The sequence below is a fragment of the Sinohyriopsis cumingii genome, chromosome 18 (assembly GCF_028554795.1).
Source record: "Sinohyriopsis cumingii isolate HCF-2022 chromosome 18, ASM2855479v2, whole genome shotgun sequence".
NCBI lineage: Eukaryota > Metazoa > Mollusca > Bivalvia > Unionida > Unionidae > Sinohyriopsis > Sinohyriopsis cumingii.
The window spans coordinates 39,492,154-39,564,242 of record NC_142978.1 but is presented as its reverse complement, the minus strand read 5'-3'; the positions used below and the strand labels follow the sequence as shown (position 1 = coordinate 39,564,242).

The 72,089-nt window shown below is 35.4% G+C and overlaps 2 protein-coding genes across 2 annotated transcripts in view; both read right to left on the bottom strand.

Annotated features, from left to right (window-relative positions):
* Positions 1 to 4,335, bottom strand: part of LOC149776448 (uncharacterized) — a 7,119-nt gene extending 2,784 nt beyond the window's left edge. Inside the window, exons 1-2 of the mRNA XM_089942441.1 lie at positions 4,035 to 4,335; positions 1,194 to 1,319 (exon numbers count right to left, since the gene is read on the bottom strand). Of these exons, the coding sequence (XP_089798567.1) occupies positions 1,194 to 1,319; positions 4,035 to 4,284 (376 nt within the window). The 5' untranslated portion in view covers positions 4,285 to 4,335. The remainder of the gene's footprint in view (positions 1 to 1,193; positions 1,320 to 4,034) is intronic.
* A 7,501-nt stretch (positions 4,336 to 11,836) lies between these two features.
* LOC149776447 (putative thioesterase PNKD) lies at positions 11,837 to 60,129 on the bottom strand. Its single transcript, XM_089940862.1, has 10 exons — positions 59,953 to 60,129; positions 56,016 to 56,137; positions 52,086 to 52,198; positions 47,546 to 47,604; positions 43,539 to 43,631; positions 34,105 to 34,268; positions 33,264 to 33,350; positions 30,839 to 30,906; positions 27,972 to 28,019; positions 11,837 to 27,290 (listed from the first exon to the last, which is right to left on the bottom strand). Exons 1-10 carry the CDS (start codon positions 59,985 to 59,987, stop codon positions 27,108 to 27,110), a joined length of 972 nt encoding a protein of 323 aa, XP_089796988.1. The 5' UTR covers positions 59,988 to 60,129; the 3' UTR covers positions 11,837 to 27,107.
* Positions 60,130 to 72,089: the final 11,960 nt, after the last annotated feature.

Below are 72,089 nucleotides of genomic sequence, written 5' to 3'. Positions count from 1 at the left end.
TAATGCTGATTCGATAGTGCACTTCCTCACTAGGAGCGATACAAGAAAGATTAATCTTTTCTTAGCTACGACTGAAATATCTGGAAAGGCAGTCAACGGCTCCAGTTTTAACAATAGTCGATAAAGGTACAATGGTGTTACTGTTTACTCAACAAGCAGAAAGTTATATATGCAACCATTCACGAAAGATATAATATGTATATGAAATAACACATGTTTGTCGGTATAGCCTCATGGTCATAATATGAGAGCGAGTAACTAATGTCGCAGAAGTGGAGGGGAGTACATTTTTTGCTAAATAAAATGACCGGATTGTATGTTGCATGATCCACTATTGCAAATGAAAAATATCAACTATTAGGTTCAAAAACATATATTTATATGATGTGTTTTATTTTGGATTCAAGGCTGTAAATTGTAAAGAGTCATTTTATGCAAACACGTTGCATAACTTCAGGATAGTGGGTAGCACTTTTAATCTGGTAAACATGCTTATTTGACCTTTTTACCTCGGAATGGTGTAGAAGTGGTCTTGTTCAGGAATTTGATGGTTTTTGTGTTCAACTCATTGTTTCATCCACTAGTCACCCGATTTCTCATTGGTTGACTGTTAAAGGACCTACATTTCTTTACAACGTGGAACGTTTTGTAAAAGAACTTATGTCACTCATCCTAGTTCTGAAATTGTGTCTTCGTTTTTATATAAGGTAATAAGTAACATAATTATTTATTCCAATCTTTAACATCTGTAGCGGAGTCAGTCACAATAGTTATGTTCAAGTAGTATTTGAGAGGATTTATCTATTTCAATGATTCATTGTAATTACAAAGTGTTCAGACTTTAGGGCTAAATAATATTTTGTAATTACTCTGAATTCATTCATAGACATTATGGATTCTACCAGTGTGATGCATCAAGAATGTTAGGATATCAATACCATTCAAGACTACTAGTACATCAGCACATTCAACATAGGATTTCATTCGGACTACCACTGAAACTCATTTTGAATAGTCTATACCTTAGGACTCGTCATAGAACTTTTAGGATTATTTGAGATTTCATTCATAATACATTTTTTCTTCTTAATTTTTCACTTTGTATTTTAGGGAAATAAATTATTTTTGAAATTTATGGTTTATGCTTTTCTCTATTACTTATTTTTGACCATAGAGTCGTAACTATATATTACTTTGAACGCAACTTCTTTCCTTGGATGAATAGCTGTATCCCTCTAAGCATAAACATCTACTGTAATGGCAAAAGCTGAATTGAAAATGACAATCAGCAGAGCTGTGACACAAGTCCCCGAGGTTACCTGAAACACAAGAAAAAAGAAAACAGATTAAAATACTTATATAGTATGATGAGAAGACTGTTTAACTCCCATTACATTATATAAAATCTGTAAATAGCACAGAATATATATCAAAGCATATTAAGTCGAGACTTCGTTCGGCTTAGAAGAACATATGGTCCTTCTCCGCAGATAAATCATCACTTTTATGGCATCAATTTATAACAAAATTTTGGTACATGATACAGAATATTCGGAAAGCGCTTAAGAAAGGCTTTCAAAATTTCAATATCGATTAACTGACTAATAAAGTAAAACAATTTGCTTTTCTAGAGCTTTGACAAAAACCGCATATGGTTGTATTTCGTTAGGGAAACAATGAAAAATAGTCGCGCAAAAGAAACAAAAGAGTTTTGGAAAAGACTGAAGCACTACTGTTGGAACAGATGTTTCAAGAAATTCAAGATAACTGCTGAGTGTTGAAACTATCTTTGATATTCTTGAGCCATACGGTTTTCAGATATGCAAGAATTACCAATAATGAGACTTTCAAAATGGCTGCTGTAGTCACCATATTTGATGTTAGATCAGTACCATTTTCATTTAGGCCCAACTCGACATCATAAGAAGTCTTTTAGTGAAACCAATATGCTGAGGTGACAATCTATCCAGTAGGAATTACCATAATAAGAATTTCCAGATGGCCATTGTTGTGGTCAACTGGTCATACTGTAAGTCCGAGCGGCACCATTTCATTCAAGACCATCTAGACATCACATGACATCTTCTGGTAAAACCCAATATCGGCGACATCCCCTTAACAAGGAGTAGCCATTAAAAGAGTTAATGATGGCTGCCGTGGTAGCCATATTGGTTGGTTTAGCACTAACCTGACATCGTCAGATGTCTGAAACCCTATATTTATATGACCCTCCAAGAAGGAGGAGTAGCTATAACAAGATTTTTAAGGTTGATACTGTGGTGACAATATTGGACGTCAGGCCCGCAAAAGTTTCATTTAAGACGAACTGGAAATCATAAAAAGTCTTTTCCTGAGAATCTGAGTGGCACCATTTTCATTTAGAAACATCTAGATATCATAAGAAGTCTTCTTTTGAAAACGCAATGTCAGTATCGCTTTCCGTTCAGGAGAGGTAGCTATACAAATATTTTCAACTTGGCTACCATGGTGTACATATTTGATGTCATATCAGCACCGTTTTCATTTGGGACCAATTAGAGGTCTCAAGAGTTCTTTAGTGAAAAGCCCATGTTGATATGACCATCCATTTTCGTGGAGTAGCGATAGCGAGATTTTTAAGACGTTTACTGTGGCGGCCATACTGGTCCTCTGAAGCAATATTTTCATGTAAGACCAACTGGATCGCATGATGCATGTGTGTGTAAAGTTTCAATGCAATCCTCCAAGTAGTTACGGAGAAAAAGTCACAACAAGCGTGTGAACATGAACGGAGGAAGGACAACGCGCCATTCCATGAGCTCTTTTGATCTATAACCAATAAAGCTAAAACTTTCTTTTTATTTTACTCTATTTAGGACCAGCTAGACATCATAGAAAGAATTTAAGATAACTCCCTCTTCAGAATAAGTAGCGATAACAAAGTTAGTTTTTTTTATCGATGACCGCTCCTCTGTTACGGCCATATTAACAGTTTAATCGGTACTATTTCTATTTAGGACAACTAGACATCAACAATTTTAAAAAAATGAAAACCACATGTTTATATGACCATCCATTTCAGGAGGAAAAACGACGGCCATGTTCGCTGTTCAAGCAACAGCATTTTCATTATGACCAACTTGACCTTGAGATAAACGGGTCTGTACAGTTCCATGGCAATACACCAAGTAGTTTAGGACGAGTAAAACGGGTCTGTACAGTTTCATGGCAATACACCAAGTAGTTTAGGACGAGTAAAACGGGGCTGTACAGTTTCATGGCAATACACCAAGTAGTTTAGGACGAGTAAAACGGGGCTGTACAGTTTCATGGCAATACACCAAGTAGTTTAGGACGAGTAAAACGGGTCTGTAAAGTTTCATGGCAATACACCAAGTAGTTTAGGACGAGTAAAACGGGTCTGTAAAGTTTCATGGCAGTACACCAAGTAGTTTAGGACGAGTAAAACGGGTCTGTAAAGTTTCATGGCAATACACCAAGTAGTTTAGGACGAATAAAACGGGTCTGTAAAGATTCATGGCAATACACCAAGTAGTTTAGGACGAGTAAAACGGGTCTGTAAAGTTTCATGGCAATACACCAAGGGTCTGTAAAGTTTCATGGCAATACACCAAGTAATTTAGGACGAGTAGCGATAACAAAAATAAGAGGACATACCATCTCATGCTCCCTTCTGGTCTAGAACCAGTAAAACTAAAAACACAGGCATATTGCAGTAAAAACACAGGCATATTGTAGTAAAAATACAGGCATAGTGTAGTAAAAACACCGGCATATTGTAGTAAACAAAGAGGCATGTTGTAGTAAAAACACAGGCATATTGTAGTGAATACTATTTGCTGAAATAATTATTTTATGACTGTACATTTGCGTAAATTAAAAACCGATAAGAAAATTCTATATAAATTTTGTAATAATGACTTTATTTGTCGCATTGGCTTTAAAATGAAATACTGTAGAATACATGCATATACAACATTCTAGCATAATGCTTACAAAAGTTGTGTGTATGTGTGTCTGCTTCGCTCAGTTACCTGTATGAATAACGTAATATTTATTCCACTCAGACTTTGTGAAACGATACCTTGGACCAATAAACACAGTGCTATGTCCGGTACAGGTTTGGCTCTCTTTGTTGTAAAAGAAACTGGCGCATAGAACATTCCTAGTACATTGTCCAGCGCAAAGGGCAACACCGCGTACGCCATTCAACTGGAATATTTTCCGAACAGAATAATCTCTGTTGAGTAATTCTTCTCTTTGATGGTATATATTAACTACCATAGGTGATCCGCTTATGGAACAGTGAAAAATATTCCAAATTAGGATCAAATTTAAAATCCAATATAACTGACTTCTTGTTGTTATCATTTTAGAACACATTTAGGGTAGCGTGGGGTCTTTGTTTTTGATACATCAAGTGCAATACGATCTTGATGTTTTCTTCACCTTAGTATCCTTTCAAATGAACCTAATATGTCAAGTAGGATAAAACGAAACTGACTACTTAAACAGATTTCTGCTTTGGCCATACGTAGGAAATTCATCTCAGAAGCGATAATTCCATAATTTCTATGGTATTTGTGGTGTGTATCGCAATTGTTAATAAATGTCAAGCAAGTTAACTGAATTGGTTGCTTAGATTTATTGGAATTTAATAAAACTGCAATGTTATCGATACTTGGTAAGCCTTCATTCAGGAGATCAAGGCATGCACACAAATTTTGGTCAACGCTAAATTCGCGGATTCAGTAATAATCTTGTGACAATGTACAGGATTACAGATAATTACGCAGGAGGGTAAAACTAGGACAAGGCAACTAAATTATGGGGTGTATGCCCTTGCTCAGGAGCGTTTCCATTCATCTGAATGAGGAACGAAATGCGTATCTGACTTAGAGATGAGGAACATGGAGGACATGATACAATGACCAACTTGTCAAGCCCAATCTCATAAAGCCATTGCCGTAATCTTAATACCCTGATAACAATTGCAGTTAAACTTTAAAGGGATGTCGCAAAATAAATTGTTTTTGCTTTGTAAAGGGATATCTCAAGCTAGAATAGAATACACAATTGAAGAATGGTGGCGGTGGGGGTATACAATTTATACAACAGCGACCAAAGTGACGCTTTTTATAAGTTCATATAACGCCGTTTCAGAGAGACTGAAAAAAAAAAAACTTGATCAAAATTGTGTAGTTTGATTGAGCATGTGCCATAATGTATTTGCAATTTTATGCGAATGTTTGGCGAAACTTTAATGAGAAAAATGTCACCGACTTCAACGTAAAACAAGAAACGAAGACGACTTCCTGGAAACAATTTGAATTTGTTGTTAAGCAACATTATCTTTGGAGCGATTTGATTCGTTTTTCATTATAAATCAAACATTATAGGGGTCTTAAGGGGACATCTATAAAGTACGTACGAAAACATCGGCCAGTTTCGGCTCTCTCTCCCCCTCCCGTTGCACATCGTACTTTTGTAAACAACACCTTCCCCGTGTGTGTACGCTTGTGCGTTACCACCTTCCCTTCCAACATTAGGCGGGACAATCGAACTTTGAAAGATGAAGTTTAATACATTCATTAAAAATAAGCAGTTTTCGGGTCGTACTTCTGTGGACAATTTGAATTTTATCCTGTAAACTGACTCGTTTGCTGACTTACAGACTAATATATCAGAACCCTTGTAGCTTATGTACATTTACCCCCTGACAGTGCAGAACGTACGTAATATTTAACATTTACCACCTCCCCATACACAGGCGTACGCTTATATCAATACACCTCCCACCCCCTACATGCGTATGTAATTTATCTACGTCGCCTAATCGTGTCCAGCTTAAAACATCACATTTATAAATAAAGACAGTTTTGCTTGGTTTGGTTTGGTATTTTCCGCCACAATAACACATGAAGATTATTTAGCGCAAAGGCAATTTGAAGACACTATGGTAATCGACCCGGGTTGATCCCTTGGTAGGATTTGAACCCGCACTATTTCGATCACAAGTTTGCATGCAAAGCACTGGGCGACTGTGGCTCCAAACGACGCGCAGACGAGTTGTTTTCAAATACAGGTCAGCAGAAAGCAGGCAAGACCTCAAAACGTAGAAAGTATTATCATGGAAATGACAACGGTAAACGTAACTTAGTCATAAAAAAATAAACTTATCTACGTTTATAGAGACCACGACCTTTGAACTTTGATACCGAAAGCAATATAAGTATGAAGGCTAGTGATAAGAGACATATAGAATATGAGTGATCACACGGATGCGAAAAGAAAACTCCTCTTAGTGGTCTTGATTTGGAACACCTTCCAAATTGATGTCCTTTTCTAACTAGAACCGTTAATATGATGGTGTGAGATAAATCACTTTAAAAATTAGAAGCTATCATGCAAAAGACATTTTTGTAGAGACATGGGCTGATAGATCGATGGTGTCGCTAGGAACGTATCCTTCCAACACAGATCAACAAGAGAATAATCCAAAAATTAATGTTTTGAGAATCGAATAATTGTAACACTTGATTTTTGTTCCACATTACACATACAGTACGTCTTGTAAATATGACACGTTAATTCGCCGAGAAAAGAAAGGGAGATTAGGAAATTTGCCCAAGTAATTGCTTGTTCGTATCGAAATAAACTTAGAGCTGTTGAATAAATATTAACTAATGGTCGCAGTTTTGCTTTCATTTCCTATCAGCAAATACAAAAACAAGCAATACAACTCTCTAATCCCCTTCTAAACGTAATTAAATCTAACCAAAAGTCTCAACTGTAAGGTAAATATGGATTAAGATCGGTACAATGAATCCGTAATATTGCCATATGTTACAATACCCACTTCCATTATTCAGTTTACTCAAACCTGTATTCATAGTTTTGCATTTAAATTCTAAACTGAGTAATTTCCGATTTATTTCAAAAGAACATTGAGGGGGAAATACAAGTTTTAATACTTTTCATTATGAGAATTTCTAAAACCAAAACATCACTACAGTTTCAGGATAATATTGACAACTGAGTAATCCTCCTCTTCAAGTGAGTAATAATAATTTGATTGGCTAATCCCATAAATGACGTCGAAGATAAGAATGATGAATACTGACGAGTACATAATAATATATTCAAGGGGCGGCTAACTTTTCTAAACTATAATTCCGCACTTATCCCTGTATAGTGCACAATTCAAGGCGAGGAAGATTGCCACAGAACTACCACATCATCATGCGTTGACAGACTTGGGTTTATCCTCTTCACTTGCATTCGTTAGCTGTATGAATAGTATAGATCATGGTCTGCCGGTATATTAGGATCAACGTTCTTTGTAGTTGGGTGCGCGTCAACGCCAGTAAAGACAGCACACTAACAAAGTATTGTCTTAACTTTGATGTCGGTCCATGCTCCAGTAAATATAGGCTATTTCGGTCGAGATTTGGTGTACATCATCTCTGAAGAGACACAAGTATTTTGACGAAATGTGTCATTGTCACATCTTGCTCAAAAACGTGTACATGTATTTTTAATTGCAAACGTCTCTCTCTCTCTCTCTCTCTCTCTCTCTCTCTCTCTCTCTCTCTTAGTATCTTACATGCATAAAAGGTAAGATACGAGTATTAAAGATCCTTTGTTTTATTTTTCTTGTTCTTTTGAATGGCTGACTAATTTTAATGTCAACAACGTTTAAGAAATGGAGTAATTAATTTTCAAAGTGGGTCTAATTTGGAGGCCGGTTAACTTTTTTAGGGTATGTTGAGTTATCGGCAACATGGAGAAATAAGAGTTATTTAAGATATTTTATTAGTATCAGCGGCCACTCTTTGGACAGAAGGGAATAGTATCAGTGTAACGAATTATACGCTCCTATTCTTTCCCAAGAGTATAATTTTAAAAAATTATAGTGATAAATTAAGATGGTATAGTTACTCCTCCATTTCGGCGCCAAGAATTTCATATTTGAAAAACACAGTATATAAATAATATGTATTTAACATTACGCCTTCGTTTTGTCCCCATAGTGTCAGAGCTGGCTCCTGAGTGACAAGGAGTATTTATCATTAGGTTCACAATGTTCAGAAATGTATAGGGCCAAGGGAAATATAATGTCGATTGGCTGAACAAACACTTTGACTAGTCACAGACACTCACTGACCAGCACCTAGACCTAGTGACCAATACTGACACCTACTAACCAGCAACCGTACCTAATGACCGGTACACTACTAATCAGCGCTAATACCTACTCACCAACATCTAAAGTAACTCGTACAAAGCGTAGGATGTAAAAGTAGGTGAATGCAGTTGAAGCCGAACCCGTATAAACTTGCATAAAATTCCCTTATAAAAAAGCATCACCCTACCACCCGTATTAAGTGAAGTTTAAGGAGAGAAAAGCAAAGGAGTGCTCACACGTACAATAAGAATGACACACTATCACACGGGACAGAAGAGCAGAAGTAGATTGTGTATACGTATTTCTTTGTAGTGCTAAAACAGACCAAAGACAAACAATTATTTATTTAGTATCCATTTTTTTTATAGACAGATAATGGGTGGCAAAAAAATCGATCGTTTAGAGTTAACAAAAGAATGTCATTCACCACACCTCTTCCCTTTGATTTGTCTCTAGCTTTTCCTCAGTACACTAGTCTCTAGCTTTTCCTCAGTACACTAGTATTCTACTCGGCAACCTTTGTCTCTAGCTTTTCCTCGATGCAGGTCCATACACTAGTATTCTATTCGGCAACCTTTGTCTCTCCACTTAGACTCTCGGCTTCCATACGCTCGTATCGGTGACTTTGTTGTTGTTGTAGTTGTTGTTGTTGTTGTTGTTGTTGTGTGTGTGTGTGTGTGTGTGTGATTGAGACTTTTAACGTAGCTTTTAACAACTGTTCAGTCATATCGCTATGATGTCTGAAGTGTGGCAGTTTATAGTGATGCATTACACTACATCGTGGTGACATATGTTCATGTCATGAGATTTCATTAATATGGAGGGAAAAAAATGACAAAGTTTATGAGCTTAAACAATGTACAAGTCAGGTATACGTAATGAACTGGTTTGATCAATATGTTCAGACTGTGAATCAGTGTTAAGTAAATGTATTGCAATGTTTTGATCTATAAACGTATTTAATAATGAAGGAACAGGAAGGAAACGGGGTTCATACACCTTTGGTGTGACAATATTCAACGATTTTTCAAGGCCTGTATTCAATTCTTTCAAGCAGCCCCGACACCCAGTGCACTTTTAGGTATATTTATCAATGGCCATTTAACGGATTAGTGAGAAAGTTGTAATTTCCTGACAAGGGGCTTCTTAATATTTGTGCAGTAGGCTTGAGACTTGATAACAGAGACTTGATAATAGAGACTTGATAATAAGACTTGATAATAGAGAATAAAGACACAAATCTTAGGAGAATAACAACACGTTATTTCTAAGAAAAACAAACGAATTCAGATCTTTAAATGATGAATAAAACACCCGATAGATTACATAGCAAATAAGGTACACTAGGTTCAACAGTTCTTTAAATTCTTAATTCCAACTACACTACAGGCGGAGCATTAATAGTGATGGGCCAGTAAAAAATAGTATGGGCCACTAATTGACAATAATTGAAATCAAAAGTGGTTGCTTACTCAAAATTGAATGACAATTTTTCGTTTCATGTAAAAATGACCTGGCCTATAGTCAATCGAAGACACTGCTATGTGACTGATAACACCCAATAAATCAGATGAGATGAATAAGGAATAAATGAATAAAAACTTACAAAACAAAAATAACAGGATGGAAATTTTGATTAAGATTCAGAGCTGATGGCCCTATTATTTGGTAAAGGCAAATTTGTAGAATGTTTCATTATGGAGGTAGAAGCCACCATTATTTCACTTTCATGTATGTGGGAAATTAATTACCAGGTCTTGTATTCTTGTTTTTGGTACCAAGTGGGGTTGAACACACACTTCCCAGGCATTCTGCTCCAAGTGAAATGGGTAAGCTCTCGCAGAAAAATGCCTAGATAAATCTTCAGTATTCTCAATGACACGTACACGTTTTTATATTTTAGTACGTGTGAATGCTGCCTCCTGAATATTCGGTAGCGATCGGAGTTTACGAAGATTTCCGAAGCCTACATTCTCTCTCCGACATGCTTCATGAAATCACATCGGTCGACCTCGTATATAGCGATTTGCATAATTCACGTGTACCTGAAGTTGTCCGCGACAGACAAAATCGATTTCCGGAATAACTTCGACGCATGATATCATGCGGTCATGCGGCACGTTAAAATCGTCCGCCGCGAAATTATGCAGCATGTTGTCGAGACTGATATGTTTTTATATCTGTTGTCACGTGATCGCTAATCAACATGTTACAGGTACATTTACACGTAGATGCAAGTACATTGACTAAAATGCAGTCTTTCTGTTAACAGGCATACAGCCGTAATTTACGTCTAACATTTGGTTGCGAAGCCGAAAAAGTCAACGATAGACTTCCAGAATCTAAGACGTACAATAAGAACAAATTGTGACCAATTTTTGTGCGTATCTTTTACTATCTTTTGTTTCGAGAGTCTGAACAGCTGATTCACCATTATTTAAAGTACAGAGATGCACTGCTGCCGCAGAAAATAAATCGGCGAAGAAGAATCATCGCTGGAAAAGATTCGCCAACTTTTTAATGTGCTTTATAATCAGGTCCGTGCGCAATTATTAATATTTCATCAGTCACGTGTTGTAAACCAACCAATAGCAACAGTTTTATTTCGATTACATCACATAATGGTATGAAAAGAAACTTTCGTACATTCGTTTGTCTATCAGTTTTATTTTTATAAAGGACCGGGGGTTATTTTCATGTACTTTTCAACGTAACAACGATTTTCAAGTAGTTTTCAAGGATTCGAAATCCAAGTACTTTTCAAGGTACTGTGCGAACCCTCGAAAAATGATGTGGATAGATATACATACTAACATATATTGTTACATAAAATTAGCTTCATTGATAATATACATACCTGAATATGAATAAGAGAAAGCAATACAAGGCAGTTTGTTGATATTAAAAAATCATAAAAACCTTTCATGACAGTAAGTATACATTTATGCCAAAATTAATATATATATATATATATATATATATATATATATATATATATATATATATATATATATATATATATATATATATATATATATATATATATATATATTATCAAATTTTATAAAAGTCAGTTCTTCCTGGGCAAGCTGACTAGAAAACTGAACTTGCCCTTGGAAAATTTAAGCTTGTCACAACATAAGTAAAACAATAAATAAAACAAATGTATATTTTAAGTAAATCATGTGATATTTATTGAAACTCTGCTGACACCATGTGACCATTATGTTGATAATTAGCTATCCCAAAATATAAATGTAAATATACACATAGATATATGTACAGAATGAAAAAGAGAATGCAGATATAGCTGGAAGAGCAAAAGCAGACATGTATATATTAAGACAGATATAGTTGGAAGAGCAAAAGCAGACATGTATGTATTAAGACAGATATAGTTGGAAGAGCAAAAGCAGACATGTATATATTAAGACAGATACAGTTGGAAGAGCAAAAGCAGACATGTATATATTAAGACAGATATAGTTGGAAGAGCAAAAGCAGACATGTATATATTAAGACAGATAAAGGGAAAGGTAGAAATATTTTGAAGTACAGTAGCTACATTTGTAAGAGAGTGACTAACAGAAAGAAACAGAAAATTAAAACCATGACTCTAATGAATTAATTATACTCGAAACTCAGTGATTTGTTTGTAATGATTTATTTATCCTTAAAACTCAAGGAATTGAGAATATCTTTTATATCCTCTTACTTAACTATTGTCTGATTATACAACATGCATCAAAATATTTGAGAATCTAAGAGAATGATTTGAGAACACTTATGTTTGTACATTTAACTGTTTACCAATTAGCATTTAGTCTTCTGTAATTATAATGTAAACAACATATCATAAACACCACCTTTGGGTGCTAAATTTTGCTACAATCAATCTTGCTTTGAACAAAATCTTTCTGGTAGTTAATTGTTGGAGACAAGTGCCTTTTATTTCCAAAACTTCACACCTGTGAAAGAACTCACACGAGTTGTATTTTTAGCAATTAACATATACTCCCCATAAAATCAGAGACATGCATCAAAACAATCTTTGAAGAGCCATTGTTTAGAGTTGGCAATCTGACAAACAGACAGACGCTAACTTAGAACCAGAAAGTCAGCCAATCCCTGATGTGTAAAAATATTATTACAGTGTAACCAATATGTTAAAATATAAATATTTTGTCAAAACTTCCTTTAAATAGTAAATATTACATCATCATCACTGCAAGAAAATACGAGACTGGCCTTGACATTAACTACATGATAGAAAACATACGTACAATGGATGAATCGAAACTGTAACTAGGTAGGCAGAAATATGAGCAACATATAAATGCTACTACAAAAAAGTGCTGATGTATGTACCGTGGCAAGATCACAGGGTATTAAACATGCAGAACATAAAACATAAGGAACTGAACACAAGACCTTGTTGGTAAATTAGGTTACACAGAGTTACTGTATTTTAAACAGACCACCAATGTTAAATAAAATTTACTGTATTTTGTATCTCTTCCAATTTCTGGGTCTTGCCTTTGGGCAAGTGATTTGCAAATTCAATACTGCCAAAAGTTTGTCCTAAAAGTCAGGCAAGTGGATTTTTAAATCCATATATATATTAAAACTCGTCACAGAAAATGTTATCTTTAAAAAAGTGAACTAGCATGATCATTATTTATTTAATGTTGTTAAGACATATTCTGAAAATGTATGAATATAATATGATACACTATATTTAGTCATGTAAAACATGTTACCAGCTGCAAAGATGATTTGGCCATAATATGACATGGTCAATCTGCATCTATGCTATGTACAGTAATTAACACTTTAGACACAGATAAAATCTGGATGCATATTACATACAGTAATTAACACTTTAGACACAGATAAAATCTGGATGCATATTACATACAGTAATTAACACTTTAGACACAGATAAAATCTGGATGCATATTACATACAGTAATTAACACTTTAGACAGATAAAATCTGGATGCATATTACATACAGTAATTAACACTTTAGACACAGATAAAATCTGGATGCATATTACATACAGTAATTAACACTTTAGACACAGATAAAATCTGGATGCATGTTACATACAGTAATTAACACTTTAGACACAGATAAAATCTGGATGCATGTTACATACAGTAATTAACACTTTAGACACAGAAAAAATCTGGATGCATATTACATACAGTAATTAACACTTTAGACACATAAAATCTGGATGCATGTTACATACAGTAATTAACACTTTAGACACAGATAAAATCTGGATGTATGTTACGTACAGTAATTAACACTTGAGACCCAGATAAAATCTGGATGCTTGTTATGGACAGTAATTAACACTTTAGACCCAGATAAAATCTGGATGCATGTTATGTACAATAATGAACACTTTAGACCCAGATAAAATCTGGATGCTTGTTATGGACAGTAATTAACACTTTAGACCCAAATGTAATCTGGATGCATGTTATGTACAGTAATTAACACTTTAGACCCAGATATAATCTGGATGCATGTTATGTACAGTAATTAACACTTTAGACCCAGATAAAATCTGCATGTATGTTATGTACAGTAATTAACACTTTAGACCCAGATAAAATATGGATGTATGTTACGTACAGTAATTAACACTTCAGACCCAGATAAAAAATGGATGCATGTTACATACAGTAATTAACACTTTAGACCCAGATAAAATCTGCATGTATGTTATGTACAGTAATTAACACTTTAGACCCAGATAAAAAATGGATGCATGTTATGTACAGTAATTAACACTTTAGACCCAGATAAAATCTGGATGCTTGTTATGGACAGTAATTAACACTTTAGACCCAGATAAAATCTGGATGCATGTTATGTGCAGCAGGGAACACTATAGGCACAGATAAATGTGAATGTATGTGCAGTATGGAACACACTAAACAGATAAATCTGAGTGCAGGAGTTGTAAGGAACACTTTAGACCCAGATAAATTTGCATGCATGTTATGTGTAGTAAGGAACACTTCAAACAAATAAATCTGAGTGTAGGTGCAGTAAAGGTACACTTTAAACATGTGTGTGTATATGCAGTAAGAAACACTTGAAACATAAATCTGGCTATGTTATGTGTAATAAAGAACACTTGATACATCATCAATCTGGGTGTAATGCTATCTGTAGTAAAGAACACTTAATACATGATAAATCTGGGTGTATGTTATGTGTAGTAAAGAATAATTAACACATTAACCCCTGGCGATGAGTTAACGTTGCAGGAGGTAGTAGCCTACTGCTGAGCTCTGTAGTGTCAAGGTCATGTATGATACACTAAAGTGGGTGGTATTATAGAAAGGTAGACAGATGTAACTCTACAATGATATCAAATAATCTGAAGTTCTAGTTGCACTACAAAATACAGAGGGAAAAACCTCATTTTCTGGACCCGATTTTTTTCTGTGGTCGGAATCTGATTTTGTGTCTGAATTTTAGACTTTTTGGTCTCAGATTTAAGGCTGACTGTTATGAACTGCAAACAAGTAGGATAAGGTGGGCATTTGGAATAAAGAGTGGTCTTGATAAGAAAATAATGGGTCCGTTAGTTTAAAAAAACAAAAATCCAACTTTTACCCTTCTGCACATGCGCGAGCCAAATAGCCAATGAAAAACAATGTTTCTAACAGAACTAGGCATTTGGTTATTGGAAAATCACCTGGAAGTTGATGTATTAGAATGTATTCAGAAATAGCTTTCAAAATGTGTTTTCTATCAAATTTCAGGCGAAAATGACAAAAACATCCAGGGGTTAATGTATTAATATTTCATCAATATGGGTGTAATGTTATGTGTAGTAAAGAACACTTAATACATGATAAATCTGGGTGTAATGTTATGTGTAGAAAAGAACACTTAACACATGATAAATCGGGATGTATGGGGTGTAATGTTATGTGTAGTAAAGAACACTTAATACATGATAAATCGGGGTGTATGGGGTGTAATGTTATGTGTAGTAAAGAACACTTGATACATGATAAATCTGGGTGTAATGTTATGTGTAGTAAAGAACACTTAATACATGATAAATCGGGGTGTAATGTTATGTGTAGTAAAGAACACTTAATACATGATAAATCTGGGTGTAATGTTATGTGTAGTAAAGAACACTTAATACATGATAAATCTGGGTGTAATGTTATGTGTAGTAAAGAACACTTGATACATGATAAATCTGGGTGTAATGTTATGTGTAGTAAAGAACACTTAATACATGATAAATCTGGCTTTATGTTATGTGTAATAAAGAACACTTGATACATCATCAATCTGGGTGTAATGTTATGTGTAGTAAAGAACACTTAATTCATCATCAATCCGGGTGTAATGTTATGTGTAATAAAGAACAGTAAGGTCTCATTGGACAGTTTATCTGGTGAATTTTCATTCGACAAGGACCTATTGCTGAAAAATGAGAATAATTTTACACTAAAGATACAAATAAAACCAAACTAATAATTTTTGCAGAAAGCATACATGTGAGATTTTGACTGCGGCAATCAGGTTAATTCTTGATGCAACTGGTGGCTTTTATACTGAACCAACATTGCCACCAACCCCATAATTTTACATTCATTTTTAACACCAAAGTGCTATTTTGAATGTTTTCCTGTGACAAGACAGCTAAAAGAATCATGTGCCTTATGCATGAATAAAGTTCACTAGTACTATAACAAATCAGCATACTTTTCATCACCCCTGAACCATCTAGATTTTTTTATATTTACCTCTGTAGCAGACACATGTAAATAAGTAAGCCAAGTCGGTTGCTCATTTGCAGCCCGAGTTACGCATATGATCTCCAATGTTTGTCTAACTGTGACAGGCAGTCACCAACATGCCAATCCATTTCCAAGCCTAACTCAAAGTAAATCTAAACCACATTACAGATTTAGATTCTGTGTGAATTTATAAATGCTAGGCTTATAATAAGGTTCATGCCTCCTACCTTAAATATTAGGTGTATCTTAAGCATGGTAGAGAACACTTAACACATGATACATCTAGGTGTATCTTATGCATGGCAGAGAACACTTAACACATGATAAATCTGGGTGTATGTTACGTGAAGAACACTGAACACATGATAAGCATGGGAATCAAGATTTATATTCAAAATAAAATCCTGCAAATTAGATTGAACAATAGTAAAATCTGAAATCATCAGTTGGTTTGTAACTTTGTCAACAGATTCACAGTACACATTTAACAATTTATGTTTCAAACAAAATGCTGAATGTATTTGTGATGCATGGAAATATATGTATTTTATGTGTAATATTCACAATACGGTTTATACTGCTCTGAAATTTTATTCAAAATATTTTCAATACTTCAGGAATTGTTTCAAGGAATATTTCTTACTTTATTTATCACTGCATAATTAGGTACAACAACATAATTGGTACAACAGCATAATCAGGTACAACAGCATAATTAGGTACAACAGCATAATTAGGCACAACATAATTAGGTACAACAGCATAATAAGATACAACAGCATAATTAGGTACATCAGTAACAATGAAACACAATGTTACATCTACAAAATAAGCCTAATGTTTCATCTGAAAAATGCATTGCCATGTATCACTGTAATCACCGAATTATATTCAAGTATATTGTATTTATTCTTTTCTTTCTAACTAAAATTCTCAATTTTAAAAGCTACACATTTTATTCAGTTCAAAAGTTTTCTATTCTGTGAGACATAATTCAATGAGTTTTTGGCCAAAATTCAAAGAGTTTTTCAACAAGTTCAAGTATTTTTCAGGCAAAATACAACAGTTTTGAAATTCAAGGATTTTCTAGGTTGATGAGTACTTTCAGGATATTAGAAATTTCAAATCGCTATTTTAACTTCCTTTCCAAACAATATGTACTCACCAAAATTAAAATAAAATTACATGTAAAACCAAGCATGCATATATTTCATAACTGAACTCTTTGTGGTCTTACAAACTTCATCTCAAATAAAACAATATTCTGTGTCAAAACAAGATATCTAAAAACAAAGCTAAGGTGTAAAAACTAAACTAAAACTAAGAAAAACAAATATCTATTTAAACATGTAGTTATTTAATTTGATGAACAAAAAAGATTGCAAAACACAGAAGAATACTCTCCTTTCTGTCCCATCCACATTCAAAATTTTGGCCCCGAGCTCAAGTTCCAGTTAGCAAAAACATATTCTGGGATCAATTTTTGTTGCATGTAAGAAAACATTCTTTTCATGTGTTCTCTGTAAGGATATAAACTGTTTCAAAGTTGTTACTCAGAGTCTCAGAGTGGACACATGGGTCATTGATCACCCATGACATTTTTTAGATATGTGTGACAAGCAAATCAGAATTTATTTCAAATTTTTTTAAATCACCATACACCTCTAAGTGAACCCAAGGAATAAGATCAAAAGATGAATGACAAACATATTTTGCACCCATATGACTATCAGTGACTAGGGTTACTTAAGTCTAGTTTTAATGGTGTTGAAATCCATTTGTACCTATGACCATACTTACAGAATGGACTGAATCACACTGACCATACAGATTGACAGAAGGACCTATGGACTGAATCACATGGACCATACAGACTAACAGAAGAACCTATGGACTAAATCAAAATGACAGTACAGACTGACAGAAGGACCAGTAGAATGAATCTCAATGACCATACTGACTGACAGAAGGACCAGTGGATTGAACACAATGACCATGCTGACTGACAGAAGGAACAGTGGACTGAACACAGTGACCATACTGACTGACAGAAGGAAAAGTGGAATGAACACAATGACCATACTGACTGACAGAAGGAACAGTGGAATGAACACAATGACCATACTGACTGACAGAAGGAACGGTGGACTGAACACAGTGACCATACTGACTGACAGAAGGAACAGTGGAATGAACACAATGCCCATACTGACTGACAGAAGGAACAGTGGAATGAACACAATGCCCATACTGACTGACAGAAGGAACAGTGGAATGAACACATTATCAATAACAAGGGGTAAAAAAATGTATGTAAAATCTCATTAACACAGACAAATGTACTTGGATAATAATATGTACATAAATTCTCATTAAAATATACTTGGCGATTCTCAATATGTAAGTGGCTCATGCAATATAAAAATTTAAAAAAACAACAAAGAAACATTACATAAATATCCAGGTACAGGGAATAAGAAATTTGTGATGTGTTTGAAATGTGATTTGGATTTTTAACATAGCTTTTACAATTTTTCAGTCATATCGTTACGATGTTTGCAATATGGCAGTTTATAGTGATGTCTAGTACTGGGGCATCATGCCTCAGTCATATTATCCTGACACCAGGCCAACCAGTCTTAACACTAACGTCTTAATGCTGAATGCTAAGCGAGGCAGCTGTTAGTACCATTTTTGTCTTTGGTGTGACTCGGCTGGGGATCAAATCCATGACCTCCTGCATCTGAGGCAGATGTTCTAACCACTAGGTCACTGGAGAGGTAAGAAATTTGTTAATAGTGGGAAAACAGCACACATTTCATGCTATGAAAGGCAATGTTGCAAAATTGCCCAGGTACTCAATGAAGGTTAATATAAGAAAATGTTATAAACTCGTAATAGTTATTTATATGGAAAACACAAGAGTTGTCGCAAGTGACCTATTTTGAATACATGTAATGAAAATACAATTGCGTGCCATACAACATTTATGTACAAGCTACATGGTTCACAGTGATCCCTGATATTTGAGCTGTGCAGAGTTGAGTGCATTTTACTGTGAATCCACTATGCCTGAAGCAATCACAATATTCCAACACAGGAAGGAAACTTTTCTTGACCAAGTATTTAGATGATACAATCTGTTTCAAAATGCCAATAATGGAAATAAGTTCAAAAATTTATACAATGATATTCATAAATATTAAATGATATTTAAAAATATTAAATATTTGTAAATATTAAATGTTCATAATTATTAAATGACATTCATGAATATTAAATGAGATTCATAACATATTAAATCAGATTCATACATAAGACATGATATTCAAAAATATTATATGATATCTTGATCATTAAATTGAGATATTTGTTTTTGTTTTATCATTTATTTGGCAGACCTGAGAATTTAGCATGCAATTTTACAGACTGGAAGACTATATGACTAAAACTTGAAACAAACACTATCATGAGAATGTCATGTCAATGAATGTATTTATCTTTCCTGTCTTAACATTGTGACAGCATCAAGCACTGATTGTTTGTGGTCAAATGCTTTCTGATGTATCATCATCCAGTCATGTTGTGATGTCTTAATATGTATCATCATGCTGTGATTATTCCAATATGTATCATCATTAAGCTATGTTCTGATGCATCAATATGTATCATCATCCAGTCATGTTGTGATGTCTTAATATGTATCATCATGATGTGATGTACCAATATGTATCATCATTAAGCTATGTTCTGATGTATCAATATGTATCATCATCCAGACATGTTGACATGTATCAACATGCATCATCATCCTATCAGTATTCAGTCAAGTTGTTATGCATCAATATGTATCAGCATTCAGTCATGTTGTTATGCATCTATATGTATCAGCATTCAGTCTTGTTATGATGTATCAATATGTATCAGCACTCAGTCAAGTTGTTATGCATCAATATGTATCAGCATTCAGTCATGTTGTGATGCATCAATATGTATCAGCATTCAGTCTTGTTATGATGTATCAATATGTATCAGCATTCAGTCAAGTTGTGATGTATCAATATGTATCAGCATTCAGTCATGTTGTTATGCATCAATATGTATCAGCATTCAGTCATATTGCAATATATCAATATGTATCAACATTCAGTCATTTTGTGATGCATCAATATGTATCAGCATTCAGTTATGTTGCAATATATCAATATGTATCAGCATTCAGTCATGTTGTGATGCATCAATATGTATCAGCATTCAGTCATGTTGCAATATATCAATATGTATCAGCATTCAGTCATGTTGTGATGTATCAATATGTATCAGCATTCAGTCATGTTGCAATATATCAATATGTATCAGCATTCAGTCATGTTGTTATACATCAATATGTATCAGCATTCAGTCATGTTGTGATGCATCAATATGTATCAGCATTCAGTCATGTTGTGATGCATCAATATGTATCAGCATTCAGTCATGTTGTGATGCATCAATATGTATCAGCATTCAGTCATGTTGCAATATATCAATATGTATCAGCATTCAGTCATGTTGCAATATATCAATATGTATCAACATTCAGTCATGTTGTGATGCATCAATATGTATCAGCATTCAGTCATGTTGTGATGTATCAATATGTATCAGCATTCAGTCATGTTGTTATGCATCAATATGTATCAGCATTCAGTCATGTTGTTATGCATCAATGTGTATCAACATTCAGTCATGTTGTTATGTATCAATATGTATCAGCATTCAGACATGTTGTTATGCATCAATATGTATCAGCATTCAGTCATATTGCAATATATCAATATGTATCAGCATTCAGTCATGTTGTGATGCATCAATATGTATCAGCATTGTCATATTGCAATATATCAATATGAATCAGCATTCAGTCATATTGCAATATATCAATATGTATCAGCATTCAGTCATATTGCAATATATCAATATGTGTCAGCATTCAGTCATATTGCAATATATCAATATGTATCAGCATTCAGTCATATTGCAATATATCAATATGTATCAGCATTCAGTCATGTTGTTATGCATCAATGTGTATCAACATTCAGTCATGTTGTTATGTATCAATATGTATCAGCATTCAGTCATGTTGTTATGTATCAATATGTATCAGCATTCAGACATGATGTTATGCATCAATATGTATCAGCATTCAGTCATATTGCAATATATCAATATGTATCAGCATTCAGTCATGTTGTGATGCATCAATATGTATCAGCATTCAGTCATATTGCAATATATCAATATGAATCAGCATTCAGTCATATTGCAATATATCAATATGTATCAGCATTCAGTCATATTGCAATATATCAATATGTATCAGTAATTCAGTCATGTTGTGATGTATCAATATGTATCAGCATTCAGTCATATTGCAATATATCAATATGTATCAGCATTCAGTCATGTTGCTATGCATCAATGTGTATCAACATTGTCATGTTGTTATGTATCAATATGTATCAGCATTCAGTCATGTTGTTATGTATCAATATGTATCAGCATTCAGACATGTTGTTATGCATCAATATGTATCAGCATTCAGTCATATTGCAATATATCAATATGTATCAGCATTCAGTCATGTTGTGATGTATCAATATGTATCAGCATTCAGTCATATTGCAATATATCAATATGGATCAGCATTCAGTCATGTTGTGATGTATCAATATGTATCATCATTCAGTCATGTTGTGATGTATCAATATGTATCAGCATTCAGTCATATTGCAATATATCAATATGTATCAGCATTCAGTCATGTTGTGATGTATCAATATGTATCAGCATTCAGTCATGTTGTTATGCATCAATATGTATCAGCATTCAGTCATATTGCAATATATCAATATGTATCAGCATTCAGTCATGTTGTGATGTATCAATATGTATCAGCATTCAGTCATATTGCAATATATCAATATGTATCAGCATTCAGTCATGTTGTGATGTATCAATATGTATCAGCATTCAGTCATGTTGTGATGCATCAATATGTATCAGCATTCAGTCATGTTGCAATATATCAATATGTATCAGCATTCGGTCATGTTGTGATGTATCAATATGTATCAGCATTCAGTCATATTGCAATATATCAATATGTATCAGCATTCAGTCATGTTGTGATGCATCTATATGTATCAGCATTGTCATATTGCAATATATCAATATGAATCAGCATTCGGTCATGTTGTGATGCATCAATATGTATCAGCATTCAGTCATATTGCAATATATCAATATGCATCAGCATTCAGTCATGTTGTGATGCATCAATATGTATCAGCATTCAGTCATATTGCAATATATCAATATGTATCAGCATTCAGTCATGTTGTGATGTATCTATATGTATCAGCACACAAAGGTCCCTATATAATAAATATCATTATCCAATAACTATGCAATATGGGAGTGCAATATCACTTCAAAATATTGATATTCTCAATACGGATTTTTTTATGCTTATAGAGACACAGACCTGCCAACCCTACCAAGACTTTCTTAGTAAAGTACTTGATACCAATTTTCAGGAAGATACAAAAGACAATCACATACTGCCTATTGTCAACTTGGAAAACATGCATTTAAACAATCCAGAAGTGTGATCTGGGGCTGATGCAATGAAGGCAAGTGTTATGTTCAACTAAAAAGCACACTTAGATCATGATTTCCTCCAGTACACTTTCAGAAACTGCATTCCCAAATCCCATGATGCTCAAAGTCTCCCAATTTGACACAATATTTGGGGTTATAATGAATTTCAAGTGATGTCACCCCCCCCCCATGATACATACTCAAATCATCACATGATGTCCAATAATCATATCTGTCGTCTTTCCTGCTTTTGTTTCAAGGAATTAGAATACTGTAGTATCACTAATTTTCATTATGTACCAATTTCCATGAATTTTATTGTTGCACTGAACCACAAATTTAAAGACCAATTTTTTTTTAGCCATACATGACAAAGAGACTCCCCTCCAATTTTCTGTGTTTCATTCCTAGGAATTATAAATCTATTTCAGAAATTAACATGATTTCTGTAATCTGATAATAAAATAATAGTTTTCTATGTTTTTATTTTAACCCTTAAACAAGAATTATAATACATTTTATATTGCTTCAATGCAGTCGTATCTATTTGCTAATGTAATTTCAACTCACTGCTATAAATTTATACAATGTGACATAGGTAAAGATAGCAACAACAAAAATGAGGAAAAGCATTAGATACTCAGACACTAGTATTACAGAAAACAGAAGAAATAATTATAAATGCAAATAGTATATGAAAATTATATTTAATACTGTGTCGATTCTTCATTCAAGAAAAACTATTGTCAAAAAGTTTAATCCTCATCAAAGCATATTTCATTTTATCCATGCATGATTAATTCCAATAAAGAAAAGTTAGGTATATATGCTCATTAATGCGGAGTATTCTCACATTCCAGTAAATTTGTTTACAAAACCCATGAAGCAGCACTGTTTCAATCAACACTGGTACACACAAATGCTTGTTTGGTAAATAACCCTGAAACTGTTGAATTAAACAAGTCCAGAATTCTCAAATTCAAGGAAATTGTATCGGATCTTTCACATATTATCCATTCAATACGAACCAGCTTGACTGACAAAATTTTAACTTAAGTCTAGTGGTTGATTTTTGTTGTTGTTGTTGTAGGCTTTAACGCCATTTTTCAGCACAAGATAGGGTATACATGGCGGCCAGTATAATTGGTGGAGGAAGAACCCTGGAAAACCCCAGGATGAACCACTGACCCACGAGAAGCTACTGGCAGGCTTTCTCACGTACCCACGTTAGCCGAGCATGAGACTCAATCTCATGCAGACAGAGGTGAGATGTCAGTGATCTGTAAAGGTGAGTGTTTTAGACCACTTGGCCACTCGGGGCCCCTTCTTGTGGTTGAAGTCAGTTTGTACATGAGACAGGCTTAAACAACTGAATGATTCAATTGTTTTACAATTTAGTTAGAATCTTCACATTTTGATTGGCTCTGAACACATAAAATGTTGACACTGCTTGCCAAATGCATTAGGCAAGGGGCAGCTGGTGACATGTTTGGTTCACATGAGGAATGATGACATTATCCAGACTGGTCACATGCTTGGTTGACATGAGGAATAATGACATTATCCAGACTGGTCACATGTTTGGTTCACAAGAGGAATGATGACATCATCCAGACCTGGTCACATGTTTGGTTCGCATGAGGAATGATGACATTATCCAGTTTGATGGTGGTCCAAGTTTAATTTTTCCACTCTTAAACCACAGTGCAAGAGTCATGGTCATCAGAAAGTGATTGATGGTGTAACTTTATCGACAGTGTTTTATCATGCACATACACATGCACTTTAATAACCAATTAGCTTAGTGTTGTTGGCTGTAATGAAGCAACTGCCATTTCTTACTGGCATGGTTCTGTCCTTTTGGTATTCTTCACTTCAGGTATCTGTAGAAGTTAATCCACAAAATTCTATACCTACAAATATGCAAACTTTGACAAGCAAATCCAAAAATTTAAGTTTAAATAACCACTCAAATCTGAGACCTATACAAATAAATCATACCACAGTATTCCTTTATATACTTACTGGTATGAGCTGATTGTTTAAACCTTTCATCAGGCTTACTGTCTTTGTTTATCTGCAACAAGTTTTTGTTCACTGGACAACATTTTTTGAAAATGCTATATAAGCAACAGCTTGATAATGCAGGCACTTTGCATGAAAAATAGGGACATTTTAAAAGCAGCTGAGGAATTTCTGTAAAGTCAGACTGGATCCCCGAGTAATTCCACTAAATCTAATATGAAATCCAGATCTGGATCAAAAATGGACAAGCCATTATCTGGATTTCATTGCAGTGATCTTATTTTTATAATTTTGACACAATTTCATAATTACATAATTTAAGGGTCATTTCAGTAAGACATATGGTCAAATCATAAGGGTTGGCAGGTGTGAAGACATGTTTGATATATGAAATCACTACTAGGCTCAGCATCAGCATCATTATGATATATGAGGGGTAACAGTATACATATATAAGGGGTAACAGTATACATATATGAGGGATAACAGTATACATATATAAGGGGTAATAGTATACATATATGAGGGGTAACAGTATTCATATATTGGTTCCAATTAAAACCAGAAGGCTTTTCTTTGTATGCCAACCATGCATGTCCATTACATATCTATGCAACCATTGCTCTGACTGAATACGTGCAAAATTGTGTTCATTTGTGATGTCATACAATGAGCTGCACAAAAATAGGGAAAAGCCAAGCAAACAGATAATAGCATAACAACATAGCAACAGTGGTCATCATTAAATTAATTTTAAAGGAAATAAATCCATAAAAGTTCTATGAAATGAGTAAATAAATCATTTCACAGCAATAATACACAAATTTCTAAAAGTAATATCTTTTTAAATAAAAAAATGATTCCTCTTTTATCAGATGAGTACCCAAGGAAACTAAATCTTGCTGGAATAAATTTAGACAGAAATTTTTTATAATAATGGAAGAATGGAAAGGCCATACTAGTCTTGTTCCATCTGTGAGAACAATATATGTATAATATTGACTTCTGTAATGAAAATCCACCATGAAAATGCTACGATGAAGTGAAACAGCTTACAAAGAGAGAGGAAAGGAATAGCCAAAACTGGTGGCCAAAAGGATGAATAGTACTGCAATAACAGCATTATAATAATGTTAGCAAATATTCTGCACATATGAATTAAAAGAAACTTTTCCAAAAAATGTCATCTTAAGATGATATCCTTATGTACGTTCAACCCATTATGAGATTATGTCAGTGAATGGGTGGTCTTGATAATCAATGACATAAAATACCTTCATTCTGTAAGCAGTGTGAATGTGCATGCAACAGCAGCTTCAGAATTACCAAGATGTTTTGTTGATCAATGACAGAAGGGTATGTGTATGTTGTCATTGATTTTGATCCCTTTCATTTTATAAAAAGTATTTTGTGTAGTCCCATAAAACACTAATTAAAAATGTAACCACACAACAAGAGACCAAAGTGGGGCTGACATGAACCCCTCCCCCAGCTTACATCACTTAACAGTTGAGTATTTTGCCAAGCAGATTTATGTAATATCGACAGAACACAATTGTACATCAACTATCTCCAACCCTTTACACCATGTCAGCTCTATTTATTATACAAGTCTGATACACACTTTTTCCAAAGATAAAAGCATAATATAAACAGATTTCATGCATACTTAAACTCATTCAAGACCATGATGATTTAAACAACATAACGAGTTTGATCCTACTCAGATGATAACTATTGTCCTCTGGGAGATAACAAGCTCAGCCAATCAGATCCAAGATCACCTCATTAATATTACACAGATCTGACCTATTATAAAGCTCATTCTAAGACCATGATGATACAAGCTTATTAACCAAGTCTGCGCAAAATCCAATCTGAACTCAGCCTCTAGAGGGGTAACAAGCTAAGTCAAAAAGATGCCACTGAATGGAAATGAATGCAAATATGTTTACCCCACAATTCAAGCTGATTCAGCATCTTGATGATATAAGCCTATTTACTAAGTTTGATCAAAAATCTGTTCAGAAGTAGATTTGTCAGAGTACTGACAAGCTCCACCAATCAAATGCAAGATAATTTCATTATTATGTGTTGTTCGTCATCTAATATCTTGGATTATATAAGCCTATATACCAAGTTTTACATAAAATCCTACAAAAACAAAGTTTTTAGAACTGTAGGATGGCAACAAACTCAGCCAATCAGATGCAAGATCATCTCAATACTATGTATGGCTCTTGATCATTTTTTAGTTCTTTTGAGATCTCAAATTACAAGCTTACATTCAAGGTTTGATCAAAACTGGATCAGAAATGTCACCTCCATAGTGATAACACACACGCTCAGCCAATCAGATGCAAGATCACATCATTAGTATGTATCAAACTGATTCAAAATCTCAATGATATTAGCTTCAAGAGAAAGCTGAATTTGTTGAATTGTATTAACATCTTGTTTTAAAGGAGGTATTTGAAATTGTCTTTTCGTTCTCTAATCTCAGTCAACGCTCGGGCCCTCATTTCATCTGATGGTACAGTGAACTTATCCCCAGTCAAAACGCCAATACTGAATAGCACGGATTCCTCTTTAGTTCTTAAGAAGGGGTTGTAGGTGAGCTCTTCCTGTATGGTACTGGGACACTAGAACAAAGTAGAAATGAACAAAATAAAATGAACTAGAACCAAATAGAAATGAGGCATGATGAGACAAAGAGTCCTAAAAAATGCCAAAATAAAATTAACTAGAAAAAATTAGAAATGAAGCATGCTGAGATAAATGGTCCTGGAAATGTACCTGTCTTCAATAGAAATAACAGAAAAGGTACCATGCTGTAATTGATCAACTTAAAATGGCATCATTAACAACATAAATATTGCAATTGTTTGTGAACCCAGCTCCTCATTAACATTAAGACCACATATACACATACATTAATTGGTTCTATCAAAGAGTAGTAAAATGAAAAAGTTGATAATTGCAATAATCATATTAAATTAACATGGTAACAATGACATTCTGTACTTAAAAGTAACACATTTTTACTAGCTAAAATGGAATTTAATTAAAAAGTGTATAATAATAATAATAATGATAATAATAATGATAATAATAATAATAATAATAATAATAATAGCAACAATAATAATAATAAGCAGCAATAATAATAATAATAATATTATTATTATTATTATTATTATTATTATTATTATTTACTTTTGTTACCATTTATAAGCTTTGTTAAAGCACACTTTCCTCACATAACACAAAACAAATATTGTAAAGTTGCAACAAAAACAAACAAGTAATGATTTAAAACTTACAGTGCATAGTTTTTTTTGTCTCTGTTGTTTCACCCAGGCCCATTTTCTCTGTAACAAATGAAAGTAAAAACATCATTTAAACCAAAATACTCAATGAGAACAATCTACCATGCTATCAGCTACTGTAATATCACACAATCTACCAGGATATCAGCTACTGTAATACCACACAATCTACCAGGATATCAGCTACTGTAATATCACACAATCTACCAGGCTATCAGCTACTGTAATATCACAAACTTTTGTGGGGTAACAATTTTTGTGGATTTATAGTTATTCCAAACCATGAATTTAAAGACACAAAAAGAAAAATTAGCCACATATGTTGAAGCAGCCCCCCACCCTTACTATGCTTCATTCCATGAGATCAACAAATCTATTTTATAATCAATGTCATTTATGTAATCTAGTAATCAAATATTAACTTTCTCATGTGTTTGCTTTATTTGACCCTTTTTTAAAAAAAGAATTATAATGCATTTCTTTATTGTTTCAAGGTATATATAATGACACCCATTAACTGTAATTTCTACTTAATTAATGCCTTCAATCATTAATAAGATGAGACAAGGATAGAGAGAAACAAAAAATAGCATAAAGTAGTACTCAGTATTTATGAAATTGAAGGAAAGAATAGTAGATGATACAAATTCTTAATTAGATCACTTTAATTAGTCTTAATGAAAATTAATTAATTATAGTCATGCATACCTTTATCTTATTGAGCAACCAACATGACTTTATAATAAAATACTAAAACTATGAAGCATAATTAATAATGAAACACTATGTATACAAACTAATTACAGCAGAATACTGAATCCCACACATCACTGATTTCTTTTTTAAACTGTCTGAATCTACCTCAAGTCAATCAAGTCTACTGGTACACAAATATATGTCAGGAAAATAATCCTGAAAATATTGAATTAAATAAGTCCATCATTCTCAAAGCCGTGGATAATTAGTCTTTCACATGAGTTACAATTATCCATTCAGCATGAATCAGCTTTATTGATGAGGTTTTAAGGTCTGTATGACTTATTTAGCATACCAGTTGAGAAAATGTGATTTTAAATTTTCTCTGTCTCTAAATTACTTTTAAATCTAGTTGCTGATTTTACACAAGACAGGCTCAAACAAAGGAGTGTTTCCATTGTTTTCCAATTTAGTTAGAATCTTCATGCTAAAATGATGACAGTGCTTGCTAACTGCACAAAGTGCAGCTAGTCACATGTATGGTTCACATGTGGAATGATGACATTATCCAACCTGACAGAGATCTAAGATTGAATTTTGCCACTCTTAAGTCACTATTTCAATACCATCATTGTCAAAAATAGACTGTAGAACTTTATTTTAATGAAGAGATCTTACAAATGTACTTCAATAACCAATTAGATTAACGCTGCTGGCTGCTTCAACTACCTTTGATGTTGACTATAAGTGACTGAGATGACAGGTGCTTGATTTATGCATTAAACTGGTTGTAACATTGTTTTAACCATTGAAGTGACTACCATTTGTTGTAAACAAAGTTTTGCTCTTATCTGTATTCTACATTTGGGGTATTCATAGAAGTTAATCCACAAAAATGAATTATCTACAAATATGCAAGCTATCAAATGCAAATCCACAAAAATGTCTTTTCTTTTTAAAAAACCACAAACACTGAGACCCATAAAAATAAAGGAAGGACATAATTTGCTTCAAAACACATACTGTAAATCATTGATAAATGTAGCATTTTTATAAAGGATAGGTTCACTTTACCCTCTATACAGCCCTATAATCTGTAAAAAAAAAATACATTTTCATGGATAAATTTATGTCATAATACCAATAAGAGTCCAAACTGGTACTCTATTATGTCATAGGCACATGCTTATGTTATGAGTTTGATGACGAAATGGTACAGGAACACTGAAAAGTGCCATTTTAACCAGAAGTATACCCATTTAGACAATATTTAACATACATCACATTCATCATCCACAACAACATCAAGTCAAGCAAACACTAATTATAATATAATGTGAAACTGCGAAGTTGGACCATAAATGCACCCTATTATATTTAATTTACATTGTTAAAAAAATTTACTGGCTATATCATGTGGAGGAAAATGGAGCTAAATGCCTTTCCCAAGGGCATACAGAGGCAGGCAGCAGATCTGGGTGAGTGTTTAAACCACAACCCTTGGATAATTTTTTTTTCTCTCCAGAGACCTTAATGATAATGCCATGTATCATGTTTGAGAACTGAAACTACTGTGTGGGAAAGGATATTCCTTGTTTTGCTGGGTTTCATGGCACATTTAACACATTACTGGCTATGTCATGTGAAGGAAATGGGAGCTACCTGCCTTTCCTGATGATGCACCATGGCAGCTGATCCAGACTGTCCTAGGCAGGTATCAAACCCACAACTCTTGGATTACGAGTCCAATTCTTTATCAACTAATCTAAAATGTCTCCCTTACAGTAATTTGCTCTTTAATACAGAGTCACAGCCCTTGTATGCCCGATCCAATTCAGTATCACAAAATACTGTCAGCTGTTTCTTGGCATATCCTATGAACACTAACTGTGTTTTGTACCAACTCTAGTCTGTTCACTTCCAATCAAATTTTAATTGTATTTCTTAGCTGTAGCTGGGTAAACTAAAAACACAGGAATGGCACAATGTTCCAACCTCATAGCAATTGTTGTAATGTTCCAGAAATAAGCAGTTAAACTTCTGACTCTATTCCAGAACTTTTAGCCCTAGATTTATTATTTACAGTTTGGTTTTTGTCTGTGGGCATTTCAATTCTTGGTGTTGTTCCTCCCCCTTAACTAAATACAGCAGTCCAAATGTTTTACCTGTGCAGCTTTGTTGTTGGGTTCTAAATGGCAAGCAAACTCTAGGTTCTCCCTAGCATACTCGTGTCCTGCAATAAAACACAACTTGGGATAATTAGGGCATTCTCATCAACTTATTACTCTGTTAAAGAATTGGAAAATTTACCTGAAACTTTCTTCATGAAGATAATAACATAACAGTCAAACCCAGTGGTTCCCAAAGTGGGCAGTACCGTGCCCTTATGGGTGGTGGGATTACTGAGGGGGGTGCTAATGCTGAATAATGCTTGTTACAGGGTAAGGTGGGTGTGACATTGTGCTGAGGATAAACAAGGGGGCGGTGGCCCAAAAATGTTTGGGAACCACTGGTCAAACCTGTCATAACTGTCAACTTAGTGGTCACCTGTTCAGAATGGCTATTCTAATTCTCTCCCACTGCAAATTTCCCCTAGAGATATTATATAACTGTCACCTGCTTTCTGAATTCAATAGCCAGGTGTTTCCGAACCATACATTCTTTTCCTCCTGCCTTAAGTTGTCACTGAAGCATATTTACAGTGACCAATCAGTCTAAGTAAATTAAATGTTTACTTTATGAAGAAAGAATTGTTAAGATACAGGAAATATCATAGGAACTTGTGTGCAAACATTTCTTATCTTTCTTGTACACACCATATTCCAATCACATTTCAAAACGTAACTCAAAAGTGTCAACAAGTCAAATTTCAAAGTGAGGCCGTTTTTGTCACGAGGGTTGAGGGTCAAAGCAATTAGTTTACTGGATAGTGGGGAAAAGTAGTCAAGAAAAGTTGCCTTTTATGTTAGTGTGACATGTATTCTTCAATATTTTCATCTGTCTGCCTTTGAACTAAGATATTAGTTATATCCCTTTCATTAGGGTCGGCGCATTCTGTATTTAAAACTTGTCTGTAAAGGCAGGTGAAGTTACGGTTTATGAGTCACAAAGAATATCCATATGTGGATTCTTTTGATTCCCTGTTCATCACAGGCCTCTCACATAAGGCATCTGTCTTGATCTAAGCATGAACAGAATTACCAAACTTAATTTATACAAGCCAGTCCTCATTTTTCAGTCATATGTAAGTTGTAAATCAAGGTGCACAAAACAAAGATCTGTGATTACTTTGAACCTGTTATAATTTAACTTATAGGGTACAGGATACAGCAATCTTTTGTGGAACAAAAATTTGGAACAGAATTCATTTTTTAAAATTTTTTACTGAACAGTGCACATAAACAATCTTGATAATACAACACTACTAATACTACTAGCAAGAATAATAATAACAATGATATTCAGTGCACAGTATTTCTTGAAACTCCAATTTAAAAAGGTAAACATGAAATGAGGTCACCTGTGTGCATAGGGCATTTTTGCTGCTATTTACAGATTTGACTGTCCTCTGTAAATTCTGTTTTATTAATATTACATGACGTTTGCCTCATGTTTATCTGAGTAAGGTGAGATAATTATATAATGAATGTCAACAGTTTTCCACTTTTATATTTCTACGTATGCTTCACAATAAAGTTCATACAATTTACAAGTCTGTATATTGATTGTCACACATGGCTTCATGGCCTAGACAGCACCCATGACAATGACCTCATTTCATATCACCATAATCCTTGGTTTAGTCTTGCCAGATGTAGGGTTCTCAACCCAAAACCCACCTCAACATTAAAAGTATATAGTACACAGTACATAGATAATTTAACACAATTATTAAATTTAAAAGAAGTGATTTTAAATAATGCTTCACCTAACACAATCAGCATGTAATGAGTGCTATAGCATTATTCAACCAGTTTCATAAATTTCCCATCAAAAGAACATGAGTTTAAGATTCTATTTATCACATAACGTTAAGGACTTAATATTACTCTATGAATTTGCAAAATGACAATATTAAGTTACATCATGTAATAATGGTTGTTGTTGTTGTTGTGGGGTTTAATGCCATTTTTCAGCACACGATAGGCTATACATGGCAGCCAGTATTAATGGTGGAGGAAGAACCCGGGAAAACCCCGGGAAGAACCACCGACCCACGAGAAGCTACTGGCAAGCTTTCTCACATACCCACATTGGCTGAATCGGAGACTCGAACCCACGCAGACAGAGGTGAGATGGCAGTGATCCGTAACAGAAAGCGCTTTAGACCACTTGGCCACTTGGGGCTCCTGTAATAAAGGTAAATGTTATGTTATAAAAGTCACTGAAACTACTGACCCCACCATCATCCACCTCCTAAAAACATGCAGAATAAAAACAATAATGTAAAGACGTTTAAAAGGTTAATGTCAACAAAAGGCCTCTCCAACGGCAGTCAGTTTCTATAACAATTAATTAAATTTTTACATGCATATATGTGATCATAAATGTCTGACAATTCTGTTGGTTTATGGTGCAATCCAAACATACCTGGCCATATAAGCGTGTTGGGTTTCATCTGTGAGACTTTATCAAGGGATCGGAGCATAACACTTGCTGGCATCTCAAACATTCGGCCTGCAATTAAATACAGGGTTTTGAATTAGCATTCATTTTGTAAACAAAGGAATACATTTCTATGTCTGACCTTAAGAGATTCATGTATTTGATATCAAATAAACATAAATATTTTATTCATCATGTAACAAAATAATGATCTGTTGTTAAAATTAACCTTATATTTTATGACTTCACAAGTTATATTCTCAACATATCACAAATGTGTAATTAATTTTACATTGGTGTTATATTCTCAATATAACACATTTGTTATAATCTCAATATAACATGTGACTTAGTGAAAGTACAGCACAAATGTATGAGATGTCATCCCATTGATATGATTAAACAAACTGAAATATCAGGAAATGCTTCCAAGGTGTAAAGATCTGGTAAACAGTTATTAAATTGCAATACAGATCCTGGTCATCATTTACGAAGGGGAGATAACTCCATGGAATTGTTACAACTCTATCAACTGCAAATCATCAGTTGTATAACGCATCTAAGACTGAAAACGTGATGTTTAAAGTTTGTTTTGCATTTGAGTTATTACACTAATTTACATGTACATTAAGTCTGATATGTTGGGATGGAACATCTTGAAAATTCTCTAAAAGCACCAGTTGAAGCAGTGATGACAACAAATTGTAAATGGCTGTGCTTCTTACATTTGTCCCTTATTCACTAATAACCCTAACAAATTCATCATTTATTCTGCACAGTCATATTTTCTGCTTCCATGGAAATGTGCATTATATTGCATACTCACCACAACCAGAGAGAAATAAGTGATCACCGGAAAACATGCTGTCTGGGGCTCCAAAGGGGGAGCCATCTAACATGTACACTACATGACCCTCTGTGTGGCCTGGTGTAAATACCACATGAAACTTCAAGCGCCCAAATTCAAGGACATCATGATCTGTCACACTGCTGCAAAGAAGGGTTGTAATGTAATTTTTTTTAAAAGTTTCTTTCCCTACTGCAGTTATTAATTACTTAATACCAAGTGTACAACAACATTTTAAAAAAATGAGATTTTGTTGGTTTTAATGGCACTTTTAACACATTATTGATTTGGTTTGAAGCTTTACAGCATAGTAACACAAACAGGTTAATTATCATCACAGCAGTTGGAGAAAGTGCCTTGTCAAGTACACACCTTGGTAACTGAACCTGGCTGCTCCAATGGTAGGATTCGAATCCACACCATTTCAGTCCCACAAAGGGTACCCTAACCACCAAACCACTACAACTCCCTTCCTTATTTGTAATATCATGCCAAGAAAATGAGAGCAAAGTGCCCTTCTAAATGACATGCTGATGCAGTTGAACCTGGCTGGCATGAGCAGGTATCAAACCCATGAATCTTGGATTATGAGTCTGACACTCTTCCAACTAAGCAACCGTGGTTCAAATGAATTAAGAGAAGAGAAAAGTGTAAAGAACATGAGCCATCATTTTTTAATACTGTATAGTCATCAGAAATAAGTATTTTACTTATTATTTACATAAATGTGTGTGTGTGGGTGTGTGATTTGGATTTTTTCCATAGCTTTAACAACTTTCAGTCAAATTGCTACAATGTCTTCAATGTGGAAGTTTATAGTGATGTCTAGTACTGAGGCATCATTCTACTGACATACAGTATCAGGTCCCACCCAGTCACATTATCCTGACACCAGGCCAACCATTCCTAACACTATCCTCCTAATGCTGAGTACTAAGAGGATGCAATTGCTAGTACATTTTTATGTCTTTGGCATGACTTGGCTGAGGTTCGAACCCATGACCTCCTGCATTTGAGGCAGATGCCCTAACCTTTAAGGCCACCAGAGTGGTCTACAGAAATGTAGTTTAACAAATGTAGAAAAGTAAATGTATTTGGCATCTGCTGTGTGTAATAGGATTTGTTATGATCTAATAATGGTCACAACATATGTACAATACACACAAGCCAACGATAAACATGATTAAAACTGCATATGATCCTTAAAGACCAGGTTGCTTATTTTATTTTAAAAAATATGGACTTGGCAAAACAAACCACATATAATATTAACTACTGGATGACATCAACTGGTCATAGAAGCTAAACCAGAAAACAAGCTTTAGATTTCAAACTGAAAAAACTGACTTTTATTTGTATAACACACTACATATCTGACATATTCTTATGCCTTTATTCTTGCATGATCGGGCTGATATTAGATGGCTCAATCCATGAAGTTTCATTGTGTCAACTGTACTTAAAACGTGCATGTACTGCTTCAGTACACTTTGTAAATTATTCTTTTTATAAGTATTGAAAAAATAGTCAATACACACATTAATCTCCTTTTTTGTACACATTCACTAAATAACTGTTAAGGAAATGAAGTGGGCCATCAAGGAGGTGTGAGAAGAATCCATCATGATGCTGGTGATGCAGGTGTTCCCACCTATATATATGTCAGAAATGTCTACCCAGACAAAATTGTTTACACAAAAGGGCCACCACTATTATCTTTGAAATGTGAGCTGTGTGGTTGCAGCCACTATCCATGAAAAATTGGAACAAATGCTGTTACATGAAAGCAATGGCTGTGTGCCATCAGGAAAACTGGAGGAAATGGGTGTACAGTGAGGTAACTGAAGCAAGAAAGGCAGTAAACCAGGCAAGGTTGCAGTTTATAAGAACAGTCAACACAATAAATGGAAAGTATGGGCTGCCCAGGCAGGAGCAGATAAAAGTGGCAGACATGCTAGCTGAAGAAGGAAGTTTATTGTGGCCGCCAGAAAACCTGTGCTTACAGAAGAGGTTAAGAAGCTTATGAATAAATTGAATATGATGTTAGCGACCACAATTCTGCAATACTATAAATCCCTCAAGATGCAAAATGATGCAGCAGGACTGTGCATGGTTTGATTTCAAAGGTCTCAGTGGAGGTACTGACAAGGAAGGGAACAAAATTCTGTATGAAATTGAAAAAAAATGGGCAGCCTCAGAAGATGCAAGAATTAAATGGAGCAGAGAACACACCACAACAGCAGAGGTGACTAGTGACAGTGAAAACATGCTGGCAGGTTATCAAGAAGTAGATGATGCCTTGCATTACCATGATGGTCTCAGTGAGCAGTGAGCTCAATGCAGCTGGTATTTGACATGTCTTGCATACATCGCTTGAAGTTCCTCATGGTCACAACCTGGAGATCTTGCTGGCATTGCTACAGATCTACTACAGCTGTCCCAACTTTTACGCTGAGCAATTTGGCAGCCTTCTGATCAACAACCTGCTTGTGTCTTCCTTCAACACTGGTAGATGCCTACAAGATCAATACCATCAAAAAGGAGGTCCAATGTTAGATCACAACCCTGGTGGTGTCAGTATGGTGAGTATTCAAAATAATTTGATCTTTTTTATTACCACACAAGCTTACCATATGGACATCACCATGTTGAACATGCAGACTCTTTTAATGGGGCAGGAGGAGGTAGCCTCCTTGGCCTGGGCTACCACGTTGCATCAAGCATTGAGGTGATTATGTCCAACAAGCTCCTTTAGCATTATGGAAGGCTAAGCATGGTGTTGACTTTAATTTTTCCACTGCAGCTGTAAAGGCTATGCAAAAAGAAGGTGGCATCTTACAAATGCTAGCCCTCAACCCTTCCCTAGTAATTGTTGTCAAGGCAGCAGGAGTCCCAACCCTATTGACCAGAGAATGTGGGAACCCTTTGTGGTTGGCATGGCTGGTCACCAGGCTGCCCAAAAGTCTACGGGAAGCACTACTGGCTGCCAATCAATGAAATGTCAAGTGATGTGCTTCATCTTTCCAGGCCTCTGAAGCAGTAAACAGGCATACACGTGAGACATTCGGGAGTGCCTACCTGGGCACAACAAGCATATGGGCAGAATTGCTAAGGTCAGCACCTCACAGTACAACAGGACTCACTGGGTGGTGTTCTGGGTAATTTCAAACCACCTACTCTTTGATTTATATGGCCTTGTGCTGTCACACAAACTTGTTACATGCCTTGTTGCTTGCAACTTGTTGACCCTTCCATTCATCAACTTACTGACCCTTCCATTCATCAACTCAACCACATCCACTCACCAACTCAACCACTCCCTGTCCAGGAATAGACCAATCAATTGCCATGCAACCACTGAGATTCTGAAGGTGCCTAATAACAATCTGACACAAAGTGTGCTGCTGCACAATGCATAATGGTGGCAAACTATCTGATCAACTGTAGACCCAGAAGGCTGCCAGCTGGCAAGAAATGCAACAAAACTGGACTCCTTCAACCCAACAATACTGCCACAAAACAATACATCCACCATCAAGATGCAGACACAAAGTATGCCCATGACAAAGATGCTGAAAAGAGAAAGTACGTCATCATCAATTACACAAATATAGCTCAAAAACAACTTCATCTGGATGGGTGAAATGGCAACAACAAGGTTATGTAGACAAATAGGTCACTATATGGTGTCATAGGCCAAAGACATGATGGACAATGCTGACCTAAACATGGCAGCAAACAGGGTCAAGGGTCAACTGGCAACCACAGTGTGGACAGAAAATATTACATTTACTCTGCAGCTGCTACCTTAAAAGTACATAAACCAAAAGCTCTGCCAAACAGTGGTGATAATGCAGTAAGGAAACCATATATTGAAGCAGCAATCACAACCTTAAAGATATGCAAACCATCAAGAAGTGGTAAGGGTCTCCAAGGTCAGCAAATATCACACAAGATGTGAGAACAAAAAGCTATGTGGACAAGCTCATCAGATGTGTTAGGTCTTATGCGGATGCCCAGGAAACAACAGTAAAAAGTTATGCTGAAATCCAGGATTTCCAAAGCTGGTGCTAGCATGTACGCCCCCCTATATATGATTTCAATCAAGATCATAAATATGCCTGAGCTGGTGCTGCCACAAGATGTGGATGCCAAGGATTACGTCAATATGGTCATGTGCCCGTTAAATAATGCCCATCATAGGAATCAAAGCAAGAATTCTGGTTCCACTAAAATCCATCACTGGTAACAATCTTGAGTGAATGTTCAAAATGAAAATTATGATTATGTTTATGTGCTTGATCATACACCTTATTCCTCATACTTTCTAAAGCAGATATTGTTTCATGGATGCTTCTTACATATAGAGGGTGATGACTTTGAGCATCTCCTTTGGAATTGGGATGGCTGTCTGGTTTGTCTCACGTTTTATGTATTAGTTCTTGATTTCCTCGTTCCCAGTGACAGCCATTATATCACACTGTAACTGCAGGTAGCACATGTGTGTCAGCTAATGAGAGATGTCTCAGCTTAGTACAATTAAAAACGCTCTCCACCAAAGTATCTGCATGCCTGTAAACATCTATAGATAACCTGCAAGAAATACGACTGACATTTAATTAAATCTAGTTATATGACCAAGGCCACTATAGTAGCTTTGGTTCCTGCTGGAATCTTCATGGCCAATGCCTCCATGCTCAGTGGAACACTGATCAACCTTTTGTATGTATTTAGCATATAACTGATGTACCCTGTAATCTTCCTTTTGGAAGTAATTACAATATAAATTATGCAAACATTAATCTGCCTTCTGTATATTTATGTAACTGATACACACATTAGCCTCCTGTTTTGTAAATATTTGTACATAAATGATGTAATCAATAAACACACTTTTTGTAATTATTTGTACAAGATGTAAGCAATGATCTCCCTTTTGTAAGAATTTGTACATAAATGTCGCACTTTGTAATTATCTATGTAAGAATACATCATTTTCATTGTGTGTAAACATTTTATTTGAACATTCGGGAAGAATTCTGAACACTTGGGCTAAGCCTCTTCCCTCATGATCCAGCAAATGACAGCTTGTGTCTTTATTTTGTAATGCAAGAAGAAAAGGTCAGTTCAGGTGTCCATAATTTTGGTTATGACATCAATGTACATACATGTGCTGAAGATTACAGACCACAACCCAGCTTCTCTATACACAACAAAAATTTAATATTTTTTAAAACTATCTTTCTTTTTCTTATTTTGGCAGCAATGAAATCTCAATTTTAAGAATTAAAATAAAAATATTTTGTGGAACTGGGGCCATGATCCAAGAGGATAAAAACATTTTTGCGCACTATTCATACTTATGATAGCTGATGGGCTAATATCAAATCAATAACCAATAATCAGTCACAATTTTTAGTTCAGTCATGACTTGAGTATGAAAATGTATTTATAATCTTGCATCCTCAGCTATCTGTTGACTGGTAGAAAAAGAAATTGCTTCAACCAGTTCATGGAATGCTAGTATGCCACAAGGATTAATCTCTCATGACTCCAATGACATTCAATGATAACGAAACATGAAAGGTGATTTCTTCTGAGTTTCCTTTGTTATTTTTTAATAAGGGAAGACTTGATATATCATGATAGGTGACATATTCTGAGAAAAAAATAAAAAAAATAAACAGCTTTGTCAATGATATCTAAGCTTGACACAAAACATTATTTTCATCTTAAATTGATATAAATTATCTGGAGTACAATCACAACCTTGCAAATGCAGGTTAAATTCTAGCTATGAAAAAGCCAAAATCTGTTTGCCACCACTGGTTACCATAGGTGGGAGACATTAGAGTGATCTCCCATTGGATACAGGGATTATTGCCCAATCCAATCCATACTAGAGTTACTACTGGAATAGAATGCACTCTCTGCTGTTAGGATTTATAGGTGACAAAGTGTATCCATATGATCAAGAAGTATTGTTAAAGAAACATATTTTATTAAAAAAATGTATTTCTTCTTTAAATATGTTATCCCATCATAATACCTAAGAATAGGTTCAAAGTGGTGGGAGTCAAATCCTCATACCTCAGAGAAGGCCCATCGCTGGTCTCCCACGGTAAGTGACGCAGCTTCCAACTCAAAAGAAAGATACAGATTGGAGTTGTCACTCCATGTGCCCAGGCAAAGCTGACTGGGTATTTTTTTTACCTGCGGATCCAGTGGACGTTCATAAGCAGCATCACTGAGAAGGTGCCAAATGACCTGGGAAAAAAGGGACTGATGCTCCACCAACCAGAATTTTCATTATTTCAAAACAACACCATTTCTTCTTTATCAAACCATGTTTAATATTTCTGCATAGAACCAAACTTTTCAAATAACCACTGCGGAAGCCCTATCAGATGTAATGCACCATTTTCATTTAGGACCAACCAGAGTTTAGAAGTCTCTTGGTGAAACCCCATGTGACATGACCATCCATCTAGAAAGAGTAGCAATAACAAGAAGTTTGAAATTGCCACCATGGCAGCCTTACTGGAAGTCCGATTTACACCATTTTCATTTAGAAACAACCCAATTATTATAGGAGAGCCTTCTGGTAGAATCATGTCAATATGACTTTCCACCGAGGAGAAGTGAAATAACAAGATTTCCATGATGACCATAGTGGATGTAAGATCTAAATCCTTATTTTTTAAGACCAGCTAGTAATAATAAAAAGTTTTCTGCTGAAAACCCCAAGCTGATATGATTTTCTGTTCTGGGGGATTAGCTATTACAAAATGGTTGGCATGGAGGCAATACTGGACAACAGATGTACACCATTTTTATTTAGGACCAACTAGACATCATAAGAAGTCTTGTAGCAAAAATCTTATGTTGATATCATTTTCCAAGCAAGAGTAATAATACAGTCCTTCCCATTTATGTCGACATCCTCGGGCCTGAGGAAATATTGTCGACATAGGCGGATGTCAAGATAAGTGTTGGGGGTGGGTCTGAAAAACAGATACAAGTTAAGTTCATCAGTAAGGGGTGACCTGTTGTCAGTGAGTAGCATTTACACTTAAAGAAAACAATGGAAATTTTGAGTACATGAAGATAAAACCAGTGTGAAATACATTTGTATATTGACAAATTACATTTTGGTTACCTTTGTGTAATAAAATCCACAATAAAATACTGCATCGGTCACATCCTGATATGAAAAACATTCACTACGATATTCAGTGTCGATATTCAATGTCAGCATTAGCACATGGTTGCATAGTTGTTATTTACATGCTTCAAGTACATGTACTTACATTGGCCAAGATTTTGGTCAGTCTGTTCCCATATTATTGAGGCTATCAAGGGGATGGGGCTATTCACAGGGAAATGAAAACCTGTCAACAAGTTGGTTTAAACTATATGTATTTAGTTACAGAAGTCATCGTGAAAAGTACATAAAAGCGAACAAGAGATATGCAGCTGATACGATTAATGAAGGCATAATGTTGTATACATTGACACATGCTAATGAGGTATTAAAAGAAAATGATTCTTACAACACAATACTGTAACAATGTCAGCTGAAGTGGTATACATTTAAAATATGTCACAGAGATAACAAGTTATGAATTCTCTCAAAATACAAATACATGTAGCAGTTTCACTTTTTCGATGATCATATCACAATTTATGGATAAGGTGGAATGTGCAATGCAGGTTTCATTTAACCATTTTGCTGTGGCCTCCTCCACATCTTCAAACTTAGCAGTCTTCTGCTTCTTCCTTTGGGGAGTGCAGTTACCATCAACATAGTTTTTCTTTATAGACTCAGCTGCTTTCATCCATCCTGACAGGGTGTTATATTTAAGAGATGCGAGATGCTCCACCCTCAACTTCCTTAACAGCCAGATATTTAGTTTCCAGAGACTGTAAATTTAATTTGCGTTTTACACTGCCGTTGGTAGCCATAGTAAATATACACAAAGCTAAAAAGGAAACTTTCACAACACAATAAACTTGTTTTAATCACCGATCACTTTGGAAAACTTAAGTTGCTGCAAGAGGCCAACTTTATAGGACCAAACAATAGTCTGTTTTTTTATCCGACCGCGACATTAAAGCCTGCCAGCAAGATCAACTAATTGTTGAATAAAGTACAGTTTGGAACTGGCTGCCTGCTGACATAAATAATTAGACACGAAAATTAAAGCCTGGCAACAAGATCAACTAATTGTTGAACAAAGAATGGGTCGGAACTGGCAGCTTGTCGACACAAATGATTACAAAACAAAGGATTTGTTCAAGCTGGGACCAAGGGCTTTTGTTGACATGTACGCCTATTTTTTTTATCTTAACATTGACATGAGCATGACAATTTTGGTAGTAACAGTAGACCAAGGGACAGGAACTTTGCTTTTTCGTTGAAATAGGCGGCTAGTCAACATAAGTGATGTCGATACAAGTGGGTAGGACTGTAAAAAAAATATGCATAATGATCACTGTGGTGGCAACATTGAATGTCCAACCAATGCCATTTTCATTTAATCAAAAAACTAGATCTCAGGATAAATGAGCATGTAAAGTTCATGGCAATCCATTGAATTGCTTAGGAGTAGCCAGGATATCAAACTTTAACTAACAGAGAGATGGTAACTAGGCAACAGACCAAACCATAAGCTCTTCTAGTCTAAGAACAGTGGATTTAAAATCCTGGTGACTTTTATGTTTCATACAATCTCTATCACCCGATTTCTATTCCCTGCTGCATAATGACTCCTTGAATTCTCTACATGACCCAATGGTCTGTAATTACTGAGTCAGTGACCAGAAAGCATCACATGAATTTACCATAAGGTGTACACTTAATAAGCAAATAAATTCCTACAGAAATTGTCTTCATGACCTTTTTAGTCAGTTAACTCTCTGCCAGTAACTTAACTGCAAACATACAATGCATTGCTGAAAGAACGTACTAGTGACCAGTTATAACAAAATAGCACCAACATGTGTCTCATGCTTGTTCTGAAAGAGTTTTAAAAAATTTCATCTTAGATACAAAAGACCAAGGAATAGTTAGAAATACAGATGGAGTATACTTCCTGTGTGTGAGAAACTCCTTCAAACTCACTCTGTAGCATGGAAAATATCACTTGAAACAGGATTTTTGCATAGTCTGTAAATGAGTGTACTTCCAAGTATCACCAGTAAAATTAAGTATGGATGATATCTGACATCAATTCCGAAAGCAAGGGGTGGATGTGGTCACCCTAATCTGACCATTACCTATCTGGGTAGACAATGTCTGACCCTTTAATATAGATAAAAATGAAATTCAGATGAATGGATTTGCAAGGTAGTGTTTATGCTCCTAACTTAAAGATGGTATCACTGAGGAATTATATCAACAAAATACAAACTGTGTAACATCAGGAACATCGTCATGGATTCCTCCATAGATTCTGATACCTCTGTAGTGATTCTTCATCTGAGAGTTGCCACCACTATGGTCCCTACAAAATAAATTCCCAAGCAATATGAGTGAAATTACATGCCTATACCATATTTAAAGATCAATTTCGTACTTTGCAAGATTTTTCGAGTAAGTTTTTGTTCATATAAGAAACAACAGAAATTTTTTCTACCTGAACTCTCAAGGCAGAGTGAAGAGTGAGTTTTTATGTAAAGTATGGTCTTCTAAGAATACTTAACCCGATCACAATAACATTAATAAAATACACTTGCTACCTACTGTATCCAGCCCTCCCAAAAAGATGAAATCATTTTTTTCTATCTGTAACATATAGATCACGAGCAGTTATTCCTGCCATTTATATCTTACTGCCACCAGGCATCACTAGTTTTAAGTTGAGTGATATATCACTGAGGATATGCATGCCCTGAGTTGCTGAGTGGTCTAAAGCACTCACCATTATGGATCACTGCCATCTCACCTCTATCTGCATGGGTCCGAGTCTTGGGTTCGGACAATGAAGGTAGGTGAGAAAGCTTGCCAGTAGCTTCTCTTGAGTTGGTGGTTCTTTCCAGGGTTTTCCCAGGTTCTTCCTCCACTATTTATACTGGCTGCCATGTATAGTCCATCTTGTGCTGAAAAATGGCATTAAACCCTATAACAACTGAGGATACTCACATGGCAGCGAGTTTTTAAAGTAATAAGATTGCATAAGTATTCACAGAGAAATATAATTTACTGACAATTTGCTTTCTCCTTTAAATACCTTTTTCATTCCTGGACCACACTAACATTAGGAGAACAGATAACAGGACAAATAACCAGCTCTGGAAAATTGAAAGCAGAAAAACCAAGTGATCTGCGACATTAATACTCTGATCAGAAGATTATTTAACTCTTATTACTGGCAAACATTTTATTGACAAATCCAGTGGATGCACTAAACTATGGCCATGAGCTGGCAATACTAGCATCGACTGGGTCTCATCTGGGTAGCAGCCACTGGAAGGAACCACGAGATTCAAATCTTGTCTCTACAAAGCTAAATCCCTGAAATAAAAACACAAAAAGGTGGAGTGTGCATGCCAGCTTTTATGTCTTTGATCAAAGGTTACATTTTAAAGAGAGGCTCACAGAGATCAATCAAATTTCATTAGCTGAAATCTTCATGAGACAACCCATCTTTTATAACTTCAAAGTAGCTTTAATAATGATGACAGGGTTTAAAGGGTGATATTCTGTTTTCCAACATTCACCAAGAAAAAAAGAGTCATTTTCTTCTTCCATGACTTTTCCCTGTGTGCTTCAAATAATGCTTCAGGGCGTGGAAAGGATCTTGCATGGTCAGTTCTCTTAACATATCTATGAAACAAAGGTGCCTATCTGATTGCCCATTGATCACAGCCTGTTCTTGTATCATCAGGGTCATTATGAACTCGAGATGGTTCCCACCCACCAAAAGGGTATATAACCCTCTCACCCTGCATGCTGAAGCTAAAGCCATCAGTAAATACATTCTCTAGCTTCAGTGAGATTTTGGCTAAAGGCTCAAATTTATCTGAATTTAGCCATGTCAAAGCCCATGAAAGGTTCTATTTCAGGAACAATGTGAGAGACTTTGGCCTATTTAAGTAAAACTTGGCTAGTAGGTCTGATTGATGTTTAACATAACTGATATCCCCACTGCTATGATGTTTGAAAGTGTCAGATATCGAGTTGTAGACTTTGATAATACAGCCAGAGAAAAAAGTCAGCCAGTTTACAAACAGAGGCACTCAGTGACAATGCTGCTGACTTTGCACCAGTTGCTGATTACACTCCAATCTCTCTCTCTTTTAAGCCTTCCAAGTGGAGGTCCTTCTTGCGCATGAAAGATTAAATTTGTTCCTTTGCAAGCTGTTTGACAAGAGTCAGGCATGACAGAGAAGTCCTTCTTGCGCATGAAGATTTAAATTTGTTCCTTTGCAAGCTGTGTGACAAGAGTCAGGCATGACAGAGAAGTCCTTCTTGATAAGATGGAGTGCCTGTGACTCCAGCTGCTTGAAATTGTCCTGAAACTCCTTGGCAAAAATCAAGAAAACGGTTCACCGAGAATTTGTCCCATCTGTGAGGGACTATCAGAATCATTTTGCAATTCTGACCCTCAACTTCTGTATCATTTTCAGTACTAAGACTGTTGATGGGTAGGCTGATTGAATCTCAAGTGCTTGCAGTACTATTTACTATTTGCAGGCGTGAATGGGCTACATGGGGTACAGAAGGTAATTACAGATCTCAAAGATTATCCAAAATCTGTATAACTGTTTTGTCTGACTGTATCAATGAATTCTTGCAAGTAAAACAACACATGTAAATGACAGGCTGAAGAAAACAAATGCACTTACCAGTGTTTTTGTGTTATTAATACAGCTTACCAGTGCTTGTGTGTTATTAATACAGCTTATCAGTGTTTGTGTGTTATTAATACAGCTTACCAGTGTTTGTGTGTTATTAATACAGCTTACCAATGTTTGTGTATTATTAATACAGCTTACCAGTGTTTGTGTGTTATTAATACAGCTTACCAGTGTTTGTGTGTGATTAATACAGCTTACCATTGTGTGTTATTAATACAGCTTACCAGTGTTTGTGTTATTAATACAGCTTACCAGTGTTTGTGTTATTAATACAGCTTCTCAGTGTTTGTGTGTTATTAATACAGCTTACCAGTGTTTGTGTGTTATTAATACAGCTTACCAATGTTTGTGTATTATTAATACAGCTTACCAGTGTTTGTGTTATTAATACAGCTTACCATTGTGTGTTATTAATACAGCTTACCAGTGTTTGTGTTATTAATACAGCTTACCATTGTGTGTTATTAATACAGCTTACCAGTGTTTGTGTTATTAATACAGCTTACCAGTGTTTGTGTATTATTAATACAGCTTACCAGTGTTTGTGTATTATTAATACAGCTTACCAGTGTTTTTATGTTTTTAATACAGCTTACCAGTGTTTGTGTGTGATTAATACAGCTTATCAGTGTTTGTGTGTTATTAATACAGCTTATCAGTGTTTGTGTGTTATTAATACAGCTTACCAGTGTTTGTGTATTATTAATACAGCTTACCAGTGTTTGTGTTATTAATATAGCTTACCAGTGTTTTTATGTTTTTAATACAGCTTACCAGTGTTTGTGTGTGATTAATACAGCTTAGCAGTGTATGTGTGTGATTAATACAGCTTAGCAGTGTATGTGTGTTATTAATACAGCTTAGTAGTGTATGTGTGTTATTAATACAACTTACCAGTTTGTGTGTGATTAATACAGCTTACCAGTGTTTGTGTTATTAATACAGCTTACCAGTGTTTGTGCGATTAATACAGCTTACCAGTGTTTGTGTGATTAATACAGCTTACCAGTGTTTGTGTGATTAATACAGCTTACCAGTGTTTGAGTTATTAATAGAGCTTACCAGTGTTTGTGTGTGATTAATACAGCTTACCAGTGTTTGTGTGCGAGTAATACAGCTTACCAGTGTTTGTGTGTGATTAATACAGCTTACCAGTGTTTGTGTTATTAATAGAGCTTACCAGTGTTTGTGTTATTAATAGAGCTTACCAGTGTTTGTGTTATTAACACAGCTTACCAGTGTTTGTGTGTGATTAATACAGCTTACCGGTGTTTGTATGCTATTAATACAGATTACCAGTGTTTGTGTTATTAATACAACTTACCAGTGTGTGTGTGTGTTATTAATACAGCTTACCAGTGTTTGTGTTATTAATACAGCTTACCAGTGTATGTTATTAATACAGCTTACCAGTGTTTGTGTGTTATTAATACAGCTTACCAGTGTTTGTGTTATTAATACAGCTCAGCAATGTATGTGTGTTATTAATACAGCTTATCAGTGTTTGTGTGTTATTAATACAGCTTATCAGTGTGTGTGTGTTATTAATACAGCTTACCAGTGTTTGTGTGTTATTAATACAGCTTCCGGGGTAATATCCACTTCATTCAAAACATTCTGCAATGAAATTAAATCTGCAAGAATTACGGCTGCTTGCACTCTCTGGAAGATATTAAGTTGTATTTGATATGATGTTATTAACTCTTCACCTCCTACTCCTTACTCCCTAATAAAGTTTTCTGGATTGATTGGCTACATCTTGTAAATGTACATCTTCTATTCTCTTTAATCATGGCAAAATGTGCACTGCTGAATTACTCAACCTCAGAATCTTCAACAAACAGTGACATGAGCCAGAACATATCCAAATACTAAGTAGACTTTCATATCATCCCCATTACATCAATAAAATATATGTATCCTCAGCACAATGTATCTCGGATATATCACTTGACTGTATAGATTTTTCATTACAAGAAAACCTGATAAGCCTTAAGCATTTATGAAGACAACTCTTTACATCCCTGCTCAGTGTGCTCACTACAAACTACAGCTCTGCCACCATTACTAATCTTGTTGGAATTTGTTAACATGTAGTATCACATGTACAGTGTGTGTGTGTGCACTATGATGTTTAGTACAACTCCACTTATAGTGATTAAGATAGAGACTGCAATATATATATATATATATATATATATATATATATATATATATATATATATATATATATATATATACACACACACACACACACACATTGGAAAACTATAACCTGCAAGGCATGTCCAACAATAATATTACTTTTTTCCTAGTTGCAGAATCTTCAAATGGACAGCATTCATAGTAATGAATGTCAATTTATTCTTTTTATTTCATTAACTTCACAATTTTAAAATATAACAAGAGTTCCTTCAAGGTACCGATGTTCTACTGGGCAAAAAGAATTTTCATGAAATCGCAATAAGACCATTTCTTCCTTTTAATTGCTGAATGCTGAGGCACTCTCTGATATTCTTCAGCAATAACAATATTTTCATAGAAGCTGTGGTTGACATACTGGAAGTCATTGGCACCATTTTCATTTATGGACAATTAGACATGATAAGTCTTTTGGTGAAAACACAATGTCATAATGATCATCCATTCATGAGGAGTAGTGACAACCAAGACAGCCATACTGAATGTAAGACTTACACCATTTTAATTTAGGACCAACAAGGTATAGGTACTGTTTTTAGTTACATACTGGGTCACTCAATATGTTGAAACACCATATAATAAGTTCTATTTCTGTAAAATGCATGTTCCACGATATATCCTTTTTTTTTAGTCTTATGTTCTGGGAAATCTTTTCAATCAATCCTGGTCAAATAAGTAATCAAGGGTCTCAATAGTAGGATTTAAAAATGAAATCATTCAAAACTTACATGTTCAAAAATGCACTCAAATTTAAATTTATAAAAAAATTAACAAAATTAAAAACTGGTCAGTGCTGTTCGTTTACAACTTTCTAACTCACAAACATCTAATAAAACAGAAATACATACAGACTATGGTATGCACAGCATTTATGTTTCATTATGGTATACATTAAAGAAATTTACTATTATCAACATGCATTTTAATAATTTGAAAATGTTAAATTAAATATTACTTGTCACAGAGTTAAATGTTCATCAATGTTGTTTACCACTTGTTGTTTGCTAGTATGTAAATTGCTTCTATTTTTCATCTAAGTCTGAACTCACACTCACATTTGTTGTTCTTTTGGCTTGTAATGCCCATTTCTCAATGCAAGATAGTCTACACATGTTGGTGTTATGAGTCTATGCTCTTAAAAAAATGTAAGAGAAAAGAGTGAAGACAACGAACTTTGTAAAATTAAACCAATGATTTATTTCCCTATAATAAAAAGTGAAAAAAATAAAAAATGAACTTATGGTATTGTGAATTCAATCCAAAAATAATCCAAGAATTAAAACACAAGTCCTATCAATGAAAAGTCCTAAGTGAATCTCAGTTCAAATCCTGATGAAAATCCAAAATGGAATGTGATGATGTCTGTGATAGCCAGCATTGTACTGATATGTAAACAGTCTCTTGTTGAACCACAGTAAATATTATTCCAGTTTTTGAATTCCATATAAATTCCAGTAAATGTCTTTGTCCAAGAATTATCAGCGCTTTTTGTATTTCCAAGAAAACAACCAACTGAATTCTATAATTTGGAGAAAATAAAAATTCAGCCCAAACTGGACACAACATAAAACAACTTGATGTGCCAAGTGTTAAAGCACAATTCATAGATTTCTTATCATAACAACAGTTATAAAACTAACTAAAACACAAAACAGATTCATGGATGGGGGTCAAGAGTTCATCCTTTTGAATAAATAGAAGTCTGTTTAGCAACTGACACATGCTTGATGTCACACAGTCCAAGTATGACCCTGGCTTAACTTAACGATTCTTACTCTGATAAGGATAATTAAAAATATATAAAAAAAAGGTTGTTTATCAAAACTGTCACTGATTTTGGAACAAGGTCAGCAACTAGATACAATATTGCTATTATTAGTTGTTTACATAAAATAAAAAAGTCAGTCAGGTCAAACATAACTGAACTCTATTCTGGACAATATCAAATCCAATAAACAATATTACATTACAATAGCATGTACTGGAATAATAATTTAAAAAAAAAAAAAAAATTAAATTAAATATACATAACAGTGGACAGTATAACTGGCAGAGGAAGAGCCTGGAAAAACTGACCCACAGGAAGCCACTGGCAAGCTTTCTCACATACCCAAATTGGCAGAGTTGGAGATTTTAACCCATGTGGACAGAGGTGAAAGGGCAGTGATCCGTAAAGGTGAGTGCTTTAGACCACTTGACCACCTGAAGCCCCTCATATTGGAACTCATATTTGTAATATACTGAGTTTAACTGTAAACTCTTCCATGCAAAAAAAATTCTGATTTGACTTATATTCACCTTTTTCGCAAGCTAGGTCTAACTCCCATGTAACATTTAATTTCGATGGCAGCGCCCGCTGTGCTTTTCCAATACTTTGATTGAGCTGCAAATGTGAAACTTGCTCAGAACCATGTAGTCGTATATTCAGCTCAACATCCTGTGATTGTGGCACACAAATGATACCTATCCAGTTGCACCTATGCCTAAACTGTCACTCAGAGAGCCCCAATCATTATATTGTTTTAAATGTTTTATAAATTCCTGTGAACATACCAGTAAAAGGAAACCAAGGTCAGCTTCCTACATCAGTCAACTTTGCATATAGACTTGCTTTATAAAGAAAATAGCCCCTGTATTTGATAGCCCAAGTTGAAACAATGGGTTTATTTCTCTCTAGTGAGCTTCTATTTGCAACCTTGTTATCATAATCAATATAAGACAGCACAGATGTTTGCATAGTACAACTGCATACATGGCATAAATTGTCTTTACTAACACTCTTTGTAACCAAAACTAGCAAAAATATTGTCATCTGAACTCACAGTGAATGTAGTTAATAAGGATTTTTGTTTGTGAAATATTGTTATATTTAGTTACTTCCCTTGTATCCCCTCAAAAGAAGACAGTATTGTCCAAGAAAAGGACTGCTTACATTCCATGAGAGAGATGTTGCCTTGCATTTTATTATTTTCTAATGTTTTGTTTTAGAAACAACAACATAAACTGACTAGGCTGTTGCAATTCTGTATCACTGCTAAAGTGCAACACCAGGGAAAATTCACGTAGAAAGTGTACACACACACCAGTTAAGTTTCTGTAGGTTATTTAGTTCAAGTTCAATTTAAAATTTTGTATTAAACTCAAATTTATTTTTGTCTCAGTACAATTTTTCCATTTTTATTTTCTTTTACTAATGAGATGATAGCTGATATATAAACATGAATGAAATGTGAACAATATCAATTCCAAATGCAAATGAAGTACAGATTAAGTGCACATTTTATATTAATGACCCTTTCTGGGTCTGTAGTTCTAAGATAATGAATTCTTTAAAACAATATAGAATCTGTTCTGAGCTTTAAAGCATACAAAAGATCACTAATGTAAAAACAAGATAACAAAGTACTGATACACAGAAACCTGTTAAGAAAGAAGTCACGAAAGAAGTTTCATTTGGTATAGACAAATGCCCTTGCATAGAAGTCAACCTTTCACTCTTTTTCTTGAATCTGACAATGAAGAACTTGTACTTTTTTCTCAAAATAACTATTAAGATTCTAAAATCAGGACATGCTTTCTTTTACATGAATTTAATTCATTTAAATTTATAAAAGAAATTTATAAAAGAAAGTAAAACTCATCATCAGATAAGTTGCTCAAAAACAATTTGCCTAAGTACATGTTCAAACAAATGATCACAAGACAAGGTAAAATGTCTAATTCACATAATTCATGGAAATGCATGTGACTATAATAAATGTCCTCTGACAGTCTTAGTATGATGTTCTACTGTGATTTTCTGTAGGAAACACTGAAGCTAAAATTTATGAACAAATGTTCTCTAGACAAAAGTGTTCTTCAATACAAGTTTCATTTGATACAGTTGCAACATTTACCTCTACAGGCTCTGGGTCTCCTGGGTCAACAACAACAGCTACTTTCGACTGAGTGTCTATAACAAGGTAGGCGTAGTTGTCTAAAGCCATAGGAATAGGGATAATCTGAAGTGCTGCAAAATAAGGTTTAAAAATTATCATATATATTATTGTATATATTTGCTTATAAGTCCAACTGCAAAGAATATAAATATTAATTTGCTGTTGCATAATGTATCAACAGATCAGGGTCTGTATTGCCTGTTCTACTGATTATTCATAACTGAATAGACCCAGATATGCAGGCACATTATCTGTGCATTTTGCAGTTGGACTCAACTTATAAGTATATACAGTAGTTATTACAATTGTTTCAAATAATTCTTGTCTGTAAATTATCTGTGCCCTAATTTCAAACAGCGACTGTAAACAAATTACCTACATGCACTTTGTTAAAATAATTAGATAAAAATAAATGAAAATATAATTTATAATTTTTTAATCCTATCATTACCTAATCCATGCATACCTATTAACCTAGACACATTTGTTCCCATCTCTTTTGTATGAAATAACAAAAAATTTGAATTAACTCTAAGTTCTAATTAAAACAAACTGCCATCTGAAAATTTATATCACCAATTATGATTCTGGAAATTGCAAGCAACGAGTTAACTTCAAAGTGCAAATGAGAAAATTGTGTTCCCTGAAATTATTATACAGATACAAATTGAAACAATCTTAATTGAGTCTAGTCTAAAAAGACTTTACTGTGTTGTACTATAATGACCCATGATATAACCCAATCCTGACAATACTAGACACCTTCTTTTGACTCTGTATGAAATTATAAAATCTTTCATCTACATTACGATAAATATTTCACTGTACAGCTAAGATGCATTTTACTGGATTGAATGTTATTATAACAAAAGCCCATTATGTTTATGAACTCCAAGAACGTTGATTCTCATAAGTAACAATTTCAAACAAATACCAGTCTTCTTGACATAAATTTTAATTTTACAAACAGCAGTTCTTTACTGACAGAAGAAAAGGATTATTCTTCCAAAATAATTTTGGACTTCTTTATTGCTTTGCATCACAATGGTAAAATCTTTCAAGACTTTCAGTAAACCAAAAACTGGACAGCTTTACAATAAGGGCGTACTGGAAATTTACATGGACTCTTCTTCTCCGAGCCACAGTTTATTTCTGGGGCAAGTACATAAATACCCCTACAAGAAAAGTAGAATTTTATGTGGAACAAGTGATTCTGCAAAACTCGCTAGCAATATCAGTTTTCTGTATGAAATAAATATTTATTGAGCAAAGGATATTAAATTGATTCATCATCACACAGGAAGTACAAATATGACGTGTCTACAATTACTCTTAATTTAAGTGTAACTGAATAGGTTTTATTTATCTTGAGTAGACAAATTTGAATTTGTTTAACTATCCAGCCAAAGTGAACAAAGATTATACATGTGTATGAGTGGCTTTCCCTAAAAGTCAATATCAGGGGTCAGTCTAACTTTAAATTTTAGGGAGAAGTAACTTCTTTTGGATGAATAGACAGAGGTGAGAGCTGAACACAAAGAAGTGGGAGCAAAGCAAGAAATTTAATAATGTGTGTGCATGTGTATGCACATGTATGTGCATGTGATTTCATTATCTTATTTGAATTATGTCCTCTATTTCTCAGTATGCACATCTGCATTTAGAATTGGTTTTATGCAATACTTTTTTACTCTCTGGAAGTTCACTATAAAATGGCAGTTGAAATTTTTTAAATTTTTGAGACAACCCCTCCAACATGTAAATGTGTGTCCCAATTTCATTGCTGCCAATAAAACATTACTGTAACTTTTCAAAGGCATCACAATGAAGCAATAAAGTCAATATACGAATGAACTAGACCCTTCTTCTGACCTAATCAATACAGCTAACATGTGAGTGCATCAATTTTAAGAAAGATTTTTTCTTCATAATATAACCACTCACTTTCTAGCTTTGTTACAACAATACACTGAAAGGATTACAAAGTTATGTTTTAATTTTGCCTATGTACTTGTAATAACATCTTGCATTGGTTAAATAGTATTTGCTTCACAGCTTTTTTCACATTTTCACAACGAGTTAGGTCAGAAAACAAACTTGTACTCTCGGCATATATCGAATTCCACAACAAAGCATTATCCCATATGTTTCTGACCTACATTTTGCAACTAAACCTTCATTCACATAAGATTTAGACTTTGCTTCCTTGATATATTAGCCAAATTATTTATGAAAACAAATAATCTAATGAAATGGTACTTCCTAGACATGGTTGTTTCAAAATTATTTTATGAAGACAACAATAATGCAAATACGGCAATTAAATCTTCAAATTTCTTTAATTTAAAAAGTGCTCATCACCGAGTCTAGTCTTTAAAAAATTGCTATTTACATACTTATGTTAAAGTTTCAAAATACAAGTCAGAATGTTTTCATTATCAAATGATAGCATGCAGAAAGTTTACATTCTTTAGGTAACTCACACACTTTACATGGTATCAAACCCCATGCAGTATATGTCAACTTTTATCTACCTGTGTTGCCATCTTTCACTGACTGCTTTATCTCAAGACAATACATCATCAGAAAGTAAAGCTGCATGAAAATTATGGAAAGCAACACATTTCTGAATCAACAAGTATCAATTTATTATCATCTTCTAATAAAAGCACGCAAGAACAATGTTCTACTTCTTACCCTAGTCTCAAATTCCTACTAGTCTCTAGCCAATAAATTCCTCATTTGGAATGCACAGCCAATTTTCTTACAGTTGCCAGTTATTATGCAGTACTCATTTGGCATGCCCTGTTTATCACCAGCTGACCAATAATGCAAAATGTTCAGGGGTTATTAATACATAGAAATTAAAGCATGAACAAAAAATTTTAAATTTCTTTCAGGTAAGCTTTGATGCAAGTAGCATGTATCAAATTACTGGCATCTGCACTGAACATATATTGCTTAGAAATGAAATTAAAAGGTACTGTTAATGTGATATGCATTCATGGCTATGACTGTATGACACAGACAGCTAAGCAATGAACCTGGCATCATTTTGGGGTTGTCATTTATCACTTGGATTCAGTTTATAATGGATTTGTGGTAATGGTGGTAGTGGTAACAGGAGGTGAGGCATATGTTTCAAAGTTCACATGAAATTTTCCAACTATTCCAATGAATCTTAGCTAACAGGGGCTAAAAATGGTTTCTAAAAGTGACCATTTATTGAAGAAAAAAGCCCCAAGATAATATTAATAACTGCATCCCATTTCAGAATCTTTCATTTCAAATACTTCATGGGGATAATGCCCATGGAGTCCTCTTGTACTCACCTGTATAGTACACTGTTTTTCATGAAAAGCCAACTAGTTTAAAATTGATGGAAAGCCCCACATATTTTAAAACTTAGGGAAATCACTAACTAAAATTATATTATTCTTTATGGTATAACCTTTCCCTCATTATATCACTCTCGATGATATAGCCTTTCCCTCCTTATATCACTCTGGATGGTATAACCTTTCCCTTATTATATCACTCTGGATGGTATAACCTTTCCCTCATTATATCAACCAATCAATCTTGATCTCATGGAACTAATCAACTTACTGATAAAAGTTTAGGAATGAAAATCCCCATATCTGCTTTAACCGAACGTAAAATTTGTTAAATATTCACTGGTGGATTGTGCTAGCAATATCTTTATGGAAACAAAATGTCAAAAGAATAAAACTATTATACATAGTTCAATCTTTAGTATGATACTGTCAAGTGATTGATTAATGACTGATCATTGATTGGGTTTGGCAGAATACAGATCATTGATTTTATTTGGTAGAACACTGATCATAGCATTCTGTGCAACTCCAAATCCTGGTTTATACCTACAGCCATATTCAGCTGGCTGGACAACTGTGTGACCCGAGCTGAGACCATATTTCTCCCTAGCTTTTGCTATATCTCGTCTGTGGTAGTAGTAGCCAATTCTTGTCCTTGTGTATAAAAAGTATCTACAAATGTAAGACAGTCAAATTAAACCATTATTTCATTTTCTTCCAGTTCTTATTAGTGATTTACAATACCAAACTACAAACCAATTGTTTCTATACAATGCTTGTCAGTAAAATCCATTTACCCAAGATACTTCAATTTTGTTACAGTGTTATTTTGCATTAGTCATTAAATGAAAGCACCTCATGAGCAAAATTCCACTGCTATATGAAAAAATGCTACAAATTTCGGAACAATACTTAACATGCAGACAAAATAGTTGACCAAACATGATGCACTGCACTTATTTCTAACTTCATTTTCAGCTGCACTTATTTATAACTTGATTTTCAGTCAACCAATGAGAGTTCAGTATTCCATTTAGCATGTTACACCATCATGTGAAGAGAGGGCAACTGGGGTAGAAAAAAAATATACTGCCTGGAAGCCTGCAACATACCAAAATTAATGGTATGCAATCATTTTCTCCAATGTGAAAGCCTAGAGACCAAAAGTATATTATTTAAAAATTGTCGTGTTAAAAATTGTAATGGAATTTAATAACATTTGATCATTACAGTTCCCTTATGGGTAAATTTCCCAAAGTTTCAGAATTATGTTCATATAATGCTGTAGTTGCAAGTTGGTTATTTCTATATCAGGAAGAAACCATACTAATCCACTGTATCAGCAATTTATTACCTGATTAAATAATCACAACTGTTGGGGTGAACCCTTAAAGAAACAAGACTAGTGAATGCTCATCTTTTGTCAACACACCAACATATGGTTCATCTGTCACTTGATACAATGAATGCCTATGATCTAGAAGTATGCTTTCCAACTGGTAAGCAGAAGAAATGTGCACTCTATACAACACATGAGACTAACTTAGTTAGCTTTAACAAAAAAAAAATGGCAAATATAATAAATCAAATCAATAGTAATTATTGCTGCATACTATATTGGCTTGTAGGGTAATGACTAAATTGAACTTCTGCATGGAAAACTTACATTTTCCTTACAGTTTAGACACTGGAATAATAGTATCATATTAATGATAATGTACACCATAAAGAAGTAAACTCAGATAAACATAAACTAAAGAGGGAAAAAAGGAAGGGGTGAATAACTACAGTGTACTAGAAAGATACCAGACAACAAGACATAAAGTCTGGTTACTCATTACCATTATAGGTTTTGGGGACTTAATTATCAGACATCAAACACCATTCAAAAAAATGGAAATTGTTAATCTCCTTCAAACAGATTAAATAAGTATAACAGACTGTATGACATATTCCTTTAGCTGTAGTGAGTCACAAGTATCGTATATATATATATATATATATATATATATATATATATATATATATATATATATAGATAGATAGATAGATATAGATATAAAGCTGTTTAGCAATTTGCAATAATTTAATGGGCAACCATTAACAGCTGGATGATGAGGAAAAACTCAACCTGATTAGAAATCAAATATCCACTGTCCTTAGATGTGAGAGTGACCACTTATGGGTCACGTTCTGGTGACCTTCGAATTAGCCAATGGAAATGCTGATTTCAGAAATCCAAAAGTGAATAAAATCATTTTGGCACACAATGATGGTCTTAAGCCATACTGCTCAGTCTCCCAAACACGAAGATATAAGACTTCATTTGATTGGCTGATAAAAAATTTGATCATGGTAATAACACTGGTTACCAGCCAGGTCTTCATGTATAACAGTGGAGATCCAACCTTTATCAGATTGAGGGAAAACTATGAATTTTCAACATTTTGCTAATCTGGCAATCATGTGGCCATGTTGATGGGTAACAATAGAAAATAGAATGGCATTCCTTAAAGGTGGGAAAACAATTCAAACCTGACGTAAACATGAATATTAAACTAAACATCAATGCTAAATTCATAAACAATGCAAACTGTAGCCTGATATATCATTGCTGGGTTTCAGTAAGTCACAGGAAATGGAGAGGTATCCTCGTGTATGTTATTACATATAAGCTATGTATTATTTACAGGTGTAAGCAACAATACCACTGTTTGTACCAAACGCTGGTGAAAGCCATTGTCCCAAAAAAAGATGACAGTGTTTGAGCTTCTTTACTGATAATCAAGTTAGAAACTATAAATTGATGAATAAAATGACTAGGTGATTGTTTTACATCACTAATGCTTTTTTTTTTTTTAAATCGGTAGTATGGGGTACAAACAGGAGGGTTAGCAAACAGTATATCATCATGACATCAGTTTCAGAGTATCATGTGTCAGAGTGGCCATTTTGTTTTGCTGGTATCATGTGATAACATGTAGCTGATAATGCTATTTTCTGCAGTTTTTTTTTACAGTAATTTCGCACTTTGCTGCAAATAAAGAAAATGCTTCAAGTTTGTCAGTCAAAAAAAATGCTTTTAAAATAATAAGATTCCAAATATGATTTTATCAGACTTATCACTTATCAAATTTGAACTTTGCTGCCTAATTTTTGATTATTTAATTCCTCATAATTATGCTGAAAACTAATCTTTTAGTTTGGTGAATTTATTCGTCAATATAATTGCATTTTTCTAATATGATTCTCCATGGCTTTGTGAGGCTTTGCAGTCTTTAGTACGACCCCGTTATAAACTAGGTAATCAAAACATAATACTCATAAATAAACTGTCATGGAAAAAATGTCTGCAGCCATGAAGTTTTCAGTTTTTAATTTCAGCACAGGTACAATGATGATTCACAGTGCAAATGAACTTGTAATAAAACCGACATTGTTTAAGAATTGTTCCTCAATTTCTTAAGTGCTCTGAAACCAATACCGAGATGATAAAAGTTACTTCAACATTTACTTTGTCAATGTAAGACATAGCATGTTATTTTTATTTTAGTACTATGTCTTACTATCCAAATAACGGGCTTGTATAGCGTGTTCTGATGTTGGTTGACATCGGAATGAGTAGCCAAAAGTTTCAGGAATATCTCACACATTTGGCAGCCCATATCAACACTCTTCCATGAATTGATATGTAATTAATATACTTACTGTGATGTTTTTATCCTGGTGGAATAAAAATCTAACACTAGCAAATGGATGCATTTTCATGTTCCGTTGACAAACGTTTGAATTTGTTGAAATGCAATGGTAGTTGAGGTATACCGAAGTATGTTCAAGTAGGTTCATGTTGGGGATATGTTTCCTGAATGAAACAAAATGTTGCTTACAGTTTCAATAGGCATAATATATTTTTATTCCTTTCGTTAAAGAATAATATTTCAACTTAACCTGATATCGGGATTTCTGGCTTTCATGCCAACTGAAATGTAAGCCAACTAAACTTGAAAACAGGTCCATTTCATTTCTTTTGTGATAATTTGAATTTATTAGAGAAAAGACATAGTAGTAGGTAAAGTCTGACTAAAACCTTACGACTTGGTAGAAAAGCGTCGTTATTTTAGTTGCCAGTTGTGTGAAATATTCCTGAAAATTTGACTTTCGGTATGATGTTAGTTGACATCAAAACAAGCTACACAGCGCTGTTAGTTAAGCTGTAAGACTTTGATGCCCACAACATAAATATCAGCGTCAAGGTCTGATATGAAGGACCAACATTTGCTATTTTTTCCTATATTAATATTATGTATATGCTTCCCCCCCCCCAATAAAAGTGAAAATATCAGCATAAAAAATGTAAATATTGGAAGTTTGGAATACGAAATCCGACGTAAATGGACTAAGAGTTGTGTGCGATTTTTTAGTTTTGTGACAGTTTGCGATACCAAAAGCTTCATCACGACAACAACTCTTTCTTTTTCTCAACTGACCCTATTCTAAATAAGCAGCCCCCAACCTTTGCCATTCGTTATCGTGAAGTTTTTCAACATATAGTGAAAAAGCTGGAGTGAACTAGGCCTCCTGTTTCACGAATTTGTAAAAATATAAACAGTAAAATGTGGTTTTGCGTCGTCAAGATCATACAATCGGAGAAAATTTATGTGAAAACAAACATTTAGATAACTCGGATCAATCCGAATGAAAGCACTGCCTAAATTTGATTCAGAGACTTCTCCGCCCAGAATCAGACCGCTAATGTTTTCGGGCCATGACGAAATCCGACTAACTAAACTCGGCCCACTGCATAATCGGCATATCGCCAGGTCGGTCGACGATTTATATAATCGTAATGTGGATATAATGTTCTTTGTCAATGGTCAACTAGTATTGTTTTAAGTTTTATTTTATCTTTATATGCTTCTTTATATTCAGTGCACAAAACTTTTTAAATATCCGAGGGCTTAATGTTTAAGTTTTAATCAAATATTGATTTTAATTTTTTTAGGGATAAGAGTTTTCAGGTCAGAACTTATCTCCCGTCAGGTATTTTCCTGTCGGTCAGTTTTCCTTTCTTTTCTCACCCTAAAAACGTCTGCACTTCAAGTGACCTCTTTAGAAAGTCATCGCCGCCAAAATGTATCATTATTGGTCGTGTGTTTTCTTTTAATTATTGTAGGCTTGAAGGATCAAATTCATATTGACTGACACTATTTAAATTATATCTTACATGTTCTAGGGCATGTGTTTGTTTGTCCTGTTATCTATATTTAATTCGCATTGTTTGTTGGTGTTTTATTCGTTGTATGCTGTGGATAATTGTATATTGTGGCAGACCTTGTCCAAAATTCATTTCTACCTGACCTGAATAATTTATTTGGGTTTTTTAAACATGTTTATTTCAATCTGAGTCTATAACACTGGAAATTTCTCTTAAAATGCTAGGTCTACCTGTTGTTTACCACATTTTATAATCTTAGTAACAGATCTTATAAATATAACACAGATTTATCTTGTAAACATTTGAAAGCTTCCAAAATGGAACTTTCCATTCAGTAATAATTCTTTCTTTAAAAAAATAGAAAATGCTAATTGTGACCTAAGATCGAGTAGAGGACTACATAATCTTGTTTATCAAGAAATTATTCATTTATGTTGTAAGATCTGAGCAGAATCAGTTGTATTATTGTCGTGTCAAATATTTAATTTCGGCTGAAATTTATAAAAATCAAAATATTTAATTCATGTTATTCTTCTTTAGAAATACAAAGTTCTCAAAAATAACATTCGTGGAAGTAGAGACTTGGATTTATAATGAAATTCAAATAAGCATATATTCTTGGATTGTAATATTGTGATTCAACAAAAGACTACTGACACATCACAACGATACAGGCCATCAAGCAATCAAGAGCACATCAACACTTCCAGAGCTGGATTTATCTTGGAATACCAATGAATTTTATTCAAGACTTTAATCACTAGGACTTGTATTAGAAATTCTAGGATTATCTTGAATTTAATTCGCGATACCACACATTTCATTTTTCTTGCGAAATAATATATTTGTTGGGTTTTACAAAGCTTGTTGCTTTTGACTCTTTTCTATTACATATTTTTAGACCATAGAGTCGTAATAGAAAAATGGAGGTTCGGCAGTAGTGAAGTGGGATACTATACGTACAATGGGAATTAGCATTAAAAACACCCCTGGGTCAATATACGTACAATGGAAATTTAACATGGCGAAAAATCGTGGGTCAGTATACGTACAAGGGGAATTTAACATGGGGAATAGAGTTTGGGCTTGTTTAGGGACAAGGGGATTTTTTTTTTTTTTTTTAAATTTTTTTTTAAAAAAAGGGGTAGGCAAATGAAAAGTCATTCTCTTTTCGAGAAATATGGCTGGCCCTGAAAAGGGCCTTTGGTTTTCTTCTTCTAATTTCTTCTATTTCTCCACCAGCTTCTTATTTTCTGTCCTACACTTTTTCCCTTCTTTTCTTTCTTTCTTTTCTCCTCCTCCTCTTCTTCTTTCTTCTTCTCCTCCTCTTCTTTCTTCCTCTTCTCAATTTCTTCTTCTTTTTCAATTTTTTTGTTCCATGCTCTCATCCTTATCCTTTCCTCTTCATCCTCCTTCTCCTCCTTTATTTCTTTCAACAGATCACTGATGATTACCTTCATTTTTCTTAAGTTGTTTATCTCCATCTTCACTCGATGGGGACTATAAGAATAGTGATCCTCGTTTAGGTTAACCAACATTTGCTCCATCATTCCTAAATTGTCCAGGACGTTTTGCAATTTTTCCATTTTGTCAAGGTGGTTCGAAGCCATCTTCTTTTTTATTCTTTGCAGAATGGTTTGAACGACGAATACTGTGGGTTCTTATACGAAAAGCGTGAACGTGATGGAAAACATCCCCCTAAGACTTAAAAATTGATCTTACCTAGATCATGACCAAACAACGCGCGGACGTGAAGGAAAACATCCCCCACTTTTCTCATTTCATATAATATAACCCAAACTATACTCTCCACATACGCTAAGAAACAATAAACAAATCCATAATTTACTATCCACACAATCGTACGTGAGCACTTACAATCACAAACACAAACACACAAACACATACCCTCACACTATTAAAAAAAAGAGTCAGTGTTTATAATCACACTACTCTACCTACACACACACATTGGCAAATTGATGGTTATTTCTTTTCTAGAGTATTGGGTAGCCCTTAAAAGGGCTGTTTTTTTTTTGAACTCCAGATGCAACTATCTAATGATGGCACCTTCCTGGCCTGGCGCCACACACGCATCTTCTTCCCCAGTCTCCTTTCACCTTTCTTCTGGGGAGCGCAGAGGGAGGATGATTCGCTTCAGCACCCCAATCCTCTGTCTCGGGAATATTGTACGACATCCTCTCTCCTATTTTCTTTTCCTCCTCTTCCCTCTGTCTTCTCTCCTCCTCTTCCTTCTTTATTCTTTCCTCTTCTACTATAGCCTCCGCGGCCAGTTCATTTAACAGGCGCCTGACATATTCCAGATGTATCTGGAGTTCAAGAAGTTTGCTTATTCTGCTATTCATTCTTGTGTTGATCAATCAACAAGGGTAGCTAGACTGCCCAGTGAGTTTCAATTTATAGTGAAAGCGCGGACGTGAAGGAAAACATCCCCCTAAAAACATAAAATTGATCTTACCTAGATCATAACCCAACAACGCGCGGACCTAAAAGAAACACTCACTCACTTTTTTATGCTACCCATCACTATTTTAAAAATTTTTTATAAATCACTTCAATATATTATTCACATACGCAAAGCAATCCAATCCAACCCCAAATCTACACCTCAAACACCAAAAACATTATTTTAATCTACTATCCACACCAACGTACGTGAGCACTTACAAACACACAATCCTATACACAATCACATACCCTCACATTTTTTTTAAAAAAGAGTTAGTGTTTATATTCACACTACTCTACCTACACACATTGGCAAATTTATCGTTATTTCTTTTCTAGAGTATTGGGTAGCCCTGAAAAGGGCTGTTTTTTTTTTTTGTTTGCTATGGCAATCTTTTTTTAGTTTCTAAGAATGCGATGTCCTCTGAAGATAGACTTTCTGGCGGTAGGTCTGCTTCTTCGGAAAGAGAAGAAGAACTCTTTGGTGTCGATACGACAATCGACAAAGCCTCTGTCAGGTTCAGGTTGTTGCTGCTGCTGTTGTTGTTGTTGCTGCTGCTGTTGCTGCTGTCTCTGAAGTCTGTACTTCTCTGTCCATTCTTCTTTCTCCCTGTTCACTTCTTCTCTGAAGAGCTCTTCTATCAGGTCTTCAGTGACTTTTAACATTCTCACATTCTCTATTTCTTTTGGCTTCGGTATCAGACTGTGTCTGACCCTATGCAAATTCATGTAGGCTTCGTTGAGCTTAGCTAGTTTGGAGCACATCTTCGTAGGAGGATGAGTCGACAATGGATGGTTAGACTGGAAACAACCCCGGTTCTTAAAGTCAAAGCGCGGACGTAAAGGAAAACATCCCCCACACGGTTTTCGAGCCGCAACGTTCAGTGAGTGTCATGAGAGGGATAGTAAGAAATTAAAGAGCATCAATCAAACATTCTTATAGCTAAACAAAAGACAAAGGCATTTTTTTTCAAAACACAACATTTTTTATTCAAAAATCACTTAACACTAAACAACAACTCTAACATTTTTACAATAATCCAACAATATAACATCAAACATTTTTTTCAAATCACAAACATTTTTTCTCAATTTACAATCTACTTTAAACAGGGCTGACAACGTTGTGAATGAAATTGTGATTTCCACTGTTGGAAATCATTAGGCCATTGATGGACACTACGTTTCATAGCTTGAGACAAAAGATAAGCATAATGGTCACAAAACCATCGATCTACTTTCACATCATTTCTAGAAGAAGAACGAGGATCAAAATGAGTCACTAAATGTTCTAAGGAATAGCCCAGGCTGCGATGATGCAGAAAATACACACAGTACTGTCCACACACCAAGGAATCTGTGCCTTGTAATTTCACGTTATTGAATCGGGTAGTCTGAGCATTTCTTCTCATAAAGTCAATGATATCGTCTTCCAAAGGGGGCAATCCGTACGAATCGAAATATTCCACACATCCTTCTTGAGGAAAGTAGACGGCTACCCAGTGGGTTCCTGGGAGATGACTGTCGTCCGTGTTGATCACGTAAGCTTGATGGTCTTGAGGTTTGCGATGAGGGAGTTCATCTTTAGCACAGACGACAGGATTCCAAGAAGCCGTATACGAACTGTGGTTCAAAAGGTAATAAAGTTCCCAGGTATCCATGTTTTTTTCTTCTTCACAGGTAATAATACGTCGTCAATTCGATCCTGACTTTTTGCTTGAAAATGTCTGACAAATAACCGTTTCTTCGTTTCGTCTCCTCACTCTGATTCAGGAGAGCTTCGATACGATGGATCTCTTGAGTGGTTAATGGTGGACAAGAATGTTCACGCAAGTCTTTATACCACTGATGCAACACGTCTTTGTCCGAGATGAGACTCCAAGCTTCGTCCAGATACTCGTCCAATTTTTCTTCTTGACTCAGCATCAGGCATTTATCGTGTTGAATTTGACTGGGATGATCGTTTTGACATCCATAGCAATTTTTCTTGATCAATTCCGTCATTTTTTCGACTAAGTGTTTGGCAAAACAGGAGACTAAATGAGCTTCTTGTTCTGGCCATCTTGACTTCATCATGATCACTTCTTCTTTTTCCACAGTTTCCTCACATTCTATCCCCAAAGTTTCTCCACTAGGTAAAGAGGGATAACAGTCTTCCATGGCTTCTAATAGTCTAGAATGACTTCTCTCAAACTGTTGATTTCTATCGTATTATCGAATTCTGCATACAGGAGGACGTTCACCGTCTCTGGTAGAGCACTCGGAAACTGAATTTCCACACGAATCTGGCCAGATTTTATAGGGTGGAAATGTCCCTCATCGCTGCCTTGGTCAGGAGTGAAATCGAAAGCCCACAAAGCATAGCCTCCTACATAATCCTCGTACGTAATGCCGTGACTGGTGTTGGTTCCTAACTGTAAGGTGGCTTCGTACAGGGACAAGTACGATCTCAAATAATTCTTTGCGGCACCAAAGTTAGGCTCGAAAGGTCGGGTACACAAGGTCTTGCCGTCGCGACTGACTTCGATCTTGGACACATTGTAATGTTGAAACTCAAAAGGATTTTGATCGTGGACTCCATTGAAGGCTGAATTCCTGACGATACCAACAATCAAACGTTTGGGTAACTGTCCTTGGAACAGATGATCTTCGATCATAGATCGCTGTCCAGTAGGAATGGTGAACGTTTTCACTTCCACACGTCGTATCGGATACTTGACGGTCGTTCTGCTTAACGTCTGACTTACGTCGTTTCCCACTTTAGGTAACACTTCCACACGACGCACGTAAAGTCGGGCTTCTTGAATGATAGTTTTGTATTCATTGGCATGGGCCATCAAATGGAAAGCGGCACTGCTACGATTCAGTCTCAGACGGATATCCACCCCGTTCAGCAAATACTTTTCTTGTAACCACATGTCCAAATGCAAACGATCCATCAGTTCTAAACTTCGCCCTTGCAGAATTTTTTGTCGTCGAGCCATATATCCCGCATTGTGAGGATTGTCATCTTCTGCTGCAATAGCTAGGTCGTTAAACTTGTCTATACCTGCCGTGTCAGGTTTCCATACTACGCAAGCATCCAGATGAGTGTTCTTGGCTTCTTTTCCGTACGTCAAGAGATTTTCCAGGTAGACGCGATAAGGGTAAGTATCCATGCTGCTGCTGACCAGTTTGTTATTCAAGTACAAGTCCACTTCGCTGAACAAGGAATGCATGAAATTGTTGACAGGAGCTACTCTAGCAACGTCTGCAGGATTAGTGTTGTCCGTTTTGCTCACTTTCACTTTCAAATACAGGTAACTGCTATTCAGATCGATGTAATCTTCGGGTTGTCCTTTGATTTCAAACTCAATGGGAGCTGATTCCGTCAAAGAGGAGACGGGATGAAATTCGACCCACTGAGATTCTTGCATCGTCATCATGGTAGGGGGCATGGCAAACAGATCCAGTTCCGTCTTGGAACAAGCGCAAGATTCTCGGTGCATCATTTTTTTTCTGTGTCTCAATAATCGAAAACGTCTAAGTCTCGAACGGTTCTTCTTTTCTTGGCCTTTCTAGCTTGAAGTCTGGTGAAAGGGTGTTTTCTTCTTCATCGTCTCTTTCTGCCTTGTCCTTGCTGAATGCCTGACTCGGTAGCGTGCAGGGCATTTATAGGTGTGTCTCGTCGGCCCAAAATGTCTTTGCCCGTTTTGTAGCAAGACATTTTTGCCTGCCCTCATGAAGGCTTCTTTAGGGTTTTGTTTGTCGATGATGACATTTTGGAGAAATTCTTTGCCTTGCGTCAGTGCCGCATCTTTCAAGGCGTGCAATACGCGTGTCACCATCGGTTTCAACACCGGGGCCACCGAACGAAAGGCTGATTTTAACATATCTCCTAAACCGTGTCCTCGCTGTCGAGCAACCCCTCGGTACACTGGATACATGACTTACGAGTCGTGAGAGAACCGTTTTCGAAAATGGAGTTTCACCGTGACTTTTCCTTTGGTGAATGGAATATTTTGTCCCAAATCTCCTTTTATAGTAATGTTGACCGTGTCCAAATACGACTTGCTGACCGGCAAATAGTGAGGATGGACAAATTCGCGGTGGACGTGGTAAGTGTTTCCACCTTCCTCGTCAGCGTTTGCGGCAGAATCCACTTTGAAAGGAATGACACGCAGTAACGGTACTGAGGTGTGTCCCACCACGTTGTACTCTACCACATCGGAATACACGAACATCAAATTCAGTCCTTGGTTCAGTTCTACCGGGGTACGAAAATACTGGGCAAAAGTCTCGTTGTCGTAAATGACTGGTAATTCGGGTTGTCCTTTTTGTTCTACTTTCTTCCTCAGCTCCATGTTCCCGCCCAACATGTCAAACAATTCACGACAAAATACAATGGACACGATTTTACTCGGATCAAATTTCATCAAGAAGCGACGAGCTGCTTTGTGGTACTCAATGGTGACCTTTTTATTGGCAGTTTCCAAAGCTTTCAGAAACACGACATTAAACCTGGAGGCTATGGTGCTCACCAAATGTTGACCACTAAAATAATAGCCTGGGGGAATCAACAAGTTGTAGATCCACGTTCGAGTTTTGTCATTATAGGTTTTATTGTCATATTTGACTTTCTTATCCAACTCCTGTTGCAATTGCTCGTCATGAACTTCCACCGTAAAAAAATTTTAATTGGGAAGGACATTGAGGACTTGGGTCGGGTGAATCATTTCTACTAAAGCCACTTCCCAATGGGCTTCGTGATCTAACGGGATGGCCTGATGTAATTTGGCCGTGTAACAGAACAACGTGTTGTTGGGAAACACCTCCATGGAACTGTCACTGGGTAAGGTTAAGTAAAATTGGTTTTGGTGACTCATAATTCCAGAGTTCTGTGGCTCTCCGAGGGGTTACTGGACGTCAGAGGCGTGTCTCCGTCTAAAATGGGGTTCTGGTTGTGGTTGTTGTTGGAGTGGTGACTGACACTGGCACTGGACACAAGGTTCCCGTTCGAGGAGAATTTCAGGGAGGGATTGGGAAGCAGGTAACCGATGCAACTGCTCAATAAAATGGTCTACAATTGTTTGTCTCCTTGTTGCAAACTCAAATTGGCAATGGCTGCCCCGATGACACAATACACCACGAAGATTTGGCAGAAAAAGACGATTTGCGTTTTAGGCACACGTTCTCCACACCACACCCACAAGGGTTGTTTTTGTAAATCTTGCACAGAAGAACTGGGTGAAGAAGGAGTGGTCGACGTAGCTGCGTCTGCTGCTGTGTGAAAGGGCATGACTACATTTAATAATACACAACAACCTAAATCACCAAAGAGTAAAAAATCTCACGGAAACAGGCAACAAAAGGGGTCAGATGACCCCATCAAACTTTATAACAGGTTTGGAGACATCGAGAGCATGGATGCAGAAGAATCTGCTCCATGCGCCCAAGGGAACTCCAGACCTACAAACAAAAAATTCACCCCCGTACTTCCTCCAGAGAAATAACAAAACAAATTCCGTCTGCGAAAGGTCTAACCTAGCTCCACAATCTTTAATTTAAATTTATAATGAAAAACACTATCATACAATGGAATTGTCGAGGACTTAAAGCAAATTACAATGATATTCTCCTGCTTTTAAACGAACATGATCCTGCGGTACTATGCCTTCAAGAAACATTCTTGAAAGATACAGACAATATCACATTTAAAAACTACTCCCTGTTTAACATCTGCTCTCCAAATGTTGATAGGGCATCAGGAGGAGTTTCTGTTATTGTAAACAACAGAGCTCCTCATAGCTTCATTCATTTAAACACCAATTTACAAGCCATTGCTGTAAGCGTCACTCTACATCGAGTGATTACATTTTGCTCTATTTATTTACCACCAAACACTAACCTAGTACCAAACGAACTCGACAATCTTGTTCAACAGCTTCCCGCACCCTTTGTTTTACTCGGGGATTTTAATGCCCATAACATTTTATGGGGATCAAATCATATAAGTGACAGAGGTCACAAAGTTGAAGACTTTATTTCTAGACACGATCTGTGTCTATATAATACCAAAACACCTACATATTTACACCCAGGCACGGGTACATACACAAGCATCGATTTGACAATTTGTTCTCCTTCTCTGCTTTTGGACTATGAATGGAAGGTCGCTGATGACCTTCACAGCAGCGATCACTTCCCAATCTTTCTTGTAAATCTTAACTCTACAGGCGATGAAGTAATTCCACAATGGAATTTAAAGAAGGCCGACTGGGCCAAGTTTGAAACACTCTGTAAAACTAGGCTGAATGAGGATACAGTTTTCAATGTTGACGACACCATTCAGCATTTTACATCTATTTTAATAGAGATTGCAGAAGAATCCGTTCCCAAGTCCTCGCCATATTGTAAAAGAACCCAAAAACCTTGGGTCACTAAGGAATGTAAGGAAGCCATTAAACTACGCCGAGAAGCATTAAGGAAATTTAATAATCAACCGACGCCCGAAAACTTAAATATATATCGCATTGCCCGGGCCAAAGCTCGCCGCATAATCAAAGAAAGTAAAAGAGCATCATGGAAGAAGTATGTTTCTTCTTTAAACTCTCGTTCCTCTGTTAAAAAAGTTTGGGACACTATACGCAAAATAAACGGAAAGAGAAAGCAAAACCCTCTCCGACATCTGACACTGAACAATAACAACTTTAGTTCAAAACGTGACATTGCAAATATTCTTGCTGACAGTTTCTCGAAAAATTCCTCATCATCTAATTATTCAGAAGCCTTCCAAAAACTTAAAACTCAAAAAGAAAAGTCACGTTTAAAATTCACATCCAACAACTCGGAAAGTTATAATCAATTGTTCTCACTATCGGAGCTTAGGGAGGCTTTAGATAAGGCCCATGATACATCCGCTGGGCCTGACGAGATACATTACCAGTTTCTGAAACACCTTCCAGAATCATCATTAACATCTCTTTTGAAACTCTTCAATGATTTATGGATTACTGGTAATGTACCAAAAATCTGGAAAGAAGCAACTGTAATACCAGTCCCCAAACCCGGTAAAGATAGCGAAGACCCCAACAGCTATCGACCAATTGCACTCACAAGCTGTGTGTGCAAAACAATGGAACGAATGATCAATTCTCGGCTTGTCTGGTATTTGGAAACTAACAATTTAATATCTCCTTTCCAAAGTGGCTTTCGATATGGCCGGAGCACCAGTGATCATCTGGTTAGACTAGAAACATTCATTCGCGATGCATTTATTAAGAAAGAACATTTAGTAGCGGTTTTCTTTGATTTAGAAAAGGCCTATGACACGACATGGAAGTACGGGATACTAAATGACCTGAACGATCTAGGTCTAAAAGGCCGTCTGCCCTCTTTCATATCCAACTTTCTGTCCGACAGAGAATTCAAATTACGAGTGGGCTCTACCCTCTCAGATCTGCACGAGCAAGAGATGGGTGTGCCCCAGGGCAGTATTTTATCTGTGACGCTCTTTAACATCAAAATTAATAGCATCACCAAGTGTTTGACTCCTGGTGTGGATTGTTCGTTATACGTTGATGATTTTCTAATATGTTATCGGTCAAAGCACATGCATACAATTGAAAGACAACTGCAGCAAAATATAAACAAAATTCAAAATTGGGCCAATGCAAACGGTTTCAAATTCTCGAAATCAAAAACGGTATGCATGCATTTCTGTCAGTTACGAAAACATCACGATGAACCGAACCTCACACTGGATGGAACACCTACTCCAGTTGTTGAGGAAACCAAATTTTTAGGTATAATCTTTGACAGAAAACTGACCTTTATTCCACACCTAAAGAACTTAAAAGCTAAATGCTTAAAAGCACTTAACCTACTTAAAGTAGTAGCGCACACTGACTGGGGTGCTGATAGAAAAGTCATCCTAAATTTATACAGAACGTTTATTCGCTCCAAACTAGACTATGGTTGCGTTGTGTATGGTTCTGCCAGAAAATCGTATCTTAAAATGCTTGATCCAATTCATCATCAGGGAATAAGACTGGCTCTGGGAGCATTTAAAACATCCCCCTGTGAAAGCCTTCTAACTGAGGCGAATGAACCACCGTTATCGCATCGTAGAGAAATGCTTTCCGCACAGTATGCTCTCAAATTAAAATCAAACCCTCTGAATCCTGCTTTTTCGGCTGTTTTTCAACCCAAATACAAAACTTTATACGAAAATAAACCAAACGCCATACCTTCCTTTGGCATTAGAATATCATCCAGCCTTGACAATGCAAATATAGATCTTTCAAAAATTCAGAAAACATCCATCTTTTATATCGCTGGTCGATATAGGACCTTTTGTAAGTTTTAAAAGATTATACAAATAACACTTTGTTTGGAGCTAAATAGCCTAAAAGTGCTGATGCGCCGTTAAAAAAACAAACAATCAATCAATCATTAAACGGAGACTTTTCAGTCGAGTTTTGGCAGCACGATACAATTTTTGAACTCCTGCGTAACCTGCAGGATGCGAGGGATCGTAGTAAATGCTGGCTAAGACTTTTTCCATTTTTTGTGTTTATGTGTTAATAAGACACCCACTCTTGGAGGATGCTACTCTTTTTCTATTGGGGTACTTTCTTGGATTGCAATGCTTTGCGTGTGCGAACGGCAATAGGTGTTGAAGAGGAGTATGTCTGAGCGGGGGATATCGGTTCTTGTTTCACTTCTGTCTTCACTTCTGTCTTCACTTTCTTTTTCTCTTGTGATGAAGAAGGGGTGGCCATCATCTTTTTAATCCATCCAATTCTGGAGGTAGGTGGTGTTGTTAACTTGCGTACTTTTTCTGGTGGAGTTTGAAACCCTTCTTCTTCTTCTTCTCCTTTTTCTGTCTTGGTCACTGGTACTGGTGGTACTGGTACTGGTGATGGTGCTGGACTTTTCATCAAGGTCTTAAAATCTTTC

Excerpts from the sequence above, each read along its gene's own strand:
- LOC149776447 (XM_089940862.1), bottom strand. The coding sequence starts at position 59,987 with ATGGCAAAGGTTGGGGGCTGCTTATTTAGAATAGG. Across the intron at positions 34,269-43,538 it reads GATGTTCCTGATGTTACACA|CAGTGTGACAGATCATGATG; the intron begins GTTTGTATTTTG and ends CCTTCTTTGCAG. Across the intron at positions 33,351-34,104 it reads CTTATTTCTCTCTGGTTGTG|GCCGAATGTTTGAGATGCCA; the intron begins GTGAGTATGCAA and ends ATTTAATTGCAG.